General features: G+C 40.6%; 2 protein-coding genes and 2 long non-coding RNA genes across 4 annotated transcripts in view; 1 reads left to right on the forward strand and 3 right to left on the reverse strand.

Moving 5' to 3' along the window:
• Nucleotides 1–1,914: 1,914 nt before the first annotated feature.
• LOC129454075 (uncharacterized) lies at nucleotides 1,915–32,989 on the reverse strand. Its single transcript, XM_073861808.1, has 8 exons — nucleotides 32,864–32,989; nucleotides 31,934–32,263; nucleotides 31,495–31,839; nucleotides 21,857–21,973; nucleotides 20,052–20,378; nucleotides 2,510–2,678; nucleotides 2,303–2,397; nucleotides 1,915–2,201 (listed from the first exon to the last, which is right to left on the reverse strand). Exons 1-8 carry the CDS (start codon nucleotides 32,904–32,906, stop codon nucleotides 1,915–1,917), a joined length of 1,713 nt encoding a protein of 570 aa, XP_073717909.1. The 5' UTR covers nucleotides 32,907–32,989.
• Nucleotides 32,990–51,936: 18,947 nt separating this feature from the next.
• On the forward strand, nucleotides 51,937–54,635 carry LOC129430908 (uncharacterized). The gene is made up of 5 exons (XR_012366021.1): nucleotides 51,937–53,041; nucleotides 53,356–53,452; nucleotides 53,593–53,713; nucleotides 53,794–53,908; nucleotides 54,035–54,635. It is a non-coding gene; the product is annotated as an uncharacterized lncRNA (long non-coding RNA).
• Nucleotides 54,636–62,973: 8,338 nt separating this feature from the next.
• Nucleotides 62,974–68,251, reverse strand: LOC141359535 (uncharacterized). The gene is made up of 2 exons (XR_012366027.1): nucleotides 68,129–68,251; nucleotides 62,974–63,246 (listed from the first exon to the last, which is right to left on the reverse strand). It is a non-coding gene; the product is annotated as an uncharacterized lncRNA (long non-coding RNA).
• A 121-nt stretch (nucleotides 68,252–68,372) lies between these two features.
• LOC141359407 (uncharacterized) overlaps nucleotides 68,373–72,089 on the reverse strand; it is a 5,891-nt gene continuing 2,174 nt past the window's right edge. The window contains exons 2-4 of the mRNA XM_073861809.1: nucleotides 68,899–69,228; nucleotides 68,465–68,806; nucleotides 68,373–68,404 (exon numbers count right to left, since the gene is read on the reverse strand). Coding sequence (XP_073717910.1) covers nucleotides 68,373–68,404; nucleotides 68,465–68,806; nucleotides 68,899–69,228 — 704 coding nt within the window. The remainder of the gene's footprint in view (nucleotides 68,405–68,464; nucleotides 68,807–68,898; nucleotides 69,229–72,089) is intronic.

Consider the following 72,089-nt stretch of genomic DNA (forward strand, 5'->3'; position numbering starts at 1 on the left):
CTGAATACAGATGCTTCCATCATGAATATAATACACATAAAATGGTGTAGGAAGATTTTTGTTAAAGGTTTCTTCCATGATGTTTGAATACACACAGAGTGTGGGAGCTCCTGGTTACAGGATGCCTCCATAAGGTTTGAATTCACACAACGTGTGGGAGCTTCTGAGTACAGAATGGCTCCCAGAACATTTTGCCAGGCCACCTTTTATACACAGCTTGAGAAAGCTACCAAAATCTAGTTTGACCTGTACCAAGTGAAACTAAAGAACACCTGGTCAAAATCCAGTTTGACCTGTGCCAAGTGATACTAAAGAGCACCTGGTCAAACTAGCCAGGAGTATCTTGGCAACTGGTCAAACTAGCCAGAAATATCATGGCAAAACCCCACCTCTACAAGAAATGCATCATCTATTCAAAGTTCTAAAACCTTAATCCATCTGATCTTAGACTTATAGAAATGAAACCTTTTTACTCATCGCACCATGACCTTTAAAAAGAAACCAAACATGAATATAAAATTACAATCTTAGAACCACATAATTTATATACATCATATATTTCAGCAGAAACTCAGTGATATGAGCCTTAAGGCTAACGGTGCAAAAGCCTTTGTGATGAAGAGATTAGGAGCACCAAGAGTTTCATGTCTGTAACCAGTTCCACCTAAGAGTCAAATTTGGGTTAGCAACACCACCTGAGGTTTAATTGTTTTATAGTGTCTCTTCATAAATAAACTTAAAGTTGATTATATACCAGCTGTACTACAAGCTCGTCTACCCGTTCCTGTTATCAGCAAAGACTCTTCACAAAGTTCATCATCAATAAAATCAATAACAAATCACCAGAAAGATGAAGAAAGCTCAAATTGTTCATTATTGTGTTCAGTGTTGAATGTGAGAGATGTGAGTCTGTCCTGGTATAAAGGAAACAGTTTATTGTCCATCATCAGTGTGTCTGATCTCAACATCAGACTCTCTCTATCTCTGGAGGTTGAATATCAGGATACAAACACATACAGATGTGTACTCAACAATACCAACACAAAACAAACTCAACATCTCAACATCAATGAAGTCTGTCAGACATGTTCAGGTATGATCATAGTGATTGTTAGTGTTTATGTCCTTTAACAAAGTCCAAAATAAATGAACATAAGCAATATTAAACTTATTTAATCTGGAATGACTGATACAGTTTGTTTGAAAAATTGTGATGATTAATTGTGCATTTTTTTTCTCTCACAAGCCTTCTGCTGTTGTGGTTTTACTGACGCTGTGATCCAATTAGTCGCCTCTGCACTGGTGGGCGTGGCTACTGTTGTTGTTCTGGTTTATGACATCAGAACCTGACAACATTAGACATTTTGTTAAATGAGGGATGAATCTGTAATACTTTTATCAGATTTTATATGTACCTTTAATTTACACTATTTCTGTATTCATATGTGGAACTGTATGTTAATAAAAGTAGATTAGGCAGTCAATGTAAAGTTTTGTTTATGGTTCAACATCACATTGAGATTTTCTTTTTACATTGACAGCTGCTCTCAGTTGTATAATAAGTGTGCATATAGTGTTGAATAAATAGATTACATACTACTGCTGCTGCTGTTGTGAGGTTTGTCTGGGAAGTAAAGGATTCTGCTCTGACACCATCTCTATATGATCTGTCAAATACAAAATATAAAATAAAAATCACAAACAGTGTTGATATTTCATCTTTTTATAAACTGCATTGAATCCACTACACTACAACATCTGCATTAATTCATTTCTAGTGAAGAAAATGATGAATGTCAATTTAAAGCAACAAAATAAAAAACCCTATTAAATGTAACTTGATTTAGTGCAAGTGTTTGATGTTTATTTCAGAGTTAAGTGAAAGATTTTAATATCTCACCATGGAGAGAAACTTTATATAAGTCCTGTGTGTTCAGTGTTAATGTCTCTGATGGTGAGAGATCCAGTCTGATCCAGCTCTAGTTTGTTTTTAAATCTCCCGTCAACACCATCATAAAGCATCTTCTCATCATCAACACCATAATATAACGTCTTCCAACTCTTTTTCTTATGAAATTTAGTTATGAGACTCTCTTCAGATCCAAACATCCACAATATCTGATCATTAATCTGTATGTCAGTAAGATCAGTGTGTAGTGTGACAGATTCTCCCTCCATCACTGACATTTCTCTCCATATCTCTACATTTCATCACAACACCACAAATATAAATAAACATGAACATTAAAACAGTAAAAATGATCAACTTCCTCAATCACAGTCTTTGATTCATGTCGCTCACCGTTTACAATAAGCATGAAACTCTTGGACGTGCTGTCTGATCTGCTGTTGATCTGTAGTTTATAAAATTGGTCTGAATGTCCTCTCATGATGTTTCTGATGGTCAGATCTCCATTCAGTTCATTTAGTGTCAGTCTGTCTCTGAATCTCTCATCATTACCATCATATACATACAGACGACCGCTGACTCGGTTGATTTCAGCTATACGATAGCAGTTCATCATCATCACAGTTTATTGAGATCTCATCATTACTCTTTCTTACAGCTATGATGGCATCTTTAGCTTCAGATCTCCACTGTATCTGATCATCATCCTGTAGTTCAGAAATGCCGCTCTGTAGTTCAACAGACTCTCCTTCTGTGACATTTGTGTCCACTTTTTTTAAAATAAAGATATATTAACACATGAATCAAATATATAACAGGTGCACAAATCTTATGACATCAGCACTAACTTCATGTTTCTATTACATTCTATTATGTTCTGACTGATAACATACTGTATACACATTTTGACACTCAGATTTACTAAACGGGACAAATTAGCATGTTCACAAAAGATGCATATGGGAGTGGTAATATCTGTGGGTGTTTTACTAAAATGTTGCAAATTAAAAAACACAGACGCAACAGCAAATTTCCATAATTAACAACATAATCTACTATAAGAGCAGCACAAATTAGTTCAAGGTCTCAAACAAGCAGAGATGATGTTGAGTTCAACACCACAGACATCACAGCAAAAAAATATGGGGTGTAATCCCAGCTAACAAAGCCACAGAACAAGAACTGGAGGACAAAAATATGAAGGTTTACAAAAAAATTGTGAAATGTTTGACTTCTACTAAATTCTATTTTATTTCTTTTAGCAAACGAAAAATAACATGGCTTGGCATTTTTTTAAATAAGATGTTCCTCTTGCATTCCAAATAAACTATTACATGTTAAAACAATCCTCGGCATTGTATCACACGCTCTCTGATCTCTTTGATGCTTCTTTTAAGCAATAATTGCAGCCATTTCAAGCACAAAGTAATTTAATACATGCTTTTTTCAGCGTTAAATGATGGTGCAAATACCAGTCATATGCAAACATTAGTATATCTGGCCCTAAATATTATCAGAGAATTAAAACATTTTGGAGAATTTGAACTTCTCACCATGGACAACAACTCTGAATGTCTTATATTTGGTGATTCTGTTAATTCTGGTTCTGCTGGTGATCTTCATGTGATAATCTCCAGAGGTCCTGATTCTTATATCTGTGATGGTGAGATCTCCAGTCGTCTTATCCAGATGAAGTTTGTTTTTGAATCTCTTATCATCACTACATGAGACATCATTGGTCTTTCTATGAATCTGAGCGATCATGTGGTCATTGTCTCCAAACCTCCAAATTATTTCATGATCTTTGTGATAATTTTCAGTCATCCCAGTATTCAATGTGACAGACTTTCCCTCAATCACTGACACAGTCTTCATTTCATCTGTCTCGGACAAACAGAAAACATTAAAGGTTTTATAAATCCAAGTTATCTGACAGGACTGAATTTTCAAAAGACATTTAGACAACAAAGCATCTTACTTTCATGCTGATAAATAATGGCCTAAAATTTGGCATTTTGAGAAAATCATCTTTTAAATTAAAGGGCATGTACCTCCCACGAACGCTGCCTCTGCATGTTGTATGCCAAGGCACGAGGCGCAACGATCGTGTCCATTACGAGGACCCATGTATTTGCCGCATCCAGAAGTCGAACACAGCCGAAAAAGCATCTTTAAAAGACGCTCCCGACTCAGGCAAGTGAATGCTGTCTTTAAAAAGACGCAAAACACTGCACACTCTTTTAGAGGAAATCACTCTTTTATGTGCTTAGATGTTGATGCAGCACACAGGGAGCAGCTACACGCACACACTCTTCAGAAAAAATAAAAAAGAAAGAAAGAAGTGGAAAACTCGTAGGCTCGTTGAAAGGTACTTTCGCCCGACCAACCAGCACAGAGATCTATCCGTAAGAGAGCGCTTCTCGAGAGCAGATTGCTGCCAACTTTCGAAGCCTATAAAGCTGATTTGATTTCTGCACCTGCCTCTCGTTAAATACCCGAGGGGCGGGGCGGCGCCGGCAGATGCAAATATCTTCATGCCAAGTTCAATGGCGTGTTTGAAGTTTCTCGAAGTAGATTGGTCCTGCGAGGCGCGTTCCCCAATTCGTCGGTCACGGGGGAACAGAGGTTACAGTCATTCTCAGGGAACCGAGGTTACAGTCGTAATCGAGATGTTTCCTTTCGAGGGATGCTGCAACATGAATTGACCCTTTAGCAAACAAATGCCCACTATGCCATAAGGATTTATGTCTGTCCTATTTTGTAGGAGTTTACGCAATAATCAGGACATAAGAACCTAGTTTCCAGGTAAGGAAGAGAGGTCCAAACTGTACCTCATAAATGTATAGGAGGTGGGTCACCTTGCAGCATCAAACATATCTTGCACTGAAGCCCCAGATAAAAGGGCCAAAGAAGATGCCAAACTTAGTAGAATGTGCCCTAACTAGAAGAGGTGAAGGCAATATGCACACCTCATAAGATAACAAAATAGTTTCCCCAATCCATGGTCTGTCAAGTTGACACTTAATTTAAGGACTAGAAGTTTATCGTATGCCTAGTAAGACCTTAATTTGCTTTGTTATAAAGTCTATTCTGTATTGTGGTTATTATTTGGATCTGTTCTTCAAACTGTCAAAGAAAATGACTTTCTTATGTATGTTCTTGTGTCTGTCTGGTAAGTTATAGTGTGTTTATTTATTTAAGTGCTTATCATTTGATTAAAATTTCAGAAAACAAGAAAAATAAATACAAAAATAAAACACATAAATGATATTTGCATTTGCACTTTTCATAAATAGTACTTGTTTTGATACTATATGCATCAGGCATTTCATGTTATTACAATTTTTTTATGAATTATCTCGTAAAATATTTAGTTTTAGTAAAGAATATAAATAATAAATTAAAGCTATTACATATGCTGCATGTGTGAACCAGAATTAAGCTGAAAAAAGTTTTATTTATACAATATATAGCAAAATACAGGACATACATGATACACTCCCCACAAACACATTTTCATATACAGATAAAGGGCCAAAGTTGACACACAAATGATCTTTTTATGAGTCTGTTTGTTTTTATACACAACTTTTGCAGAAACTTAACTACACATTTACATTAAACTATAACTAACAAGTAATTGAACTAAACTACACATATGTTTGGACTCAAATAGTTTTGTATAGCTGGAGTCATGAGAGAAGACAATATTGTCAAGTTATTTGATGATAAACCTGATGGGAGATTTAAAAACAGACTGAAGTTAAACAATCACACTGGATCTCTGACCATCACACACACTGGACTTTATCAACTAATCAACACCAAGACAAACACCAAACTCAAAACATTCAACATTAATGTATATGGTGAGAAGAACTTTTAAGAACTTTAGTAATCTTAAACATAATTGATTGTCTGATTTAAGACTTTAAATTAATTCATGTAATTCTTTATTATTTTCCAGATCGTCTACCTGTTCCTGTTATCAGCAGAGACTCTTCACAAAGTTCATCATCAATAAAATCAAGAACAAACTCAACATCAGACTCTCTCTTCATCTGGAGGTTGAATATCAAGATACAAACACATACAGATGTATATTCAACAATACCATCACAAACCAAACTCAACATCTAAACATCAATGATGTCTGTCAGTCGTGTTCAGGTGAGATTATAGTGATTGATAAAAGTGTTTAGTGGTGCAGAAACCACACACAACAAGTTTAACACAAACAATATAAAACTTATTTAAACTGGAATGACTGATACAGCTTGTTTGAAATATTGTGATGATTAATTTTTATTTTTTTCTTCTTCTGCTGTTGTGGTTTTACTGCAGCTGTGTCTGAATTGGTCGTCTCTGATCTGGTGGGCGTGGCTGCTGCTGCTGTTTTGTTCATGACATCAGAACTGAATGAGATCAAAGATTTTGTTAAATGAGGGATGAATCTGTAATACTATTATCAAATCTTATATATGTATCTTTAATTTACACTGTTTCTGTATTCACATTTGTGACTGTTTGTTAATAAAAGTAAATTAAGCAGTCAATGTAAAGTATTGTTTATGGTTCAACATCACATTGAGATTTTCATCTCTTTACACTGACAGCTGCTCTCAGTTGTATAATAAGTGTGCATATAGTGTTGAATAAATAGATAACATACTGTGAAGTTTGTATGGGAAGTAAAGGATTCTCCTCTGACACAATCTCTATATGATCAGCCGTACTCTCTCTTTCTCGATTACCTGTGAGAAAACAAAATAAAAACAAAAACATTGAAATTTCATCTTTTTATAAACTGCATTAAATTCCACTACACTAAAACATCTGCATGCATTCATGTCTAACATAGTGATGAAAATAGTAAATGTCAATAAAATAAAAATCAATTAAATGTAACTTGATTTAGTGCAAGTGTTTGTTCATTTCAGAGTTATGTGAAAGATTTTAATATCTCACCATAGAGAGAAACTTTGTATTTCTTGTATTTGGTCTCTCCGTTGCTGATGATCTGTAGTTTATAAAGTCCTGTGAGTTCAGTGTTAATGTCTTTGATGGTGAGAGATCCAGTCTGATCCAGCTCTAGTTGGTTTTTAAATCTTAGGTCAACACCTTCATTAAGTCTCTTCTTGTCATCAGCACCATTCGATTTCTTTTTGTTATGAAATTTAGTTATGATACTGTTTTCAGGTCCAAACATCCACAGTATCTGATCATTAATCTGTATGTCAGTAAGATCAGTGGGTAGTGTGATAGATTCTCCCTCCTTCACTGGCATTTCTGTCCATTTCTCTACATTTCATCACAACATCACAAATACAAATATAGATAAACATGAACATTAAAACAGTAAAAATGATCAACTTCATCAATCACAGTCATAGATTCATGTGACTCACCGTTTACAATAAGCATTATGGCATCAGCACTAACTTAATTTTTCTATTACGTTCTTACACAATCTGATAACATCTATACTCATTTTGACTCTGAGGGCCAGATTTACTAATCAGGGAAAATTAGCCCAAAGGTGCAATTCACAAAAAGCACTGGTGGAGTGGTACTATCTGCAGGTAAGTTACTTAAATAGTGCAGATTAAATAACACAGGCACAACTGCAGATTTCCATAATGACCAACATAATCTACCAAGAGCAGCGCAAATTAGTTCAGGGTCGCAAATAAGCAGAGCTGATCTTGAGTTCAGGACTACGGACATCACAGCGAAAAAGATGGGGTGTAATCCCAATTAACACAGCCATAGGACACTTTAAAAATGTCTGCTATTGTGTGACTTCTCCTAGTGATTCTAATTTTATTTCCTTCAGCAAATAAAAAATAGCTGGCTTGGCAAACAATATTAAAGCAGTAAACCCCAAGAAGCAGTGGGTTAGTCCGCTTCGTGTCGTGCCTAACAACACCCCTTAGCTGTTAAAAAATGCACTGGTAACCCAACACTTTGAGGGGTTTATTGCGTTTATAAAACGGTTACTTCATATGCATAACGTTAGTGGGATTTTATAAAATAAAACACAAATAAATTGTAATCATATTAGTACAAATATTACTCTTCCGCCAAACAAAGTAGTTCCTCAGAATCAAGAGTGTCTGCAACAGAGCGCAGTTCCCAACCAACACAGACCCAGCAAAGACACAATGAAAATATGATTTAAGACTGTGGTGTTTATATTATAAATCATCATTCATCTAATTTATACATTAACATTTATATTGTGCAACTGTTGAAGTGATGATCAAATATGCGTGGAAGCATGCTTAACTCTTTCCCCGTCAGCCTTTTTTTTAAAGTTGCTACCCAGTTTTAGTTTAATGCGTTGCAGAAAAATTATCTTCTTTAAATAAACATAAAATATCAAATGAAAGAACAGACCATCCGCTTTCAAAAAAAAAAAAAAAATGTTTCATCCTACCTTCATTTGTTCTCTTATCACCTCTCAAATTTTTTAGCTAAAAGCGGAGATAATTCCATTTTTGTGAAGAACTTTTGTAAGAGATCAGATTCAGAGCCGGATGAAAACACGCTGTTTTCAGTGTTGAGTGAATGCCTCAGTGTTTAAATTGGGTAAGATCGCCACCCAGTGGATAATAGCAGATGTATGAACTTGAGTTATAAACTCCTAAGACAACGTTTCCTCTTTATTGACGAGATGACTCAACAATATTTATTGACATTTATTTGGATATCGCCATTAATTGTGCAATTGTAAAAAAATTTAAAATATGATTAAAGACTGTGGTGTTTATTTTCATAAATCAGTACACAGCAACAGAGGCGCAGTGATACTTGTGATGCGGTCTGAAATGTGGGTTTACCGGGGTATTTTATCACGGCTTAGAACGCGTTTCAACCAATCAGAATGAAGAACCAGAACTGCCCGTTTTATAATTTTGAATACTACATTCGTCCAAATAAACTGTTACATGTTAAAACAATTCTCTGCATTGTATCACCTGCTTTCTGATCTCTGTGATGGCTCTTTTTTTTAACAATAATTGCAGCCATTTCAAGTGCAAAGTAATTGAAGACATGCTCTTTTTCTATGTTAAATACTGCCACAAATACCAGTAATAACACACATGCAAACATAGTAAATCGCATTGCATGGATCATTTAAATAATCTCCTCCAATAAATTGTGTCTGAAAGAGAAACTCCTAGAAATGCATATGCAATGAGGTTAGTTGCAAAATAACTAGACCACACCTTTACAGCGCTAATGATTCACTGCAATTCCGACATTGTTATTTTACTCTTTCCCCGCCATTGATGAGATATCTCGTCAATCAAGAGAAAACGCTTCCCCGCCAATGACGAGATTTTCCGTATTTCCGCAATACCGCTATTATCCACCAGGTGGCTCCGCAACTTTTTAAACCCGGAAGTATTGCCCTCTGGCAAGTGGCTGCATGTCCGCATTTGTTTTAAAGATTGCTCTGAATGGGATCTCTATGAAAAGTCCATCACAAAAATGGAATTATCTCTGCTTTTTGCTCAAAATGTGGTGTTTTTGCAGAAACCTAACCATATTCAAAAGCTGATTACAAAAGAACTACTCAAGGTAGGAAGAAACAGTTTTTTTTGTTAGAAAGCAGAGGGTCTGTTCTTTCATTTGGTATATTGTATGTTTATATATCTGAAGAAGAACATTTTCTGGAAGGCATTAAACTTTGGTGAAAATCATGAAAAACGCTGGCGCTGGCTGGCAACTTTTTTTAAAAATGCTGGCGGTGAAAGAGTTAATGACAAAATGATGGTTTGTGCTGGTGCAAGCTCTTAATAAATCTGGCCCTAAATATTATCAGAGAATTTAAGAAATTTGGAGAATTTGAAATATTTAATGGTATTTCGTCTTTTTGTAAATTGCATTGAATTCCACTACACTAAAACATCTGCATACATTCATTTTGATATGAGAGCCATCATGTCTCCCTCTGCTGGCCTTCAGAAGCGTCTCGGTTACGTATGTAACCCTCGTTCCCTGAAGGAAGGGAACGGAGACGTCACGTCGTGACCGACGAATTGGGAACCGCTTCGCGGGTGACCTATCTACTTCGAGAACTATCAGAAACGCCAATGAACTTGGCATGCAGGTATTTGCATAATGCCGGCGCCGCCCCGCCAGGTGCGTATATAAGGCGCAGGTGCATAATACCAGATCAGCTATATTATTGCTGAGAAGCCGAGCAACAGTGCCCGGCCTTAAACAGCAATGGAACACCAAACTGTGGCGACGGGACGTGACGTCTCCGTTCCCTTCCTTCAGGGAACTTGGGTTACATACGTAACCGAGACGTTCCCTTTCAGTCGGTCACTACGACGTCACGTCGTGACTAGGGATGCACCGATCCGATATTCTGGATCGGTATCGGGGCCGATCCGGCCTTTTTTGCTGGATCGGATATCGGACTAACAGGACCGATCCAGTTCCGATACTGCGCGTTACGCATGGTTGTCACTGACAAGCGATTAAAACGACAAAGTATTATAAAACCACCATAAACGTTTTTATGTACTATAATCAAAGTCATCTTACACTCAATAGCTTCATGTGAAGGAACAAACGCACATTTAAAGATATTAATGTTCACAGAAACACTATAACTTACATGCAAACTGAGTTAATCCACTGATGAGAAGCGGATGGATGAAAACGCGTCATTCAACACACCCACACACACAAGATAACTGCAACGTTAGGCTTTATTAAAGATCTGATTTTATAAAGTCTCAGTAAGCTGTTGGATGGATGCAATTCACTATGTGCTGAGTTAATGCACAGGTGAAGCGGACGGATGAAACGCGTCATTCAACACACGAACACTCAATAACTGTAGTCTGTTTTAAAGATCTGATTTTATAAAGTCTCAGTAAGCTGTTGGATGGATGCAATTCAGTAAGTGCTGAGCACACGATGCCTCTAATCTCTTTGTTTTAATAGTTATGAATGTTAACTTTCCATTGCGGTGCGAGCCGAGGATTCCCATGTGAGTGTGAGGACGCTTCTAGAGCATCAATGCTGCACCCAGGAAGCACAGTATTGCGCAAAATGCGCACTCAATATGATTTAGGCGCATCAATTCTGCACCCGAAATGTGCATAAAAGGTCCGGTTAAGTGCATAATTCCCAAAATAACCATCTGCACACTAAAACTTTTTTACTGTGACTTTTTGCGCAATTAAGGAAAATATATTTAGCATACTTATTTGATCAAACGTGCCTATTTTATTTTCTCCTAAACACTGCCATGGTAAATATAATTACTAATGTTCTTGTAACTTGTAAATCATTTTAAATTATTGTTTTTTACTTTAAAATTATAATTATATATAATATAATTATATTATGCTAGATTTAGCAGAAAGCACTATACACATTTATATAGTGTGTGTGTGTGTCTGTGTGTGTGTGTGTCTGTGTGTGTGTGTCTGTGTGTGTCTGTGTGTGTCTGTGTGTAATTTAAATTGCTCAAGAAAAATACAGTAGTATCGGATCGGCAGGTATCGGAATCGGCCGATACTCAGAATTCGGGTATCGGAATCGGATCGGAGATGGAAAAAGTGGTATCGGTGCATCCCTAGTCGTGACCGACGAATTGGGAATCCCTACCAAAACGCCACTGCAGCTGAACCCTTCCAGTGCCTGCAAAAGCCCTCCGCCCTCCACATAAGGGGCGGAACCTAAGGCAAAATGCAGAGGCCGGTCACTACCTGTTCCTTAACCCACGATAGTGAAGCAGCGAACTGGGGAAGCGTCTAAACTGAGCGGAGCAAGAACACTGCGGAAGCCATCCCCTAAGAAGGTTAATGGATGACATAAAAATATATGAAACAACCGACAGGTTGCTCAAAATAAAGTCTCTGAACAATACATGGTATGTAGAGAGATGCAGAGCAGGCTCTGCTAAGGAAAAACGTGGAGGATTAGAACCCCACGGACTATACACACAAATGAACCCCACGTAGGGGACAAATGTGGACGCCTAGCCTACACAGGTTTACAGAGAATACATCAGTGATAGGTTGACAGCGGATGCTCCGCAACATCAGCTATCAGGGCGGTGGAGGAGAGGCAAAAACAGTTTTTGTGACGTTTTTGCCCCGACGGCCTTCCATATTGGTGCAACTGCACAGCACCAAAATAGAGGCTCCAAGCCGACACACGAGCCGACCCTCGGCATTCTTAACTAGTTAGTAGAAAGAACCCGAGTGGAAACCGGTTCGACACGAACACTATAGAATCTTGTGAACGTATTAGGTGTCGCCCAGCCTGCAGCTCTACAAATATCTGTTAGCGAGGAACCGCGAGCCAGTGCCCAAGATGATGCCACACTGCGTGTAGAGTGGGCACATAAATTAAATGGACAAGGCACATTCTGCTTTTGATATGCAAGGGCTATAGTATCCACAATCCAATGGGACATCCTCTGCTTGGTGACAGCTTTTCCTTTCTGCTGACCACCGTAACAAACAAAGAGCTGATCTGAGGTCCTAAAACTTTGCGTCCTGTCTATATACACACGTAGTGCACGAACAGGGCATAACAAAGCCATGGCTGGGTCTGCCCCCTCCAAAGGCAGCGCTTGGAGATTCACCACTTGATCTCTAAAAGGAGTTGTGGGAACTTTGGGCACAAAGCCGGGCCGGGGTCTCAGTGTTACGCTGGATGCAGCCGGCCCGAACTGAAGGCACGATTCATCGACTGAAAATGCATGAATATCCCCTATCCTCTTAACAGAAGCCAAAGCAAGGAGAGTTAATGTTTTCATTGTAAGAAATTTAACACTCACACTATGCAGAGGCTCAAATTGGGCTTCCTGGAGTGATTTCAGCACCAAGGACAGGTCCCAAGGAGGAATAGAGGGAGGGCGCGAAGGATTCAGTCTTCGAGCGCCTCTGAGAAATCTAATGACTAGGTCATGCTGACCCACTGTTCTACCGTTTACGGGTGAATGATGAGCTGATATCGCAGCGATATCGACCTTAATAGTGGATGGTGACAGCCTATTCTCCAAACGACGCTGGAGATATACAAGCACAACACTAATCGAGCATTCTCGGGGGTTTTCACTTTGGGAAGAACACCAGTTGACAAACAGGTTCCATTTAAGCGCGTAAGCCTGTCTCGTAGACGGCACTCGCGCAGCAGCAATAGTGTTAGATACCTCTTGCGGTAAATCACTCATATCCTCCGTGCCCCGTCCAGAGACCACACATGGAGGTTCCACAGGTCGGGGCGCGGGTGCCATAATGTGCCCTCTTGTTGAGAAAGAAGGTCAATCTTCCACGGAGGGGCTGTCGCGAGGTGGAGAGAGTTTTGGAAACCAACTCCTGGTTGTCCAATACGGTGCCACCAACAGCACGCTCTCCTCGTCCGGATTTTGCATAGGGTTTGCGCAATGAGGCTCACCGGAGGGAACGCGTATTTTCGCCTGTTTCGCGGCCAGCTGTGTGCCAATGCATCCACGCCGAGCGAGTCGTCGGCTAGTGAATAGAACAGGCGACAATGGGTCGTCTCTGGGGAAGCAAACAGATCTATCTGCGCTTTGCCGAAACGTCTCCAAATTTGCTGAACCGCAATGGGGTGGAGTCGCCATTCGCCGGGACGCGCAGCCCGAGAGAGCGCATCCGCCTCTACATTGAGCGTGCCCGGGATGTAAATGGCACGAAGAGACCTCAAATTCTTCTGACTCCAAGTGAGGAGGTGACGGGCGAGATGCGACAGGTGACGCGAGCGTAAACTGCCTTGACGATTGATGTACGCCACGGTCGCAGTGTTGTCTGTTCGAACTAATACATCTTTGCCCCGTAACTCGTTGCTGAAACGGACGAGCGCAAGATATACAGCCCACATTTCCCGGCAGTTTATGTGCCAATGCAGCTGGGGTGTCGTCCAGACCCCCGAAGCCGCAAGCCCATCGTACGTGGCCCCCCACCCCGTGTCTGACGCATCTGTGCATACTATCGCATGCCTGGAGACCTGTCTCAGAGGCACACCGGCTCGGAGAAACGCACGGTCTAACCACGGAGTGAAAGTGCGACGACACGCAGGTGTAATGATAACACGGTGAATGCCGCGCAGCCACGCTCTCCTCGGGACTCGATCGTGAAGCCAATGCTGAAGCGGTCGCATATGAAGCAGTCCGAGCGGAGTTACAGCTGCGGCTGCTGCCATATGCCCCAAAAGCTTCTGAAATTGTTTCAGCGGGACCACGCTCTTGCTCTTGAATGTATTCAGGCAAGTCAGAATCGACTGGACACGCGCTTCTGTTAGACGAGCTGTCAAATCGATCGAGTCCAGCTCCATACCGAGAAAAGAGATTCTCTACATGGGGCAAAGCTTGCTCTTTTCCCAGTTGACCCGATGACCCAAATAAGCGAGGTGTTTTAAAGTTAAATCTCTGTGATCGCACAGCGTCTGACGTGTTTGAGCTATTATTAGCCAATCGTCCAGATACGCGAGAATGCGCACACCTCTCTCTCTCAGGGGTTTTAAAGCCCCCTCCACTACTTTGGTGAATACACGGGGCGACAGAGAGAGCCCGAATGGGAGGACTTTGTACTGGTATGCTCGCCCCTCGAACGCAAAGCGGAGAAACGGCCTGTGTCGGGGGAGAATCGATACGTGAAAATACGCGTCCTTCAGGTCGATAGATGCGAACCAATCGTTTGGACGAATGCATGGAAATATGCGTTTGGGCGTCAGCATTTTGAACGGCATTCTGTGAAGTGCACGGTTCAGCGAACGCAGGTCCAGGATCGGTCGCAAGCCGCCGCTTTTCTTGGGTACAATAAAGTAAGGGCTGTAAAACCCCGACCTCATCTCGGCTGGAGGGACCGGCTGGATCGCGTCTTTCGCCAATAAGACAGCGATCTCCGCACGGAGGACGTGCGCATCGGCAGCTCTCACCGTAGTGAAACGAACGCCGGAGAATTTGGGGGGACGCCGGGCAAATTGGATCGCATAGCCGAGACGAATCGTGCGTAAAAGCCAACGCGACGGGCTGGGAAGCAGTTCCCACGCCCCCAGATACCGTGCGAGGGGGACTAAAGGCACGATCGGTGTACCCGCGGCGGGCCGCACCGACAGCAGTGTTGTGCGTGATAACACTCACCTGAGTCCGTTGCTGGGTGGTTGAGTAAGGGAGGCTCTGCTGAAGACACCTCACACCACTCAATGCATCCTCTGGCGAAGGAGGAAGGAGACGATGGGTTATGAGCCCGTAGCTGTCTCCTACCGCCTGAGAAGTCGGAGAGCGCGGTGGGGTTATGAGCCCATGCGCCGCTCTCGTTCTCCTCTGATGAGTCGGAGAACGAGGGGGGGTTATGAGCCCGCTCGTGTCTCCGGCGCTCATCTGAAGACCTAGAGATGGAAGTGGAATTCGCTCTTTTTGTGAATTTGTGGGTGCCGACTGAAAAGTCGGCGGAACAGAAAAATGAAACAAAAGATTCCCCAACCGGCCCTCCTCCGGTGGGGGGAGTGGTGCCTTCACCATCTCCCGAAGAGCGATCCCCTCCATCTCTAGGTCGCCCGTCTCAGGGCCGCTTAGATCTTTTTTTACCACCCTTTGAAGCGGGCGGGGCGGGCTGCTGACGACCGGTTCCTCCCTTCTTAGAAGAGCCCCGGGGAGGAACGGAGGCGGCCGCCGCAGGACGCCCTCGGCGAGGAGCAGGCTGAGGCGCCGACGTGGATGGGGCGGGCGCAGGACGCTTCCGACGTGGCATGATCTGAGCGATGGCCTCAGTCTGCTTCTTGGCCGCGGAGAATTGCTGCGCAAACTCCTCGACCGTCTCGCCGAACAGGCCGGTCTGGGAAACCGGAGCATTCAGGAGCCGGGTTTTATCGGCGTCCTTCATGTCCGCCAGACACAGCCAGAGATGGCGTTCCTGGACAACCAGGGTAGACATCGCACGCCCGACGGCGCGTGCGGTGACCTTGGTCGCACGAAGCGCCAGATCTGTAGCCGCACGTAGTTCAGAGAACTCCGCCGAGTCGTGACCTCCCGCGTGCAAATCCCTCAGAGCCTTAGCCTGGTGAACCTGCAGCAATGCCATGGCATGCAGGGCAGAGGCTGCCTCCCCACAAGCCTTGTAAGCAGCACCGGACAGCGCCGAAGACTGCTTACAGGCCCGTGAGGGGAGAGTAGGCTGGTCCCGCCAGGAGGAAGCGACACCGGCTGGACACAACTGCATCGCGACCGGGCGCTCCACTGACGGGATACCAGTGTTCCTTGGCATCTCCACCCTCGAGAGAGGTGAGAGGTGAAGGCTGATACGGCCGGTTCCGGGCGGAAAACGGGGTTTTCCACGACCGCGTCAGCTCTTCATGCACCTCGGGGAAGAAAGGCACCGGGGGCGAGGACTGAGAAGCCCTGGCACCCCCGAAGAACCAATCATCGAGGCGGGACGGTTCAGGTGGGGGAGGTTTAGTCCACTCCAAGCCGACCGCCTCCGCCGCCCGAGCGAGCATGGCTGCCATCTCAGGGTCGAACGCAGAACCCGCAACCTGGCCCGAAGGCGGGAGCGGATCCGGATCGACGTCCGAGGCTGACAACCCCCCCTCCGACGTTACGGTGGACATCGCGTCAGGTGGAGGCTCGACAGAGCGCGAGGACACCGTAGAACACGGGCCGCTCGTCTCCATCGGGACCTCCGCTGGCAACGGATCAGGGCGCTGGGAGCTACTGGACGAACCAGCAGACCGACCCAGCACCGTTATACGGAGGTCATCCTTCGCAAGTTTGGTAGCTCATCCTTAGCAGCACCAGACTGGGAAGGCGGGAGCCGTTGCCGGAGGAACGACACCCGTCTCCGCAAATCCGCCATAGTCATGCCCTCACAGATGGGGCATGAGCTATCACGCAACGCTGCCTCTGCGTGCTGGAGCCCCAGACACGAAAGACAACGCTTGTGGCCATCCTGGGGGGCGATGAACACACCGCATCCAGAAACGGAGCACGGACGGAAATCCATCTTTAAAAAGACGACCCGACCGTGACATGAATGAGTGGCTGTCTTTAAAAAGACACAAAGCTCAAACGTGCTGCTCTTTCAGGGAAATCACTCTTTTGTGCGAGCTGGTGAAACACACAGGGAGAGGCAAACGCACTCACTCGAACTCAAGTCCTAAAAAAAGAGACAGAGAGAGAGAGAAAGGGTGGAGAAAACACTGCGAGCCTCCGCTGAGGTGTCTTTGCCCAACCAACTTCAGCAAGCTGAGACTTTTCTTCCCAGAACAGGATCTACGAAGATCAGTTTTTAGAATAGCTTCTCGTGAGCAGATGTCTGCCGGCTTCGAAGCAATAAAGCTGATTTGGTATTATGCACCTGCGCCTTATATACGCACCTGGCGGGGCGGCGCCGGCATTATGCAAATACCTGCATGCCAAGTTCATTGGCGTTTCTGATAGTTCTCGAAGTAGATAGGTCACCCGCGAAGCGGTTCCCAATTCGTCGGTCACGACGTGACGTCGTAGTGACCGACTGAAAGGGAACTTCTTCCTCACATCTCTCTTAGGACTCCATCACCCAGAACCCCTTGCACCACACTGATCATCACCACACCTGTTTCCTGTTTGCTTATTATCTGGACTATATAAATCATGCTCTCACTCACACACCTTGTGAAGTATTGTTAGATCAGTCTGCATACCGAGCATATATCTTGTCATTCTGTTCTGTTCCTTTTTACTTTTGACTGTTAATGGTTTTTGATTGTTTTCTGTCTGCCCTGACCTACGCCTGGATATTGTACTTCTGATTTAGATTACCTATGCTGTTTATGTTTGCTTGGTGGTTGACTCTTGCCTGTATGTGGATAATTCTTAATAAAACCTGCATTAGGATCTAACCTGTGCCTCACGTGCATGACACATTTCTAATGTGGTGAAAAAAATTATGAATGTCAATTTAAAGCAAAAAAATACAAACCAATTAAATGTAACTTGATTTAGTGTAAGTTTGTGTTGTTTATTTCAGAGTTATGTGAAATATTTTAATATCTCACCATGGACATAAACTTTATATTTCTTGTATGTGTTTTCTCCGTTCCTGATGATCTGTAGTTTATAAAGTCCTGTGTGTTCAGTGTTAATGTCTCTGATGGTGAGAGATCCAGTCTGATCCAGCTGTAGTTTGTTTTTAAATCTCCCGTCGACACCATCATAAAGCATCTTCTCATCATTAGAAATTATCTTCCAAATCCTTTTCTTATAATATTTAGCTATGAGACTCTCTTCAGATCCAAACATCCACAATATCTGATCATTAATCTGTATGTCAGTAAGATCAGTGTGTAGTGTGACAGATTCTCCCTCCATCACTGACATTTCTGTCAATTTCTCTACATTTCATCACAACACCACAAATACAAATACAGATAAACATAAATATTAAAATAGTTCAGTGAAAATTATCAACTTTATCAATCACAGTCTTTGATTCATGTGACTCACCGTTTACAGTAAGCATGAAACTCTTGCATTTGCTCTCTGATCTGCTGTTGATCTGGAGTTTATAAACATCTGAATGTCCTCTCATGATGTTTCTGATGGTCAGATCTCCATTCAGTTTATTTAGTGTCAGTCTGTCTCTAAATCTTTCATTACCATCATATACATACGGATGACCGTTGACTCGGTTGATTTCAGCTATACGAGTGTTTTTATCTCCAAACGTCCACAGTATCTGATTGACTTCCTTCAGCTCAGAGACTTCAGTTTGTATAATGACAGAATCTCCCGCTGTGTGTTGTAATGTATTGTCTGCATGTCAAAAGATATAAATATACATAAACACATTAGTAAACATGTCACATTTATTACATTATCAGTATTAATTATATCAAGATTTGAGCTACTCACACCCAACGAGAACATTAATTTTTTTATATGAAGTTGTATTTCTGTTTTTAATCTGTAGTTCATAAACTCCAGAGTCTGAGTTTTTAATGTTTGTGATGGTAAGAGATCCAGTCTGATGATCCAGTATCAGTCTGTTTCTGAACATCTCATCATCATCACAGTTTATTGAGATCTCATCATTGCTTTTTCCATTTCTTACAGCTATGATGGCATCTTTAGTTTCAGATCTCCACTGTATCTGATCATCTTCGTGTAGTTCAGAAATGCCGCTCTGTAGTTCAACAGATTCTCCTTCTGTGACATTTAGTGTGTCCACTTTATAAAAATAAAGATATATTAACACATGAATCAAATATATAACAGGTGCACAAATCTTATGACATCAGCACTAACTTCATGTTTCTATTATGTTCTTACACAGACTGATAACATCTACATCCTCACTACGCGCGTCCATTACGGCATTGTTTCGGCTTCCTGTTCACACAGAGGGTATTCCGTGTATCTTACTAGGTCCTCTTTCCGGCAACGATCTCAGAAGATTTACGGGACGAGTTTGTGTTCACACAGACGCTTGTCTGGCAATTTTACGGGTATTTTCTGGGACCAAAGGTCTGTGTGAATGGGGTTTAAGTGAACATGCGCAAGGAAGACATCACAGCAGAAAATATGGAGTGTTATCCCAGCTAACAAAGCCATAGGACACTGAAAGAACTGAAGGACAAAAATATGAAGGTTTACGAAAAGTTTTTTAAACGTCTGCTATTGTGACTTCTCCTAGTGACTTCTATTTTATTTACTTCGCCAAATAAAAAATAACATGGCTTGGGTAACAAAATTTTTGAATAATATGTTCCTCCAAATAAACTGTTACATGTTAAAACAATTCTCTGCATTGTATCACGTATCTCTGTGATGCCTCTATTTTTAACAATAATTGCAGCCATTTCAAGCACAAAGTAATGTTAGACATGTTTTTTTGGTGTTAAATAATGGCACAAATACCACTAATAACACACACGCAAACATTAGTTAATTGCATTGAGTGAATCATTTAAATAATCTCCCAAAAAATTGTGTCTTAAATGGAAACTCCTAGAAATGCATATGCAATGAGGTCAGTCGCAAAATAACTAGACCACACCTTTACAGCACTAATGATTCACTGTGCATCTTTAATAAATCCAGTGGGGCCCCAAATATTATGAGAGAATTTAAGAATTTTCGTGAATTTGAAATATTTGATCTTCTCACCATGGACAACAACTCTAAATGTCTTAGATGTGGTGAATCTGTTGATTCTGGTACTTCTGGTGATCTCCAGGTGATAATCTCCAGAGTTCCTGATTGTAAAATCATTGATGGTGAGATCTCCAGTCGTCTTATCCAGATGAAGTTTGTTTTTGAATCTCTCATCATCAACATATGAGACATCATTGGTCTTCTTATGAATCTGAGCGATCATGTGGCTTTTGTCTCCAAACCTCCAGATTATTTCATGATCTTTGGCATCATATTCAGTCATCCCAGTATTCAATGTGACAGACTTTCCCTCAATCACTGACACAGTCTTCATTTCATCTGTCTCAGATAAACAGAAAACATTCAAGGTTTTATAAATCCAAGTTATCTGACAGGACTGAATTTTCAAAAGACATTTAGACAACAAAGCATCTTACTTTCATGCTGGTAAATAATGGCCTAAAATTTTGAGGAAATCATCTTTTAAATTAAACTATTGTTTCCACCTGTCTATTCAATTTTATTTATATAGCACTTTTAACTATTTTAATCTGACCAAAGAAGAACATACATCTCTACTATATTGTTTATGAAACAATGCAGAAAATTAAGTAAAGTTCTAAATGTAGATTCTGGAGGAGCCTAAACATTCAGGCCTGTGAATTATTTTTAAGAGTGTATATAAGGCAGTCTCTATGTATGTATATGTGTCCAGTTGCAATTCTTCCAGCATCCCTCCCCATCTCCTCCTTCACTGCTCTTTCTTCTGGGCAGATCACTTGGGGCTCGAGCCCTGGCCTTGGCATTGGTTCTCAACCCCAGGCCTTGGACCCCCCTCCGAGAATGTTTTAGATGTCTCCTAGTCTCAGCCTCAGACGTCACGCCCACAAACTGTTGGCTGAACGTCTGATGTTTTTCGTACACTTTTCTGGAAACCCTGTGAGAATGTTAAAGTCGTCTTTGATTGGTTGAAATAAACCGGATTTCCACGAGACGCGAGTGTCGCGATTAGTTTCGGTCCCTGGAAAACAAATCTATGACGTTCCATTGAGGAAGAGAATCAGTCGTGTTCACATGGATAATAATGACCAGTTAACATGATCAGCTAAACATTGGATTCTCAAAAATATGCAAAGTTCGCGGCATCGACTCTCTTAAAGACGTCCAAGAGTTTTGCTTGAGGCAGTTAGTGGAGTCAAAAAGTTTGGTTCTCCTGAATTGCTTGTATGTGTTAAAAAGTGGAGAGATATGCTTCAAACAGATGTTTAACGGGAGCGTCTCATTGGTGTGGCTGTTGATGAAGTGCACAACGCTGTTCTATGGTGAGTAATGTTGTTTATTTAGATTCTATTAGGTTGCGGCTGGTTATTTCAATAACTGACTTGTTGCCAGCCGGCTCGTGATTGCGGGGAGTCCGAAACGTGACGCTAGATGAAACAAACTGTGATTGGTTGTTTGACATGTCGGTCAAACAGCTCATGGGCGGGCTTTGTCCAGAAAAAGCAGCGAAAAACACCAGACCTTCAGTATTGAAGGTCTGGCTACGCGAGACTAGATGTCTCCTGACGTTTTGTTGGGACTAAACTCAGCCTGAGTGTTTTATATATTGAGATATCTATGTTCTGGGTACGATGGCCTGAGGAACCACTGCGATAAAGCAAACAACGACAAGTAACCTGCACTTTGTAAAAAGCTGTTAGCCACCAGAGGGCGCTCCATTCCTTTCAAACAGACTATGAGGCTGTTATTTTTTGTCTCACTCTAATGCAAAAAAATATTTTTTTCTTATTGCTGATTTATCTGGAGATTAAACTTACATTGGAGTTCAGAGACCCTGCGACGATACAAAAACCAGCCAGCAGCAATAACAGCAGCAATAACCAGGAGGAAGAAAATACATAATCCTGCTTTACCACCTGAAGACAATCCAGCTCCTTTAATGATAAAGAGAGACAATTAGATTAAATATACACATTCCTGCAATGAGTTTCAGAAGAGTAAAAAATCCAGTTATTTAATGCTCTTATTTTAAAGCCCCCCCCCCCACCTAGAAACTGCACTTTTAAATGTGTTTCTAGCAAATAAAAATGGTCGCCAGGATGTGTGGGACCATCCTGCAATTATACAAATCCATCTATTCTTCTTTGTGTAATTTCCTTTTGACCACAACAGTTACACAAAATGTCTCTGTTACGTATGTAATCCTCATTCCCTTAAGGAAGGGAGCCGAGACGTCACGTCATGATTGACGTATCGGGAAGGTGCTTCGTGGGACCAACAAACTTCGATAAACTTATAAAACGCCAATGATCTTGGCATGCAGGTATTTGCATCTGCCAGAACCCCCCCTGCCATGTGAGTATAATACGAGAGGCAGATGTGATACCCAGTCGGCTATTTTAGCTGAGAAAGCGGAGCATCTAGTGCCCAGCTAACATCAGTAATGGTCCCCCTTTAGGGAACAAGAGTTACATATGAGACGTTCCCTTTTAGTCGGTCACTATGACGTCATTAGGGGAATCCCTACCAAAGTGCCACGGAAGCAGCACCTTTCATTTCTAGATCTGAAGAGGTGGAACCTGGGCTTACTGCAGAAGGCTGGTCGCTACTTGTTCCTTAACCCACGAAACCGAACCCATCTGGGCGGAACTAGGAATGCTTCGGAAGCAACCCCCTAAGAAGGTTTAATAGGTGGCATAATACAATATGGTTATCGCATATATAAGTCTGTATGACAGGGACGCACAGCTGGCTGAACTAGAATCACGCATCCGAACGCTAGTTGAGGATAGCAAAACCGCTAATGTTACTGTTGTAAATACTGTATCGAGCGAAAAGACTAATGGCTCGGTTCCGACATCAGATGCTAATGTAAACACTACAAATACTGTATCGAGCGCGCATAGTGTTTATCAAAATACACATGGCTCGGTTCCGACATCAGAGTCAAATCAGCGGTCTAACTGGGTGACTGTCAGGCGGCATAGTCATATACGGGGTCCATCTAAGACCCATAACGTTACAGTAATTTCTAACAGATTCGATCCCCTAAGGAGTACATCAGCTGAAACACCTGTTAAAAGTGCCCTGGTCATTGGAGATTCTATACTCAGGAACACTAACATTGAGGCACCAAACACCCTAGTCGACTGTATACCGGGAGCCAGAACGTCTGACATTAGATCCAAACTTAAAGTGCTGGCTAATGCTAAGCGGAAGTTTTCTAAGATTGTTATTCACGCCGGCACAAATTACACCAGACTCCGCCAGTCGGAGATCACCAAAGATAATATTAAAGAGATATGTGAAATTGCTAAAACAATGTCAGACAATGTAATATGCTCTGGTCCCCTCCCCGCCTACCGGGGAGATGAAACATATAGTAGATTAGTGTCTCTCAATGGCTGGATGTCAAAGTGGTGCCCTCAGCATAATGTAGGGTTTATAGACAATTGGAAGCATTTCTGGGGGAGACCATTCCTCCTAACCCGAGATGGCCTTCATCCGACATCAGAAGGAAGTGCTATACTTACCAAAAATCTGATTAATAGTCTTAATTCTGATATAGTCTGACTATCCAGGGCCCAGGTCAGAAAAAAAGACGGATCAGCTTAACCGTCCGTCTGTCAGCTGGCATAATATGTCAAGATCACATATATCCCAGCACTTCGAGTCGATCTTACCAGAAACTCAACACATTTCAACTGTATCTGTTCCCCGAACAAGCAAATACAGAGCACCGCTTGCCACATCACGTACAAATTTGATTAACATAAAATTAGAAAACAATACATTACCAGATGAACCTCAAATGTTAAAATTCGGCCTTCTGAACATTAGATCGCTTACCAATAAAGAACCTATTGTTAATGAAATAATTAATGACCAAAACTTAGATGCACTCTGTTTAACAGAAACCTGGCTTAAAGCAGATGACTACATTAGTTTAAACGAATCCACCCCACAAGACTATAACTATAAACACGAACCTCGATTAAAGGGGAGAGGGGGCGGTGTAGCTACAATATACAACAACATTTTTAAAGTTAACCAAAAATCTGAACTAAAATTTAATTCATTTGAACTAATGTTATTAAATATGGAAATAACTGATCGTAACAACAAACAGCTGTCTTTTGTCTTAGCTACAATCTATAGACCTCCGGGCCACCATGCAGATTTCCTTAAAGAAATAGCAAATTTCCTGTCTGAGCTTGTAGTCACTGTAGATAAAGCTCTTATCGTTGGTGATTTTAATATTCATGTGGATAACTCACAAGATGCATTAGGACGTGCGTTTATGGATGTTCTAAATTCTCTCGGTATTAAACAAAACGTGTCAGGGCCCACGCATACTCGTAAGCACACATTAGACTTAATTCTGTCACTCGGACTCAATATTAATGACATCGAAATATCACCTCAGAGTGATGCAGTTTCTGACCATTACCTTGTGTCATACACTGTACTTCTAGATAGGATCACTCAATCCACAACATGCTACCGACTAGCCAGAACAATAATTTCCACCACTAAAGATAGCTTTATTAGCACTATTCCAGACCTGTCCCAAATGAAACATGTAGCAGATAACTGTGACGATATAGATACTGTAATAGAAAACCTGAACAATGTCTGTTCTAACACATTGGATGCCGTTGCTCCCATTCGAAAAAAGAAAATCAAAGAAAAACCGCCAGCTCCATGGTATGACCATCACACCGCTGCTCTTAAAAAGGCAGCTAGAAAAATGGAAAGAAATTATAGAAGCACAAAGTTAGAGGTATGGCGTGCAGCATGGAAAGATAGTGTTAAACACTACAGACAGGCTATAAAAACGGCCAGATCAACCTATCTCAGTACGCTTATTAAAGAAAATTATAACAACCCTCGTTTCCTCTTTAGCACAGTCGCAAAACTGACAAGAAACAAAGAACAAACAGAAACCAATAAACTTCAACACAATAGTAACGATTTCATGAACTTCTTTTCTAACAAAATTACGGCTATTAGGGAAAACATCGTAACTACCCAAGCAGCCATCACTCTACCCATTAGTTCACTAAACACTAGATTACCATATGAACATCTTGATTCATTTAAACCTACTACAATAGATGAGCTCTCTAAACTAGTCACATCATCCAAATCATCATCCTGTATATTAGACCCCGTTCCCACAAAACTACTTAAAGAGGTATTCCCTGTAGTGTCAACCCCGGTACTACAAATCTTTAACTCATCGCTAGAAATAGGATACGTTCCAACAGCTTTCAAGCTAGCAGTTATTAAACCGCTGATTAAAAAACCACAGCTTGATCAAGGAGAGCTTAATAACTTTAGACCAATCTCAAATCTCCCTTTTCTTTCGAAAATATTAGAAAAGGTAGTGGCAAGCCAGTTACGCACATTCTTGAAAAATAATAGTACATATGAAAAGTTCCAATCAGGATTCAGGCCCCACCATAGCACAGAGACAGCGCTGCTTAGAGTTACAAATGACCTCCTGTTAACATCCGATCGTGCTGAAATCTCAATCCTTATACTACTAGACCTTAGCGCAGCCTTTGACACAATAGATCACACAATCTTACTCAATAGACTAGAAAACTATGTTGGTATCAGTGGTCAGGCGTTAGCCTGGTTTAGGTCGTATCTAACCAATCGCTATCACTTTGTTTATGTAAATGAGGAAGAGTCATATCACTCCCTGGTCAAATATGGTGTACCGCAGGGATCAGTTTTAGGTCCTATCCTGTTCTCGTTATATATGTTACCCCTAGGAGACATTATCAGGAAACATAACATAAGTTTTCACTGCTATGCGGATGATACCCAGCTTTACATCTCCTCACATCCCAGTGAAACCCACACGTTTTCTAAGCTAACAGACTGCATTAGCGATGTTAGTGACTGGATGGCACATAACTTTCTTAAGCTCAACTCCAATAAGACAGAGATGCTTATTATTGAACCGAATCGCTACAAACATAATATGTCAGATTACAAGTTGCACATAGATGGCTGCACTGTGGTGCCATCTTCCTCGGTTAGGAACTTAGGTGTGATGTTCGACAGCAACTTATCCTTCGATAGTCATATCGGCAACGTCTGCCGCACAGCATTCTTCCATCTTAGAAATATCTCAAAAATTCGCCACATGCTGTCTACATCTGACGCAGAGAAGCTTATCCATGCTTTTATGACCTCTAGAATAGACTATTGTAACTCGCTACTTGGGGGATGCCATGCAAATCAAGTAAACAAGCTTCAGCTAGTTCAAAACGCTTCTGCAAGACTGCTTACTCGATCTAAGAAGTATGACCACATAAGTCCAATTCTGGCATCTTTACACTGGCTACCAGTTAATTATCGCATACAATTTAAAATATCACTTATCACCTACAAAGCCTTAAATGGCCTAGCACCCTCATATCTTAGAGAATTACTATCAGAATACAATCCATCACGTGCACTGCGTTCGCAAAATTCTGGTCTCTTAGTTATCCCTAAAATATCAAAAGTGTCTAAAGGTGGAAGATCCTTTTCCTACTTAGCCCCTAAGCTCTGGAATGATCTGCCAACCGTTGTCCGCGAATCAGACACAATAGATACCTTTAAATCTAGACTTAAAACTTTTCTCTTTAACAAGGCATTCACATAATTGTTTTATTAATGGTACTCATCTCACAATAAATAGCTTGAACAACCTAATAAATAAATAAACTAAATCCTCATTTTCGTCAACACTCCAAAGCATGGTAAATGCTATTAATATTCTTAAGAAAAATGTTTAATCTCTCCTTACTCGGTTACATATGTGCAGCAAACCATGAGCCGGGCGTAAACTTTCAAAAACAAATGTCATGTATAAAATAGAAAAGGCTACATACAAGGAAAAGAAACGCTACTCTGTGTACATACAAACCACAATGCAAGGCCAAACTTCAAAACTCCACCTATAAAACCCCGAATCGGGCCATTAATTGCAAAGCGCAGAGGAGTGATTGAAAGTTATGTATGGCATTATGTTATCACTTGCTCGGCCCTTCTCCTGAGGTTTCTGAGTCGAGTAGGGGAGTACTGTGAAGCCCAGACAGGCATCAGGGAGATGGCTGGCGCAGTCACGTCCCCGTCTCCCCTTTACTCCCTTGCTCGTCCGGAATTCAATAAAGCACGATGGGTATAGATTTGTGGTGTTATGCCCACTACTTGGGGGCGGGACTTCAGTCCTTAAAAGGGTATCACTGCACCCATTCCCAAAACATTTGCCGTCCCGTGCATTTTTCTCGTTCTCCCTAAACCAAACTGTGCAGAGTCTCTCACTAGGATGACGTTGTATCTTCAATACGTATATGTACGTGTGTGTATATGTATGTGTGTATGTGTATGTATATATATATATATATATGTGGATATGTGTGGATATATATGGATATATGTTTGTGTATATGTACATGTGTATACATATGAATGGCCCCTACGCTAATTGGGTTTTGTTTTTCTTTCTTTATGTCTCGTCCTTCTCTCCGAGGACAATGAGACAAACAGACCCAGTTCCGGTAAATGTGAAAGTCGGCACACCTCTGACCCACCGGCAGACCTTCAACGTGATGCCCAGCTGATGCATGACCAACGACCACCGGCAGAACCCGCTTAACCTCCGCCTAATCTCCTTAATCGTTTCAATGTATATAAATATATCTCCCAAGGGGTTTTCCCTCCTATGACTTTTTTTTACTTCCCCGGCTGAGCCTGGGGTTTTTTTTCTCCTAGGGGGTTTTTCAACCCGGGGAGGCAGCCTTCTTGGGCTTAACTTAGCACCCTCTTCTTTACGTTACATTAGCAATACGCACGCTTATAATGTTGATTCATAGTCGCATCAAATTTAGCTGCTTGTGCTATCGTGTATTATGTTGTGCTATCTGTCGTTTTTCTGTGCTTTCCAACGCTTCTATTAATGTAAAGCTGCTTTGAAACAATCACCAATTGTGAAAAGCGCTATATAAATAAAATTGAATTGAATTGAATTGAATGGGAAAACGTTGGCTGGTAGTATTAACCCCATAAAAAATACACACAGAGGAACCCTGCATAGTGGACGCTTTATGGACACCAGGCCTTAACACAAGTTACAATGAATACAGCTGATGAAAGGCTGACAGCCGATGCTCCGCAACATTGACTGCCAAGGCAGTGGGGGAGTATCATACTTTTTGTAAAGCATTTATGGCACTAATTTGAATGGTGCTGCAAGCCGACACACAGCTCGACACAAACACTTTGCAGATGTCTGTCAGTGAGGAACCACGCTCTAATGCTCAAGATGACGCAACACTTATACTTAAATGGGCACGGGATGCACTGCACCTGGTAAGCAAAGGCAATGGTGTCTACTTTCCAGTGAGACTGCTTGGTGACAGCTTTCCCTTTCTGCTGTCCACCGTAATAGACAAAGAGCTGGTCTGAGGTCCTGAAGCTTTGACTTCTGTCAACATACAACGGCAGTGCGCGTATGGGAGATACCAAAACTAGGGCTAGGTCTGCCTCCTCCGGGGGCAACGCTTGCAGGCTCACCTCCTGACCTCTAAAACAAGTGGTTGGGCACGTAGCCGGGCCATGGCCTTAGCGTAACGCTAGAGACAGCAAGCCCAAAGTAAAGACGCAAATTGTCAACTGAAAATGCATGGAGGTCCCCCTGCAACCATCCAAATGGCCATCCAAAGCACTTTACATATTGCTTCACATTCACCCATTCACTCATGTGGAGGAAGGGCAGTTTACTGACCGCTCTTAGCTCCCAAGTTCCTCTGGAGAAGGAAGGGGGACTCACTCATTTTGTGGATTCGTGGGTGCCGGCTGAAAAGCCGGCGAAACAGAAATGAACTGAAACAAAAGATTTTCCACCCGTCCCTCCTCCAGGGGAGGGAGTGTTGCCATCACCATCTTTCCCAAACAGCAATCCCCTCCATCTCCAGGTCGCCCATTTCAGGACCGCTTGCTCTTACATTTTCCTCCACAAGTAGCAGGTGGGGCAGGCTGCTGGTGACCAATTCCTCTGCACTGCCGAGATGTATTCTGTGGTGGAGGAACATAGGTGGCCACCGCAGGGCCCCGTTCGGCGTGCAGCAGACTGAGGCGCCAATGTAGAGTGACTAGAAGTGGCAGCTTTCTTTCCGATGCAGCATGATGTCAACAATGGCCTCAGTCTGATTCTGGGCAGCCGAGAACTGTTGGGCAAAGTTCTTGACTGACTTGCAGAAGAGGACGGTCTGGGAGATCAGAGCAATGCCATAGCATGAATTGCCTAGGCCACCTCCCCACAGGCCCGATATGCAGTGCAGTTAGTTCACCAATCATCAAGGGCTGGACGGGGGAGGTTGAGTCCACTCCAAGCCGACCGCTGCCCAACCTGAAGGTGGGAATGGATCCGAGCTGGCATCAGAAATAGACGGCCCCCATCCAATGCAGTGACAGAAATAGAGTCTTTATCAGGAGGACCAACAGATACCCGAGGCATTGTAGAACACAAGCCAGCCGTCTCCATGGGAACCTCTACTGGCTGCTGAGAGCCGGAGGGGACTCAATTTTGCAGAGATCGTCATTCCAGAGCTCTGCAACCGTGGGGGGTTGACGCTTCCGGAGGATAGAAACCCATCTCCGCAGATCCGCGAGGGTCATTTTCTCAATCCCTTATCAATGTGATGTCACATTAATTATGCCCCAACTATAACCACTCACAGACTCCAATTTATGAGCTCGTAGTTCAACCTTTTGCCAAAGACACATGTTTTAATGTATTTCAAAGCACTTGAAAGCACTCTACCCTCTACTTTGCATACAGGAAGGGGAACTGAAGCTTTCTTTGCATTTAAAGAAACACACACAAAAACAGCACCAGTGTTGGCAACGTTATTTAAAAAAAGTAATTAGTTATAGTTACTAGTTACTTCTCAAAAATGGTAACTGAGTTAGTAACTGCGTTACATCATTATAAAAGTAACTAATTACCAGGCAAAGTAACTATTGCGTTACTTAAAAAAAGTTCAAATATTTCAAATAACTTGGATGCCCCCAATATAACATTTGTTGAATGAATTAGACACTAAAGAGAAACCACTAATTTTTACCTTACGAAAATGAACCATGGTTTTGCTACAGTTAAAAAAAAAACATAGTTACTGCAGTAAAACCATGGTTACCACAAAATAATCATGGTTTTGACAACAAACCATAATTCACTATGGTTACTGTAGTAAAACCATGGTTTTACTGATAGCAATCAATACGCCAAAAAAACATGGTTACTGCACTTTTACCACAAAAAAACCCTGGTTAATTTTCGCAAGGGGTGGCAGCATGTGATGATGTGGGGTGCTTTATTAGATCAGAGTTACAGACGTGAAGAGGCTCTTTCTTACTCTGCATAAGTTGCACATTACATAAACATTCTTGCGTTTCACCTCAACGATGGAAAAGTAGTGCTTATTATACTTTCTGTTTGCAACTGCTACCTTTGAGTTTGTTGTGCTTGTCATCGCGCTGTCGTTGCGGGTGTGGGACTCACGGACTGCAACGCGAGGACCGGGCTGCCTGTGAGTGGCTAGCAGCATCAACCGCTGCTCGAGAGAGCGATACACGCTCTCGCGTCAGTCTCCAATCACGCCAGAAAAGATCGCTAGATTTATCCTAGTCGCTTTTAGTAAATAAAGTCGCTAAAGGGGTTTAGAAAGTTGCTAAACCTAGTAACAAAGTCACCAAGTTGGCAACACTGCACTGAACGACTCGGACTGTGCATGTGTTTGTGTATGATCTCTGCCTGCCTCTGGTTGGCTAGCGATGGAAACTAAGCCAATCATCACCGCTTATGTGGTTGTCCCACCCCCTCTAACACACACACACACCAATCAGCATCAGTTATGTGTCTCTAATCCCCCAACACACACACACACACACACACAAACACACACACACAAACACACACACTAGAGACAAACATTGCCTGTCTGCATGAGAGAACCTACTCTGGTGAAAATCGCTTTAGTTTAGTGAGATTAATTATAGTAACGCGCAGCATTTATTGTCAATAACGGTAACGGCGCTATAACGGGAGAAACAGTAATTTATTTGATTACTCGTTACTGAAAAAAATAACGCCGTTAGTAACGCCGTTTATTTATAACGCCGTTAGTACCATCACTGAACAGCACATTTTTCATTGCAACCCCAAATGGCCATGTTCAACATTATATAATGAAAGATCTGTGGTCTATTTTGAGTTGAAACTTGAGTACAGAAACATTATGGGGATACCAAAGACTATTTTTATATTGCTGAAAACACCTAGGTTAGCAGGCCTTTAAATGTTTAAAGGAATTCAAGTTAAATGGAATTATTTAAACACAGTTGATTAATCTTCTTTACTAATCATCTTTACGTGATCTGAGATACTCACCCCTGACAATAACACTGAATGACTTGTATAAGGTCTGTGTGTTACTGCTGATCTTTAGCCGATAAACTCCGGAGTGTTCAGGTTTGCTGTCAGTGATTGTGAGATCTCCAGTTTGACCATTTAGCTTCAGTCTGTCTTTGAAACTTCCATCAGTACCATCAAATAATGAGATCATATCATCCTCCATATCAACTTCAGCTATGAGAGCCCTTTCATCTCCAAACCTCCACACTATCAGAGCATCTCTTTGTGTTTGAACATTACAGGGTAAACTAACAGATTCACCCTCCTTTACTGTAAAAGATGCCACTTCACTTGGTCCAGCATTAATAACAGGAGGAGATTCTACAAAAACAAATATTTCAAAGATAGAGCAATAAGGCTTAAATAAAAATTAATTGGTAAAGCAAACATCTTGACAAAACACATTTACACTGACCGATGACAGTGACATTAAATCTCTTGTATACTGTTCCAGTGTCAATGTTGATCTCTGCTTCATAGAGTCCAGAGTATTTGATCTTCATGTTCATGATGGTGAGATCTCCGATCTTACTGTCCGATATCTGCAGTTTGTCTCTGAATCTCCCACTTGCATACAAGATCTTCGATATAGCAATTTCAACTAAAAGACTTTTAGATTCGCCTTCTCCAAACCTCCACCAGATCACATCATCCTCATGTATTTTAGTGATATCAGTGTGTAGAGTAACTGAATCTCCAGCCATCACTGTCACTGATGTTACTTTATCTGGATCACCAAACACACCTGCTGAAATAAAGAGAATAATGGCACTGTAGCTGATTTGATCCAGAAATATTTTTAGTCATGTTGCAGGGTTTCCGCGGGGTCTTAAAAGGTCTAAAATTCAGAAAGTTAAATTTAAGGCCCTAAAAAGTCTTAAATTTCTTACACCCATTCATTCCCGAAAGCGCTGTCCAAAAAATGGTAATTTAAAACACTGTAGAACTAATCAGTGGCAGAGGCAGAAAGTGTTTAATGGGTTGGCCTCCTTAAAAGAAAAGTCCCGCACTGTACTGTTTTAAACACATACTGGTTACATTTGACCTAATGTCATCATCTCAGGAAAAGTATACTTAATTTTAGTACAATCTTTTTTAGGAGCAGGATAAAAATGGCAATAATGGATTGTATGTTATGTATGATATTTAACAAGTTTACTGTGATTTTTTTATTTTCTTTGTAAAAGCTACTAAAAAGTGCTATATGGTATAAGCTATACAAATTGTAATTTAATTTGTAAGTCATCTTGAGTAATATAAATGCAATGTATACGATTAGTAAATGCTTATTGTTTCCGAATATAGTGTGAAAGTGAAAGCATTAATGTTAAGACTAAACACTCACCACACACGAGAAATAAAATAATGATTGTGAAAGTCTTCTTCATCCTGCTGTTGATTCCAATAAGAACAGATTTAATGAAGATATTCAGTGGAGGTTATAAACAGATCTCATTAGTGTGTTCGTTCATATCAGGAATTTACTTTCATTTGGAGTTCTGCAGAAATGACACAAAACTCACCTGAACCAGATCATCAAGATTCCTTTAGGATGAATGTGTTCAATGACATGATGACATTATAATACTTTGAGATTGATCTGAAAACTCTTTTTAATTGTGGAGTATCAAAATAAATACATTATGTACAAGTGTGATGTGTTCAGAGAAGTTGTTCAATAAAAGATCTGACATAAATACTTAAACTCAGCATGAAACAGAAGTAGTAATTGTCTGTTTTTCTCTGTTGTGACGTATATGAGTGAAACAGCTTCTGAAATGAAAAAGGTAGAGTTGGACTTGAATTTGTCCATCGAGAATTGATTGGATTGTTTGAAGTTGGGTCATGTTGCTATTTGCTAATCGCTGTGATCTTTTCCCTGACCACGCCCATCTGCCGCACCATATGACCGGAAGTCAAGAGGGATTTGTGTTTTTAAATTTTTTTATTACCACAATATTCCCATACTTTATTGTAATTTTAAATAAGATAAAATAAAGAGGTCTTAAAGAGATCTTTTACTCACACTCATGTTGTTTAAAACGTGTGAATTTCTGTATTCCGATAAACACAAAACAAGATATTTTGATAAACGATGGTAAGCACACAGTTACCTGTAACCGTTCATTCCATAGTATGGGACATGTCACTTCCGTGTTGTGAAGTTAGGAAAAAAAGTGTAATTCTGTAAGCAGATGTTAAAATTTGTATTAGGTAAAACTTAAGGTACATTCACATTATAAGTGACTTTGTCACTGTGTGTCGCTCGTCTCTTTCAAAAGAGCCATTTCTATATCTGGTTGTCATAAACAAATGAGTAACGTCCACTCCAGTAACTGCCGAGAGATGGGTGACGTGAACGTCTTCGTTCTCATTGGTAGTCGCTCCCGAATGTCGCTCATCATTTGCATAAAGTTAAACATTTTTCAACTTTGTCACGCGACTGGGCACACCCCATTCAGTCGGCAATGGTTACTGTCGCTCGTGTAGCCGGAAGTTGCCAAGCTTCCATTGAAATCAATGAGATCGCGTTGCTCTGCTACTGCTAGTCGCTGCTAGTCTGAATGCAGCTTTTTGGCAAAGAGGAAACCGAGGTTACAGTCATTCTCAGGGAACCGAGGTTACAGTCGTAATCGAGATGTTTCCTTTCGAGGGAACTCAACGCTGCAACATGAAATGACACTGAAACCAATGCCCACTATGCCATAAGGATTTGTGTCTGTCCTATTTTGTAGGAGTTTACACAATAATCAGGACATAAGAACCTGGTTTCCAGGTAAGGATGAGAGGTCCAAACTGTAGTACCTTATAAATGTATACGAGGTGGATCACCTTGCAGCATCACATATATCTTGCACTGAAGCCCCAGATAAAATGGCTCTGAAACAGGGATGGGCAACTTCGGTCCTGGAGGGTCGGTGTCCTGCAGAGTTTAGCTTCAACTTTCCTCAGCACCCCATGCCTAAAAGTTTCTAGTATGCCTAATAAGACCTTAATTGGCTTCTTCAGGTGTGTTTAATTATGGTTGGAGCTAAACTCTGCTGAACACCGACCCTCCAGGACCGAAGTTCCCCATTCCTGCCTAATAAGACCTTAATTGGCTTCTTCAGGTGTGTTTAATTATGGTTGGAGCTAAACTCTGCTGAACACCGACCCTCCAGGACCGAAGTTGCCCATTCCTGCTCTAAAACAAACCAAAAAGTGATCAGATCTTCTCTACAGAGAATACCTTGTAACAAACTCTTCTAATGCCTTAACAGGGAATAATAAGTATAATCTTTGTTGATTGGATGAGAGGCCTAAAGAATGATCCTGGCCAAATGAGTAGGAACCTTATGAGTATACATTGTCTCAGGTGTAGAACGCCTTTAATTCTACCTGGAGCAAACAGAATTGTTTTTGTGCAAACTTTTCTTTTCTTGACACGCCTTGAAATGTGTTTTATCAGATGCTCAGCTGTCTCTTTACTTGACCACAAAATATAAACAATCGTGTTGCATGTTTCACTATTCTGAGTAATAACTGATAGATATCACTGATAGATGAGATTATAATTATCTAATTTCAAACTGTTATTTACAATTCTTTCACTCACTTGATTTTAGAAACAGTAATGCTCCCTCTAGTTGCTTATATTTCACTTCTTTTCATTTTGTTTTCGCTGTTTCCTTGTCCTATTGTAAGGTACCACCCACAAGCCCAACGACGGATGCAAGTGGAGTGGGTGAAGGGGACTCGTGTTCGTTCCTTCCTCAGCGCTTCTAGAAGAATAATTCCATATCATGATTAAATTAATTTCTTTGATCTCTGTGTTTAAATTATAATCTGACTCCAATTTAATATATTAAGAATTTAGTGCATTATTCCAATTATCTGTTGATCATAATTTAGATGTTTGATTATTTATTAATTCCCATAGTCTTAGTTATTCGTTCATTAGGGACCCGGTATCGCACAGAGCATACGCCGGCCGTTTGCGTATATCTCACGGACACAAAATTGTCAGTCTGATCTTAGTCAGAGGTTACCGGGTAAACTAATATTTTTATGTCTGGCCGCTCCATGCTTGCTCCGATCATAAAAATAATTACTTTAGTTTAGCGCTCATGCAACTTGCTAAGGCAGGTGATAAACATAAATCTGAGAGTTTTAATGAATGTGCCCCATGCTCCATTCGACCATCAAAACCTCAGTGTGATAATATCCTGACACGATAATCTTGCGGTAATACCAGACTCCTTCTAATCTACTGGTCATAACAATTTCTGAAAGAATTAAAATAAATCAATACAATTTCTGAAGAATTCAGATGAATCAAATGTAACAATTTATTATACCAGGCAGGTTTCAGCTTCAAACATAAATTAAACAATATCATACAGAATTTGATTCAATTCCAATTAATTAAAATGATCAACAGTTGCAAAAGTTACAGTCATACCTGGCAATAGACACTCTGGCTACAGAGTACTTCCATCATGAATATAATATACCCAAAATGGTTTAGAAAGATTCTTGTTAAAGAATACTTCCATAATGTCTGAATACACACACCCAAAGTGTGGGGAAGATTCTTACTAAAGAATACTTCCCAGAGTCTCTTGCCAAGCCACCTTATATACACAGAATGAGACAAAGAATAATAAAATCTCAAAACAGGATTTGGTTGGTCGGTTCTCGTGACCTGAAGGAGCACCAAATGGGACTGTTAACCATCTGTGATCTAGATCTCCTCACGAGTTGACACCCATCACAGGAGTACAGATTATGTCTTAAGTTTTAAACTTTGATATACTTTCTCTTAGCATTATAGAAATTAGACCTTTTTAACCATCGCACCATGACCTTTAAAACAACACCAAACATGAAGATGAAACCTTTGTAGCATCACAACATATGATATACCAAATGTTACATGTGTTTAGTATATTTCCAGTAACCAAAACCTTAAAGGAGAAGAGAGAGGGGGTGAAATACAGATCAGTTCCTGTGTATCCGTGACCCCTGTGGAGAGAGACAACACGTCTCTCACAAATAGACACAGAATGTGTTTTTTATTGTTTTATGGTCCAGCTCCAAAACCAAAACTTGTCCACCTGTCCTACATCTCCTCCCCTGACCATTGGGAAACTGTCAGAGTACCCAAGGGGTCATTTTGGGTGGACTTCTTGGGTCTCCATACGTCCTTTGTAAATGTAACAGTCTTTTCAAGATGAACACCTGTAATGTTAAACAATGCCTGCAGATATCAAAGCAGGAACTTAACTGTGCTGAACAGGTGTCTGTGATGGACAGAATCTCTGTGGTTTTTTGTGTCAGCCAAACGCATGTGCTGTGTTCATGGAAGCTGTCTCCTCTCAACATTTAGAAGCATTTGTCTCTAATGGGGTCCTCCCCTGGATATTTTCCTGACCTTTTAAACAGTCCTCTGTTACCTATTGGCAGAAGGTATTTTTTTGATAGAAAAGTCAGACCTCCGTAGGTGAAGGAATTCCTCACACTGAGAATGCACCACTGTATGAGAGGGAATTAGAATATAATACACATGACCATGAAATGACTGAACACTGACGAACTTGACTTTCCTTGGAAAGAAATAGTTGTGAAGGATTACAATAACACATTGACATTATTAGATGTTTCATGATATTGGTGCGAATGGTAAATAAGGTCTCATTTCCTTTTTCAAAATAATTTGTCCCAAAAGGTGATCCCATTACCAAACTCTTCACTACTATGCATATTGAACATAGAGTGGAATTTTGATATAATCTGTGTATTTTAAAGGGAGAGTGGCAAAAGTTATTTTAACTAGCATATTTACCAGTGGTATACATCATTAAAGCATATAATAACAATAAAATTGAAATATAATACAAATAAATGTAAATTATATGTATATAAAATACAGATATTTATACTAAAGTATATATAATATGATATATTTATCATTTTAATAATAATAGAATTATTCAAAACCTTGAAATGCAAGTTAACCATGTATATCTAAAAATTCAATTAAGTACTTAAAACATACGTAGACAACTTAAACTTAAATCAAGATTTCAATGAAGTAACTTAAAACATACCCAGACAACTTAAACTTAAATCAAATAATTTCTGAATTTCTTATTTATCCATTGTCAATAATTCTTTGCATATTGTCAAATAATTCTGTACATATATGTTGGTTTAGTCACATTCAATGGTAAGGTGTCTGATTTATGTGATTGATCATTAGAAGTGCCAGCACTTCAAATATAACCATTTTGTAAAGTTTGAAATGTTTAGACATGTCTGCAGCCATGCTAGCCATTTCATTCTTCACTTACTTATTTTAATCTGAAATAGGTCTTATGTAATCAATTAATAGTTCTTATTTTACCTGTATTTGTACAATCAGAGACAAAACAATTGATGTGTGACTATAACCATACATATGTTCCATGCACACTGAAATATTTCATGCAGTTCAAGAGAAAATTGACCCAATAGTTTATATTACCATGAAATTAAAATCATATGTTGACCTTTAATTTTCTCTCCTATGTGTGAGATGCTAAATGGGTTTGCATGTATGACAAACTCTAGAGTTTGGAATCTAAGTCATTTATCATACATATGTGTGATGTTTTAAGCCTGGATAGTTTTAAAACTTATACCAGGTCGCAGTGTTATGTTGTTGCAATGGTGAAAATATGTGCATTACATGTTCATGCCTGGAAGTGGGTGGATTCTAACCTAAAGTAATCTGTGTTGCACAATTTTAGTTCCGATGCTACATCGGGAGGTCATATAATGAATATAGTAGTTTATTACTGTGAGATGTGTATGACCCCACAAAGCATTATCACACCCACCTCCTGCATTTTAGGTTTGTGCCTGTATTTGGGCTCAGACACGTCTCTAGTGTCAGGACTCTTAAGGAGTCATAGTAATCCACCTGAAAGGAAAAAAGTTAAGATAACAAACAAAGAAACATTAATTTCTAAAATTTTGGGCAATTTGCATTAAGACATGGCATCATCTTTAGTTTAAAATGATGTCACTATCACACAGCTATCAATGACAGCAATGCATTAGGGTGTAAATTCTTCCTGGTAAGAAGATTTGTATCATTACTTTCTGCAAATTAATTTCAGAGGCCAGATTAAGTTGGGAATTTTCTGTTATATATGACTATGTTGTTTCAGTATAGTCTGAGTGTGTATAACACCATAAACTGCATTTGCATTTAAACTATGAGCATAAGAAGTCCCAGTTTTGCTGGGGAAATGTTTGGATTAACTTTTTAATCTTAAACTTAAATGGCTTTACTCTGAGTTGTTCTCAGTACCGTCAGCTCACATGTTTAACTGCTGTGCTGTCTGTTTATGGTACACACTATTAAACTTTTCAATCTCTATGACCTGTAGGACTGTAATTTCTGATGATTTAACATTTCCCACAGTTTTTAACCAACTATAAAAGTACATTGACTGATCAGATTCAGTTTAAATTGATGTTTCAAACGTTTAAAAGAGTTGTTTGGTTTGCTATCTTGTGCCATGATATTATCAGTGTTCCTGCAAAGCAAAAAACAAAACCAAACAACAACAAACAAACAACAATAAACAACAACAAACAAAAATAAACAACAAAAACAAAACAAACAACACATTCCCCCGTTTTGGCACGAGATAGTGGACCAAATAAATCTGAATCTAAATATTCCCTGGGCCTTTTTGTGGGTTTTAATCATGTAAGTTTGAAATGCATGTAATGCGTCATTTTTCACCATATTAGGCCTGTCTGGCCATTATAATATAATATATATTATAATGTAATTATAATATAAATGACATTATATTAAAAATAATATTAATTAAAATAAATGTTATAACTGGTCTCAAGGGCTTCTAAAATGATGGTACTTTTGCAAAATTGAGAGCACATTTCTGTGAATTGACCCTGCAGTAGCAGCTGCATTAACAGGTTTACTAACAGCAACAACTCTTTGTTGTTTTTAGGATGCAATAAACCGCAGCACATACTGGGTACAGAGCTTAACTCATTGCTCAGCTGGGGTTTTTTGTGACCCTCTGGAATTGGGCACAATTTCCTCATGTTTTTAGCTGAGGTCTCATTAAGTCTTATTTAGATGTTATTCTATTTGAATATGAAAAGTAATCAATGAATAGGACGTAAGGCACAAATTTTGTTATAGATTTTAAAGTCATAAACTTTTAGTCTGAAGACATACAGAAGTCCAAAAACACTTTTACTAGCTCCCATTGATTCACTTTAAACAGGAATTCTGTATTCCTGCTGTGATGTCAGGACTCAGCTATAAGCTCTATTTTTATGACTTTCACAATCTTTAGACAATTAGACAACAAATTGCTCTTTAACAATTACCACAATCTCATAGAGAAACAAAGACTCAGCTTCAACAATCTCTAGACAACTGGACTAAATTGTTTATTTGACAATTCCCATAATCTCATAAAGAAAGGACTAAGCCTAGAACTTTTAACACCACTGTACTGTATATCATGTTAATCATTGCCTTAAATCACTTTGATTGATTCACAGAAAATAATGATGTATTTTATTTGTTACAACCAAGCTAAAATATTACCCTTGAAACAAGGAGAAACAGCAGATCTTTTCTGAGAGGGTCTCAGTGGTGAAACTTTCTGATCACAGGTGTTTTATTGACCATTTTAGCAGTTTCATCATTATTTTGCTGTGCATCAGTCAAAGCTTTAGCTCAATTTACCTTATTTACACAATGAGAAATCCTGCATTAATTAAGGAATTGTAACAAAACTTCCTGGTTCCATTCTATCTACACTTATCCAGTTCTGAGTGTTCTTTAACAAAATCACTCCTAATCATTCCATATCAATCGATTTGTTACAAATCTCTATCTCCCTACTTGCTTAATATCCAACATTTAGTTCCACTCTGCATGCACTGAACCTCTAACCCCAACAATGCTGCCTTCAATCATTTATACACTTCCGTCTCTCCTTCATTCTCCATAATTACAATTATCTCCTTAACTCATCATGTATAGTATGTAAACTGTATAGTTTACTGCATTTACTGATCCTATAAAGATTAATACAAACATTTGCTCTTGTCATATCAATCATGTAAACCTGAAATTCACTTCTCATATGCAAACACCTTAACTTACACTGTAGTTTAAATGTATATAACATCCTTTATTTAAGTTAATTCTTGCTCTGAAGGATTTTGTTCCTTTAAATGTTGCACATGTGCTGTGAACAACATAAAATCTCATACAGAGAGTTCAATAGTTATCACTGTATTAATTCAATGTTTACCCTTATTTGAGAACCAGAATAAAATTTGGAAGATGTTAATCCATTTTAAGTTTATCTTTCGTTGCTTTAACAAACAAAAGATCTTTAATTTGCTAACAAAGGGAATTTATTCTCATCTACACTGCTGTTGTCATGCTGTGTATTTCCATTAACAGAGTTAATATCGCCTGTTTTGCGCAGGTTTGTTTACATACATGGACGCATTGACTTGGGCACGGAGTTTTGTCATCCGACTGGATTTTTATTAATCACGGATATTCTAATACTTTATGGTTTTCCGATATAATTGCGAGATCGTTCAACGAAGCAAATAGATAATCGCCACGGCGATGTTTCAACTTTTAGACTCAAATTTACGACTTTGTGTAATGTACCACGATAACATTTAGTCATTAGTCCATGTAATATTCACTCCTACTGAGTGTAAACACAGGAGATGATGTTTGATTCGAAGCGCGAGGAAATATATTATTTCCTTATCCGCAATGTTATTATTTCTCTGACAGCTGTGTTGTTATTCCAATTGTCATGCCTAACCGGATTTCTCCGGACTTTCAATGGGAGTTTAACGTCCCATTCTACAACATACGGGTGCGTTTATGTTCACCCTCAACATTTCTAATAGGCAAATAAAATCAACTTACCAACACAGCTGCACACAGAAAAGTAGACGTTTAAACCTCCTATTTTGCGATGAATGGAATACTCTGTTATGGTTGAAATGTCGCGCTGGAAAGCTTCCTGGAGTACCACGTCACTTGTTTGGGTGTACTACGTCATCACGTCCCGTGGTATACGTCATCACGTCGGGATCACCAAGCTGTAAGGTACCACCCACAAGCCCAACGACGGATGCAAGTGGAGTGGGTGAAGGGGACTCGTGTTCGTTCCTTCCTCAGCGCTTCTAGAAGAATAATTCCATATCATGATTAAATTAATTTCTTTGATCTCTGTGTTTAAATTATAATCTGACTCCAATTTAATATATTAAGAATTTAGTGCATTATTCCAATTATCTGTTGATCATAATTTAGATGTTTGATTATTTATTAATTCCCATAGTCTTAGTTATTCGTTCATTAGGGACCCGGTATCGCACAGAGCATACGCCGGCCGTTTGCGTATATCTCACGGACACAAAATTGTCAGTCTGATCTTAGTCAGAGGTTACCGGGTAAACTAATATTTTTATGTCTGGCCGCTCCATGCTTGCTCCGATCATAAAAATAATTACTTTAGTTTAGCGCTCATGCAACTTGCTAAGGCAGGTGATAAACATAAATCTGAGAGTTTTAATGAATGTGCCCCATGCTCCATTCGACCATCAAAACCTCAGTGTGATAATATCCTGACACGATAATCTTGCGGTAATACCAGACTCCTTCTAATCTACTGGTCATAACAATTTCTGAAAGAATTAAAATAAATCAATACAATTTCTGAAGAATTCAGATGAATCAAATGTAACAATTTATTATACCAGGCAGGTTTCAGCTTCAAACATAAATTAAACAATATCATACAGAATTTGATTCAATTCCAATTAATTAAAATGATCAACAGTTGCAAAAGTTACAGTCATACCTGGCAATAGACACTCTGGCTACAGAGTACTTCCATCATGAATATAATATACCCAAAATGGTTTAGAAAGATTCTTGTTAAAGAATACTTCCATAATGTCTGAATACACACACCCAAAGTGTGGGGAAGATTCTTACTAAAGAATACTTCCCAGAGTCTCTTGCCAAGCCACCTTATATACACAGAATGAGACAAAGAATAATAAAATCTCAAAACAGGATTTGGTTGGTCGGTTCTCGTGACCTGAAGGAGCACCAAATGGGACTGTTAACCATCTGTAATCTAGATCTCCTCATGAGTTGACACCCATCACAGGAGTACAGATTATGTCTTAAGTTTTAAACTTTGATATACTTTCTCTTAGCATTATAGAAATTAGACCTTTTTAACCATCGCACCATGACCTTTAAAACAACACCAAACATGAAGATGAAACCTTTGTAGCATCACAACATATGATATACCAAATGTTACATGTGTTTAGTATATTTCCAGTAACCAAAACCTTAAAGGAGAAGAGAGAGGGGGTGAAATACAGATCAGTTCCTGTGTATCCGTGACCCCTGTGGAGAGAGACAACACGTCTCTCACAAATAGACACAGAATGTGTTTTTTATTGTTTTATGGTCCAGCTCCAAAACCAAAACTTGTCCACCTGTCCTACACTATGAATGCTTATAGATGTTTTCTGACAGAACCTGTGTAACAACTATTGAAATGAGATCAGTGTTTTAATACCAGTTGAGTAAAGGAGCGGGGCATACACTTTTCTGAGTTTTTAAGAGTGTAATTACACTATTGGTTTAATGTTTTTATTGTTTGCTTTGTTATAAAGTCAGTATTGTGGTTATTATTTGGTTCCCTTTCAGTCGGTCACTACGACGTCACGTCGTGACCGACGAATTGGGAACTCGCTTAGAGAGACCAATCTGCTTCGAATACTACTAAAACGCCAATGAACTTGGCATTGAGATATTTGCATAATGCTGGCGCCGCCCCGCCAGGTGCGTATATAAGGAGCACATGCAAATAGGAAAATCAGCTTTTTATCGCTTCGAAAGCCGGCATTATCTGCTACTGAGAAGCTACTTTCTGCTCTTCTGGGAACGGTTGCTGAAGTTGATTGACAAGCAGTACTAACACAGCGGACGCTCGCAGTATTCCACTGCTCTGCATATTTTTTATTTTGAGTTTAGTGTGTGCGTTGCCTTTCCCTGTGCGCATCATCAGCTGAGCACCTAAAGAGTGATTTCCCTAAAGAGTGATACGTGAGAGCTCTGTGTCTTTTTAAAGACAGCCACTCTCTCGTATATTCGGAGATCAGCGTCCTTTTCAGGATTGCTTTTCGTCCGTGCGATCTTGGATGTGAGAGGTATAAGGGTTCCAGTTACGGTCACGAGCGCTGTCTTCATGCTTGGGCATCAAGCACTCTGAGGCTGCGTTCGTGGAGAGTTTTTGTTCTCTCTGTGAGAGCATAACCCTCTGGGATTGCAGAGACGACTGACGTTTCTACGGGAATGCTGTTCGCGCCTTTGCAGTGCTGACACCGCCATGGTGCGCCTGTCAAGCGCTCGCATGACGCTCTTCGCATCACTACGCTGAGTAGGACGGAGGATGCGTCCTCCACCTACCGGCCTTTCATCCTCAGCCGGTTGAGGCTCCGGTGGAGACGGCAGAGTCGTGTTCTACGATTTCTGCCGAATCCATTGGACCTCCTTCTGGTCCCGTTCACTTCTGCAGCATCAGAGGGGTGTCCAATTTTCCTCCGAAGTGGAGTCGTTCCGGAGATGGCGGCCGTGCCCGCTCGAGCGGCGGAAACGGTAGAGTTGGAGAGGTTAACCCCTCTCCGCCCGAACCGTACCGCCCACGTGATTGGTATTTCGGAGCTGCTCGGACCTCTCGGTCGTCTTCTCCTGTGCCTTTCTTCCCGACGGCACGAAGAGCTGACGTGATTTGCAGCCATCCGGTCGTTCAGCTTCAGCTTTCACCCCTCACCTCCCTCACCAATGGAGCCGCTAAGGGCGGGGACCCCTTCAGTGGAGCGGGGGGTTGTGATGCAGCTGCGTTCCTGGAGGGACCACCCAACCCTTCCCTCCCGTGTTTGTAGACAGTCGTCCGGTTACGGGCGCTGTCCGTCAGGCATGCGGAGAGGCGGCTTCAGCCCTGCACGCAATAACGTTGCTACAAGTTCACCAAGGATTTACGAGGGAAGCCGCGACCTTCAGTCGTGCGATGTCCACCACAGTGGTTCAAGATCGCCTCCTTTGGCTGTGTCTGGCTGACGGACGCAGGCGAGAACAACTTCTTGAATGCTCCTGTCTCACAGACCGGCCTCTTCGGCGAGGCCGTGGAGTCGTACAGCTCCGCTGCGCAGACTGAGGCGATCTCTTAGGTCATGCCCCGGCGAAGGAGAGCTGCCCTTGGAAAAAACCACCACGCCGGCTCCTCAGTCTGCCTCTTGCCGTCGGCGTCCTGCGGCGACCACCTCCGTTCCCCTCCTCGGACCCCATCTCGGCAGCGCGGGGGAACCGGTCGTCAGCAGCTCGCCCTGCCCGCTTAGCCGCTTCCCGTGAAATCGGGAGTTTAAGTGGCCAGTAAGCGGACGACCCGGATTGGCAGAGGATCACTCTTCAGGAGACGGTGATTCGCTCCTTCCCCCGATAGAGGGTCGGGTGGAAAATTCTTGGTTTGCATATGTTCCACCGGCTGTTTAGCTGGTACCCACTTAACCACACATAGAGTGCATTCCTCTTCCCTCTCCAGGTCTTTAGAGGATCGAGAGAGCCGTGAGGGGGCACACACCAGCTCACCCTACCTCTCCTCTATCGCCAGCGGGTGTTCTGAGGTGTCCGAGCCCTCCACTGAGGAGACCGGACCACCAGCACCCTCATCGGAGTCTGTGCTCTCCGCAGAGAAGACCAGACGACCGTCACCTTCAGCGGGCTCAGGTCAGTGTCACACACACACACACACACATACTGTAGATGCTTTTGCTGTCACAGCAGACGCACCGGCAGTCTCACCTGTCTCGTTTCGCTGCCCCACCGCGGGTACTTCGGTAGTGTCGTTAATTCTTCTTGTACGGTGCCTGGGTGCTTGGCTTCAGTTCCCAGCCCGTTTCGTTGGGTTTTACGCACGATCCGCCTCGGTTACGAAATACAATTACCGGCACAACCCCAAAATTCTCGGGCTTTCGTTTCACTATAGTGAAAGTGTCCGATGCACATGTACTGCGTGCATAAGTCGATATCCTGCTGGCGAAGGATGTATCGAGCCGGTCCCTCTTACCGAGATGATGATATGATGATAGGGTTTTTCCAGCCTTTATCTCATAGTACCCAAAATACGCGGTGGGTTACGATCGATTTGATTTACGCACCGGCTCTACAAAGGTGGTCTTTTTTTTGGATGATAACGCAGAGGCTCATATTTCAATATTCAGATCGGTTTGCAGCCTTACACCTGTAAGACGTGTACTTTTTGTGTCCATCTCCCCTCGCCTTAGACCGTTTTTTCGCTCTGCGTCGTGGGGTGGGCATATTAATATTAAGTACACCATTCGAGCTGTCTCTCTCTCTCCGTGTCTCCATGAAAGTGCTAGTCACGGCATTAAAATATCAGAGAGAGAGCGTTGTTCGCATTCTGCTTTTATTTACGTTGACTTATAATAGCCCGTTCTTGGCAGACGTGCGCGAACACAGAGAGTTAATGCTTCGGCATCTCGCTCGTTTAAGTCATCAGGTCGACTGGGAAAGAGCAACTTTGCCCCGTGCAGAGGATCCTTTTTCTCAGTATGGAATTAGACTCGATCAACTAATTGGCGTGTTTTACAAAAGCGCGCAACTAGTCAGTTCTGACTTGCCTCGGTTTAATTCGAGGGAAGTACGCAGTCCCTCTGAAACAATTTCAGAAGCTCCTGGACATATGACAGCATACTGCAGCTGTGACACTGCTCGAGCTGCGTCATATGAGACCGCTTCAGCGGTGGCTTTACGATCGAGTCTCGAGGAGAACGTGGTGCACCGGCATACATTGTGTAAACACTACACCTGCGTGTCATTTAAATTTCCCCGTAGTAGACCCAGCATTTCTGATAGCAAGATATGCCTCTGAGGGGTCTCCTGGCATTCTGTAGCATGCGATGCCCTAAGCGCGGGATGATCAGCCACGTATGACGGGCTTGCAGTCTCTGGGGTGTGCATAGCACCCCAACTGCCGCGAGCGGTGCGCTGTATATCTGGGACTTGTACGCTCCGCTATGGAGATGCGAGGGAAGGATGTATTAGTAGACACCGATAACATTGCGACTGTTGCGTTATTTACCGTTAAGGCGGTTTTGCGCTCTCGTCACCTGTCGCATCTCGCTCGTCATCTCCTCCTTTGGAGTCAGAAGCATCTGAGGTCCCTTCGTGCCATTTACATTCCGGGATCGCTCAATTCAGCGGTGACGCGCTCCCGAGCTGCGCCCCCGGCGAATGGCGACTCCACCCCCAGACGGCCCAGCTAATTTGGAAGAAGTTTGGTTGTGCGTAGATAGATCTGTTTGCGTCGCCGGACGATACCCACTGTCGCCTATTTTATTCACTAACCGAGGGCAGCCTCGGCGTGGATGCGTTGGCACACAGCTGGCCGCGGGGGGTGCGTAAATACGCATTTCTTCCCGTGAGCTTTATTGCACAGACACTGTGCAAAGTCAGGCAGGACGAGGAGAACCTTTTATTAATCATCCGTACTGGACGACCAAGAATTGGTTTCATAGTTAATGCTCCTCGCGACAGCCCTCCCTGGCGGATTCCCCTGAGGAAGGACTTTTTTTCTCAAGGAAGGGGCACATTTGGCACTCGCGCCCCGACCTGTGGATCTCCATGTATGGTCGTTGAGCGCGCGCAAGGTTTAGGTGATTTATCGCAAGCGGTATCTAACACCATCGACGCGGTTCGAGCACCGTCCACAAGACGGGCTTACGCGCTTAATGAAACCTTTTTCGTCACCCGGTGCTCTTCGCAACGCGAGGACCCCAGAGAATGCCCTTTAACATTATGCTTTTATATCTTTAACATAGGTTAGATGGTAGGCTGTCCCTCCGCCATTAAAGTTGATATCGCCGCTATTTCTGCTCATCACTCACTTATCTACGGCAGATCAGTTGGCCAGCATGATTTAATTATTACATTTTAAGAGGCGCTCGCAGGCTAAACCCCTCGCGCCCTCCCTCTTTACTCCTGAGACCTGTCCATGGTGCTGAAGCCTTCTGGTCTCATATTTTAGCCTTTGCAGTCTGCGAGTCTGAAGTTTTTTATCAATGAAAACTCTGACCCTGCTAGCTTTGGCCTCCATGAAGAGAGTAGGGGATTTACATGCATTCTCTGTTGACGATTCGTGCTTTTAGTTTGGCCCTGCTGTCTCGAGTGTAACATTGAGACCCAGACCAGGCTACGTGCCCAAAGTTCCCACCACTCCCTTCAGAGATAAGGTGGTGAGCTTGCAAGCGCTGCCCTTGGAGGACACAGACCCAACCATGGCTTTGTTGTGCCCCGTACGCGCAATGCGATTCTACGTGGACCGCACGCAAAGCCTCAGGACCTCAGACCAGCTCTTTGTTTGTTATGGTGGCCAGCAGAAAGGGAAAGCTGTCACTAAGCAGAGGATGTCTCATTGGATAGTTCATACTATCGCCCTGGCTTATAATCTTCAGGGTATTTCTCCGACTGAGGCTCCAAATTGAGTTTTGGAAGGCCATCAGAGCAAAAATGCGTAATGGTTTGAATTGCTCTTCCTCCACTGCCTTGGCAGCCTTTGTTGCGGAGCATTGGCTGTCAGCCTTTCACTAGCTGTATTCTTACGAACCTACGTGTTTGGCTTGGGCTCCACATTGTGTCCCAACGGGTTCCTTTGTGAGTATTATTCCGTGGGGTTAATCCTACCAGCCCACGTTTCCCTTAGCAGAGCACTGCTTTGCTGACACAGCCACGGCTGTCATTTTACCTCAACTACGGTTGACTTTCGCCCACCATTAGCCCTTAAGAGGGGCGGTGGCTTCCGCAGCGTTCCTATCCCGCTCTGGTAGGGCGCTTCCCAGTCGCTGGCACTACTGTGGGGTTAAAGGAACATCTAGTGCCCGGCCTTTCTGCCTTATCCTATTTCTCCATTCCCTTAAGGGGATTCGGAGGGCTTTTTGCAGACACTGGAAGAGGTCAGCCCCTAGTGGCGTTTTGGTAGGGATTCCCAATTCGTCGGTCACGACGTGACGTCGTAGTGACTGACTGAAAGGGAACGTCTCGGTTACGGATGTAACCCTCGTTCCCTGAAGGAGGGAACGGAGACGTCACGTCACGTCGCCACAGGTGCTGCCACCTGCTGTTACGGCCGGTCACCTTTCCGGCTTTCTCAGCGAACAGAAGCTGATTTTCCTATTTGCACGTGCTCCTTATATACGCACCTGGCGGGGCGGCGCCAGCATTATGCAAATATCTCAATGCCAAGTTCATTGCCGTTTTAGTAGTATTCGAAGCAGATTGGTCTCTCTAAGCGAGTTCCCAATTCGTCGGTCACGACGTGACGTCTCCGTTCCCTCCTTCAGGGAACGAGGGTTACATCCGTAACCGAGACGATCTGTTCTGCAAACTGTCAAAGAAAATGACTTCTGTATGTTCTTGTGTCTGTCTCGTAAGTTATAGTGTGTTTATTTATTTAAGTGCTTATCATTTGATAGAAATTACAGAAAACAAGAAAAATTAATACAAAAATAAAATACATACGTGATATTTGCATTTGCACTTTTCATAAATAGTACTTATTTTGATACGATATGCATCAGGCATTTCATGTTATTACAAAAATTTTTATGATTTATCTCGTAAAATATTTAGTTTTAGTAAGAATATAAATAATAAATTAAAGCTAATACATGTGCTATTAATCTCAGAAAAATTAAGATTGTGAACCAGAATTAAGCTGAAAAAAGTTTTATTTATACAGTATATAGCAAAATACAGGACATACATGATACACTCCCCACAAACACATTTTCATATACAGATAAAGGGCCAAAGTTGACACATGATCTTTTTGTGAGTCTGTTTGTTTTTATACACAACTATTGCATGAACTTAACCACACATTTACATGAAACTATAACTAACAAGTAATTGAACTAAACTACACATATAAACTTAAAAATGAGTGTCTGTGTTATTTCAGATGAGATTATCGCTCCTATTCTTAATTTAACATAGAGTGTTTATTTTTTAGAGAAAAGAGGGAATCTCTTGGAAGTTTGGACTCAAAGAGTTTCGAATAGCGGGAGTCACGAGAGAGGACAATAATGTCAAATTATTTGATGATAAACCTGATAGGAGATTTAAAAACCGACTACTGTAGAGTTAAACAAACACACTGGATCTCTGAACATCACCAGCATCACACACACTGGACTTTATCAACTAATCAACACAAACTCAAATCATTCAACATTAATGTCTATGGTGAGTAAAGAAGAACTTTAAATAACTTTTGTAATATTACACATTATTGACTGTCTGATTTAAGACTTTAAATTAATTCATGTAATTCTTTATTATTTTCCAGATCGTCTACCTGTTCCTGTTATCAGCAGAGACTCTTCACAAAGTTCATCATCAAGAAAATAAAAAAATCAGCAGAAAATGAAGAAAGCTCAAACTGTTCATTATTGTGTTCAGTGATGAATGTGAGAGATGTGAGTCTGTCCTGGTATAAAGGAAACAGTTTATTGTCCAGCATCAGTGTGTCTGATCTCAACATCAGACTCTCTCTATCTCTGGAGGTTGAATATCAGGATACAAACACATACAGCTGTGTGGTGAACAATACCATTGGGAATCAGACTCAACATCTCAACATCAATGATGTCTGTCAGTCGTGTTCAGGTATGATTATAGTGATTGATAAAAGTGTTTAGTGGTGCAGAAACCACACACAACAAGTTTAACACAAACAATATAAAACTTATTTAAACTGGAATGACTGATACAGCTTGTTTGAAATATTGTGATGATTAATTTTTATTTTTTTCTTCTTCTGCTGTTGTGGTTTTACTGCAGCTGTGTCTGAATTGGTCGTCTCTGATCTGGTGGGCGTGGCTGCTGCTGCTGTTTTGTTCATGACATCAGAACTGAATGAGATCAAAGATTTTGTTAAATGAGGGATGAATCTGTAATACTTTTATCAGATCTTATATGTATCTTTAATTTACACTATTTAAGTATTCACATTTGTGAATGTTTGTTAATAAAAGTAGATTAGGCAGTCAATGTAAAGTATTGTTTATGGTTCAGCATCACATTGAGATTTTCATATCTTTACACTGACAGCTGCTCTCAGTTGTATAATAAGTGTGAATATAGTGTTGAATAAATAGATAACATACTACTGCTGCTGTTGTGAAGTTTGTCTGGGAAGTAAAGGATTCTCCTCTGACACCATCTCTATATGATCTACCGTACCGCCTCTTTCTCGACCTGTGAGAAAACAAAATAAATATCACAGTGTTGATATTTCATCTTTTTATAAACTGCATTGAATTCCACCTGCACTAAAATATCTGCATGCATTCATTTCTAACACAGTGATGAAAATAGTGAATGTCAATTTAAAGCAATAAAATAAAAAACCTATTAAATGTAACTTGATTTAGTGCAAGTGTTTGTTGTTTATTTCAGAGTTATGTGGAAGATTTTAATATCTCACCATAGAGAGAAACTTTGTATTTCTTGTATTTGGTCTCTTTGTTGTTGATGATCTGTAGTTTATAAAGTCCTGTGAGTTCAGTGTTAATGTCTTTGATGGTGAGAGATCCAGTCTGATCCAGCTCTAGTTGGTTTTTAAATCTTAAGTCAACACCATCATTAAGTCTCTTCTTCTCATCATAAGAAAGTATCTTCCATCTCCATTTTTTATAAAAGTTAGCTATGAGACTATCTTCAGGTCCAAACATCCACTGTATCTGATCAACATTCTGTATGTAAGTAAGATCAGTGGGTAGTGTGACAGATTCTCCCTCCATCACTGACATTTCTGTCCATTTCTCTACAATACATCACAACACCACAAATACAGAAAAACAAGAACAATAAAACATTACAGTGAAAATGATCAACTTCATCAATCACAGTCATAGATTCATGTGACTCACCGTTTACAATAAGCATGAAACTCTTGCATTTACTCTCTGATCTGCTGTTGATCTGGAGTTTATAAACATCTGAATGTCCTCTCATGATGTTTCTGATGATCAGATCTCCATTCAGTTCATTTAGTGTCAGTCTGTCTCTGAATCTCTCATCATTACCATCATATACATACAGACGACCACTGACTCGGTTGATTTCAGCTATACGAGTGTTTTTATTTCCAAACGTCCACAGTATCTGATGGTCGTCCTTTAGCTCAGAGACTCCAGTTTTTAAAGTGACAGAATCACCCACTGTATGTTTTAATGTATTGTCTGCATGTCAAAAGATACACAGCAAAATCACCAGTGTTAAATTTTCAGGGATGGTGTTAAATACACAGTGTTGATGCTGTTTTAACACTATCTGGTAATAAAATAACACTGCCATTGCTAGGCCAGTGTTATATCCACGACAGTGTCGGTGTAAAACAAGGGTGTTATCAGATTTCACTCTGAGCGGTGTAAATCAAGCCACGCCTCCACTAAACATTTCCTGTCAGGGATTTTACCGCCATTTTCTTTCAAAGGAGGACTGAAGAGAGCAGGTAAATCTCATAATAATATTCACTTGGTTTAGCTAAATTAAACTGTTATTTCTCTGTCTGACTCTACGCAGCCATATGCCAAAAAACCTAAATAAGATATTTTTCCCATTTTATTTCCCGTTTGTTTGTTATTTGGTTCAGTTTAATCAGAGCTACCTTGTGTTACGTTGTTCCCTTGTTAGTTTAGTAGAAGTTAAACTGCTAGCTAAAAGTTTGAACCAAGAAGGATAATATTAACAGGAGACATGAATGAAAGAATTGAATCATGATAAAACGCGACATGCACTACAAATTGAAGGTATGAAATTAAGTTAAATGAAAGCTCGTTTATTCACCATATGATGCTCGTTATGAGGTAATCATATAGGCTAGATACCGTGAGTTAACGAGGTCGTTTACATGCACGCGAGTGCACGGATATCGGTTAATTATTCAAATTACTGAAAAACACGGAGAAAACCGCAACCGCATTGCCATGTGTTTTTCCAAGATGTATGCAAACAGGGAAAATATCACCAAACCAACAATTCATTTTACCAAAACCTCACTATATATCATCATTTGTATGCACAGAATTGCTGGATTGGATGCATTGTGTGTTGTAAGCTTTTCGTGGCGCTAGATGTCAGACAGATGCAAATGGCAAATACATACGAAAGTGTAAAACGTGTATGGCGAACATTTGTTTTTCTGTCATTATAGATTCTAGTTTGGTCAAAGTACACACTGAGTGCTTCAAATCATTCAGAAGAGATGCTGTTTTTATGGCAGTTTATTAAAGAAGACCTGACATGGATGACTTCCCATGAGAAACGACTGCTAATACTTATATAAATTCATTACAGAAGGTAAGTTTATATATTTATACATGTAAATCATTTTATTTGACATAACTGAACAGTTAACCAATCTTTTTAGTATAGTTTTGTACATATTATGGTTATTAATCTGGCAAGAAAGTGACATGACCTGCTGCCAACTTTAATAAAAATATATTATCTTCTCATACATCGTTTTGCTATTGATATCATATTAAATAGCAATTAAATTGATTACTAATTTGGAAATGTATAAATGAAGATTCATATTGTCTTGAGTGCTGTTTTTAATATAAAAAGAATGTTGAGTTTTCCGAGTCTTTATTGTCATTTTTTTGTGATAGGACCCTACCAGACTATATTTGAATACGGCATACCCATGAATTCTGAACTGTTATTCCTTAACCCAGTTTGGAGGATAAGAGCTTACCAACTAGTTATGTGAGTACACACAGTACTTTAGTACTGTACACTGTCTCTAACATGATTTGTTATACTGAGATGATTTTGATTCAAATAACGGTTAAAACTGCACCCTTTTTGGTATTTTCTTGACTCTTTTTGTCTTTGAAAATCTGCAGAAATATGCTGAGGTGATGTATTGCAAAATAGCCAACATACAACAATTAAAGGATAATTGCAGCCTACATCCTGATGAAGATATGGACGACCCTCTGTCTGGTCAACAAAAGTTAAAATATGGTAAGTGTAAATGGGTTTGCTGCTTTTACGGCTTTAAAGTTTAACTGTATACTCATGGTGTTTAAATTATGTTTTGCTAGGACGGGACAGTGATGTGGCAGCTCTTCCCTGGCTCATTCACCTCTTGCCTTCATTTGTGAAAGGAAGAAAGACTGGAGAGGGTCAATGTGCAACTGAAGCTTCTGATTGTGCTGTGTAAGTTTTTTGGTATTTTGTTCTAGTTATTTATTCAGCAGTTAGTTTGCTTGCATTGTTCACCCCATGTAAATGCATAACAGTTCATAAATACACATCAAATACACTCTTCTAAAACACTCTTAGGTGATGAGCATCAATCCATGCTTTGAGGGGGATGAATCAGCACAGCCCTGCCTGCTCTGCGTTGGGAACAGAAGTTGCATCCAGAGGTTTTGCATCATTCTGGACCAAAAAGCCATTCCCTCCATGATGAAGACCACTGATGCAGCCTTCCACTACATGATGAAGACCACTGATGCAGCCTTCCACTACTGTACATCATGAGTAAAACAACTACAGAACTTAATACCAGGTTGGAACGTATTTAAGAAAAATGAAACGTCTTTTGAATTGAAATGTCTGTTTTGTTATGGAAAAATCTTTAGTATTGTGAAGGATAACATTTCTGCCTGCCAGTAAGGTAATTGCAGTGTATTTTAATGTTCAAGTTTTTAGTAGGGTGGCTAATTTTTTTTAACTCTCATTTGATTTATTAAAGACCTTTATAATAAGTGGTTTTCATGTCACTGCGCTGTGGTATAAGATAACTTTCATTATTCCATACTGTATTCTGTTTCTAATTGTAGCTGAGGTATTTAAATAAGCAGTGTTAAATGCAAAGTGTTGTGTGTATCAATGTAAATATTAAATGTGATGTACTTTAATAAAAAGAGGTTTTGCAATATTTCTTGTCATTTGTCTTTTATAGAAACAACCCATTAGCAACAAAAGTGGCTATTAATCAGTATTTTAACACTTAACATTGTTGAATTGACATTACACTGGTGTTGACCTTAAATTAGGAGTGTTAATTTTTAACACTGTATTTCTGTGCCAACACCAGTGTAGTGTGGAAACAACAATGAATAGTGTTGAACAAAGTGTAAAATTTAACAATATTGAGTGTTGAATTAACATATAATGGGTGTTGTTAAATTAACACTACACTTTTGACTAAATTAACACAGTGTAGTGTGGACACATATACACACTTTGCCGGTGTTAAATTTGACACCGTGGGTGTTATTTTAACACCAGTGATTTTGCTGTGTATAAATATACATAAACACATTAGTAAACATCAGTAATCTGATCATCATTGTGTAGTTCAGAAATTTCCATCTGAAGTTCAACAGACTCTGCTTCTGTGACATTTATTCTGTCCACTTTATAAAAATAAATAAATATTGACACATGTGTAAAATATATAACAGGTGTACAAACCTTATGACAGCACTTACTTCATGTTTCTAAGTAGGTTCTAACTAAGTTCACTTACTCCATGGTTCTTACACAGACTGATAACATCTACATAATTGACAATCTAAGGGACAGATTTACTAAACGGGGCAAATTAGCATGAAGGCGCAATTCACAAAAGGCGCAGATGGGAGTGGAAATATTTGCAGGTTATTTATTAAAATAGTGCGAATTAAATAACACAGGCGCACCAGCTACTTTCCATAATGACCAACAATCTACAAAGAGCAGCGCAAATTAGTTCAGGGTCGCAAATAAGCAGTGATGTGGTTGAGTTCAGCACCAAGGACAGAAGCGGGAAATATGGGATGTAATTCCAGCTAACAAAGCCATAGGACACTGAAAGAACTGAAGGACAAAAATATGAAGGTTTACAAGAAGTTTTAAAACACATAGTATTATGTGACTTCTCCTATTGACTTCTATTTTATTTTCTTCAGCAAATAAAAAATAACACGGTTTGGCAAATAATATTTTTAAATAATATGTTCCTCTGGCATTTCAAAAAACTGTTATGTGTTAAAACAATCCTCTGTATTGTATCACGCACTGTCTGTGATGCTTCTTTTTTTAGCAATAATTGCAGCCACTTCAAGCACAAAGTAATTTCAGACATGCTTTTTTCTACATGTGACAGTTGTTTCCTGAGAAGGGTACGAGATGCTGCGTCTCCCTTGCCATACTTCCTGCGTCCATGTAACGCAGGCAATATTTCAGATAGTCATATACTTCCTGGCTCCTGCGTCACCCTGTCTTTGTTGTTAAGCCTCACCATTGGTTAAATTTGATATACATATTCAGACCCACTAACCCCTGGAGGCGTCCCCAAAGTGTCACAGCAGTGACGCAGCGTGAGTTGTAACAATGTATCTTAAAAGGTAAGACGATGTAACCTTGCTCTCACTTGAAATGTGTCCCCACATTTAGTCCTTGAATTTGAGAGTATTGGACCTGGAAAGTCCTTGAAAGGTCCTTGAATTTGAAGTTAAGTAAGGTGTGGGAACCCTGAATGGTGCAAACACCAGTAATACCACACATGCAAACATTAGTAAATGTCCTCCCAAAAAAATGCGTCTAAAAGGGAAACTCCAAGAAATGCATATGCAATAAGGTCCAATAGGTGTCTTTAGTAAATCCCAACATTTTAATTTAACGCCAAAATGATGGTTTGTGCCGGGGCAAGCTGTTAGTAAATCTGGCCATAAATATTATCAGAGAATTTAAGAATTTTGGAGATTTTGAAATATTTATTAATAAAATGGTATTTTATCTTTTTATAAACTGCATTGAATTCGACTACACTAAAACATCTCCATACATTCATTTCTAACGTAGTAAAGAAAATTATGAATGTCAATTTAAAGCAATAAAATAAAAATCTATTAAATGTAACTTGATTTTAGTGAAAGTGTTTGTTGTTCATTTCAGAGTTATGTGAAAGATTTTAATATCTCACCATAGAGAGAAACTTTGTATTCCTTGTATGTGTTTTCTCTGTTCCTGATGATCTGTAGTTTATAAAGTCCTGTGAGTTCAGTGTTAATGTCTTTGATGGTGAGAGATCCAGTCTGATCCAGCTCTAGTTTGTTTTTAAATCTCCCATCAACACCATCATAAAGCATCTTCTCATCAACACCACGAAACCATTTCTTTTTCTTATGAAATTTAGCTATGATACTGTCTTCAGGTCCAAACATCCACAATATCTGATCATTATTCTGTATGTCAGTAAGATCAGTGGGTAGTGTGACAGATTCTCCCTCCATCACTGACATTTCTGTCCATTTCTCTACATTTCATCACAACAACACAATTACAAATATACATAAGAACATTAGTAAACATGTTACATTTATTACATTATCAGTATTAATTTAAAAAAGATTTTAGCTACTCACGCCGTACAACAACATTGATTTTTTTATATGAAGTTGTATTTTGGTTCTTAATCTGTAGTTCATAAACTCCAGAGTCTGAGTTTTTTATATTTGTGATGGTGAGAGATCCAGTCTGATTATTCAGCGTCAGTCTGTTTTTGAACATCTCATCATCATCACAGTTTATTGAGATCTCATCATTGCTCTTTCTTTCAGCTATGATGGCATCTTTAGCTTCAGATCTCCACTGTATCTGATCATCATCCTGTAGTTCAGAAATGCCGCTCTGTAGTTCAACAGACTCTCCTTCTGTGACATTTAGTGTGTCCACTTTATACAAAAAAATATTGACATATGAGTAAATGCAGGTGCACAAATGTTCTGACATCAGCACTTCATGTTTCTATTACGTTTTTACACAGACTGATAACATCTACACATTTTGACACTTTAACTGTCATATTTACTATGCAATTCCTAAAAGGTGCCAATGGAAGTGGTAATATCTGCCGGTTATTAACCCTCTGGGGTCTAAGGGGTTTTTAGGGCCCTGGAGAAGTTTTGACATGCACTGACATTTGTGCTTTTTTCAGTTGCTTAAAAACCTATAAATGGCAAAATTCTCATAACACTGCGTTCATCACAAACTGGGCTACAATATTATATGATCAACATGTATGTACATGTTTGTATTTTTGAGAGAAAAATGTTTATGCGTGGTTTTTGAAAAAGCTAAATTTTAAGTCACTGATATAAGTCCACAAAACTCATTCTAAACATGTTTTCCCAAGACTTTTCAAAACAGGATCTAGTAGTCTAGAGTTTTTTCTTCAAAATGATGTGAAAATCATTCGGTCTACTCGTTCACATAAAGCAATATATTGATTTACACTTTCTAAGACACTTTTTCCTTGGAAAGGCCATATGCGTAGAGGCGTGAAAGCTCCTGAATAATCAGTGATTGACAGCTGAGGAACAAAAGAGTTGCATAATGAGCCACATAATGAGCCTTGTGGGGATGTTCAACAAGAATGTAACTTTCTCTGTAGCAAAACAATGATAAGGTTTACTTGGGAATTTATAACAAAAAATTATATATATAATGTGTGTATATATAGAAATATTTTCTATTAATTTCACAAGTATACCTTTAAAAACCATAGTAATCGTAGTAAAGGTACTGTTTTGGTCATTGTAAAAATTAACACAGGGTTAGTGTTTGGTTGGCCAGCGAGAGTTTTACTTTTGTGCAGTAAACAGCTCAAAATAAAAACTGCCTATCGTTGTCTTGACTATTATTTGTGTTTTTGTAATCATTATAGTAGAAACACAACAAGGGAAAAGCGTGTAAAAACGTATCAATCCCTGCGTCCCAAACCGCCTACTTCCATACTATATAGTAGGCGAAGTAGTGCTTTTTACATACTATAAAGTATGGAAGTAGGCGGTTTGGGACGCAGCGAATGTTTGTTTACAGCCGCCGCCATTACCTTACGTGTTGATCATGAAAGCAGTATGTGTGCACATACGAGTGATCCTGTGTTAAATAAACTCGCTGTGCGGAGATATGCGCTTAGACGCAACTAAATAAGGATTGTACTGTTTGCAATCGCGTATTTTATAAGAATACCAAAAACCGCGTCGAGTTTCCTGACTCGTGTGTTTGTTTATGTGTGTTCCCCTCGCGTGAAATGTTTGACGGAAGAACAAAGAAAACATCGCGTCTGGAGATACTTACGCAAGTAAATAAGGATTTAGATGTCGTGTTTGGTGCATTCGGATGAAACAACAAGGAATGGAGGGACTGGATTATGGATTGCGTATCCATTGACTGCAGGAGGCACGAGTTATGCATATGGATATCTCTGCTCATTCATTTCAATGGTGCGGGGGTGTGGCGATCTCTTCTCATTACAGATAATCAGGTAACAGGAGAGAGACGGTACTTCTCCTCCTTCTCATACAGTTTACAAAGAATGACAATATATTCGATGTTTTCGATCTCACATCATTTAAAAGCTGACATTACAAGCATTATGTAGACACTTATCTTTTGTTTCTATGACATGTATTCGTTAAGTTACAGTTTATTTTTCTGACGCGTTTGAGAAAGGACTTCACTGAGGGAGAGAGAACAAAACGCACATCGTGTTTATTTTCTTAATTTTGTGAAAAGCACCACATTCTGTTTTTATTGGGAGTGGACAGAAAAAAACTAGACCCTTTAACGTTTTAAACGATGTATAAATCATATCTGTATGTCCAAAATCAGCAGAGTTATCTAAGTCTCATTGCGGAGTGAATGAAAAATAAAGAGCTTGCGGCGCCTGCGCCGCAGTCGACCCCAGAGTGTTAACTAAAAAAGCACAGACACAACAGCTGATTTCCATAATGACCAACACAATCTACAAAGAGCAGCGCATATTAGTTCAGGGTCGCAAATAAGCAGAGCTGATATTGAGTTCAGCACCACTGACATCACAGCAGAAAATATGGGGTGTAATTCCAGCTAATGAAACCATAGGACACTGAAAAGAACTGGAGGACAAAAATATGAAGGTTTACAAGACGTTTTGAAACACCTGGGTCCTCATTTATCAAGTATGTGTATGAACAGAAGTGTGCGTAGGAACAGTTTTACGCAAAGTGTGGAATTTATCAAATGTGTGTAAAAATATATGCACACCTCGGATCATGCATACGCAAAGAATCTAGTGGTGGAATAGTGATACTACACATGATCATCTACATTAAATGATTTGTGGCAATATAGAAGACAACAGCTTCTATACAGCAAACCAGTATTGAAGTTAATGATTTATTTGTGATTTGTCGTCAAATTGGTGTCTACCCCGATAAATGAAAGCTTCGGCAAACGCCTGCCGCAGTAAAATGGCTTATCTTGCTTTATTGGAAGACTTGGCAAATCATCCATTCCGCCGGGAGTGCGTTTTCAAAGATCTCGCCAAAGATGATGGTTATGCGGCTGTCCAAGGTGAAAAGTTCTGTTATTGTCTGTCCTCCTACAATTGCACTGATTTCACGTCGGTGTGTTGTGACGCGTTTTTTATTTTTTTTTGGCTGATTATTTAATGTTAAACCACTTTTTTATTTCTAGAAGTGTTCTCTCCTCAAACCCAACAGAATTAAACTCACTGGTAACATGTTCGCATGCAGATTTTTTCCTGTGAACCAAACAGGATGTGTTATTAGGATTTATTACACGGCTCTCTGGAATGCTTGATTCTGATTGGTCAGTTGAGACATTTGCAGGTTCGTTCTTTTCAAATAATAACCGCTCCAAAGTAATAATGCATAGCCGGTGCTACTTGTATGTTTTAAATCCCTCCGCGACAACAAAGATTACTGTTTGGCGCCATCTTGTGACAAACACTGGACAACCACAATTAAGAATGGAAAATTTTGACATTCATTTTAACATTACGGAAAAAACAAAACATTTAAACAGTGGATAGAAGAAAGAACAACGACAAGACACAGAGAGCTTACTGAGACTGAACTTGACAAAATAGAGCATGACAGCTACGAAGCCAACACACAAAAAATACAGAATGGGCATTAAAACTTCTCAAAGGAAGGATAAAAATGTTAATTTAAAACAAATATGCCAATAAAATGTTTCAAATTCATATTAATGTCCAGTTTTTTTCTTATGTGGCAAGTAGCCGTGTAATAAGCGGGATAATGTAGAGGCAGCCGGTAGTTATCGGGTAAATAAGCCCCTTCAGTGTCTTTTATCACACTGTCGGGGCTTATTTCCCGATAACTACCGGCTGCCTCTACATTATCCCTTACTTAACCTCATCCACCAGTAGCTCAATTTCTGTGTCTGTAAAGTTCCTCTTTTTCGCTCTCTTTGCCGTTATTGCGATGAGGGAATAAGCACAAACATGTGACTTATAAAGGGAGGTCACATGCTCCTTAAGAACAAGTGGGATTTTTTTTACTTATGCACATAATAAATTTCATTCATAGGTCAAAATATAGAACATTTTCTACGCAATGTTAATAAATGAGGCCCATGGTATTGTGTGACTTCTCCTAGTGACTCCTGATTTCCTTCAGCACATAAAAAATAACATGGCTTGGGAAACAATATTTTTTGAATAATATGTTCTTCTGGCATTATAAATAAACTGTTACATGTTAAACAATCCTCTGTATTGTATCATGCACTGTCTGTGATGCCTCTTTTTTTAGCAATAATTGCAGCCATTTCAAGCACAAAGTAATTTAAGAGATGCTTTTTTTCTGCGTTAAATAATGGCGCAAATAACAGTAATTTCACACATGCAAACATTAGTAAATCGCATTGCTTAAATCATTTAAATAATCTCCTAAAAAAATGTGTCTGAAAGGGAAACTCCTAGAAATGCATTTGCAATAAGGTCTAGACCAGTGGTTTTCAAACCCTGGGTCGCGACCCTCTGGTGGGTCGCGGAAATTAAAACTGGTCGCCAGAAAGATTTCAGAAAAATTTTACTAAAATAATTTATTCAATTTTATAATAAAAACAATAATAATAACAACATACTTGAATAAAAGCACTGTAAAAAATATCTTTTAAATACACGAAACAAAAAATTACTCCACCACTGTGTCACATGACCCATGTGCTTGCGCAGCTTACTGTATTAAATTGCGCCCGGGGTCACAGCCATTTTCCCCCTTGAAATGATGCAAGGGGAAATAAAAACTCCTAAATAAAAATAAAAATGTGTTTGGTCTGATTTTAACAAATATATATTTTAAATGTATTTGATTAGTTTGTCGATAGTGAGCGCGCCACCGCTTGGTTGAGTTTTGACGTGAGACTGACACGTTGTGGTTCTGCTGTTATCTTTGAACTATTTTCGCTGCTAAAACAACAAAAACAGTCAACATTTCGTCTAAAATGTAAGTGACTAAATATGAATTACTTGTTTAGTGAACTGTCATATGAAATCTGTAAATTTTTAACCGTGATGTGATGCTGCTTAACTGTATCATGTTATTAAAAACTCCACATTTTTACCGCAGTATGTTAAACCCACTTTGTTAACACAGTGTAAACTCACTTTGTGTTTGCTGTGCTTATTTGCTTAACTTAGCGTTATTACATGCACTTTCGGTTGTTATTGAGACTAAAAGATGCAGAATCATTTTCGTGTTTTGGTGTTATTGGCGTTTTAATCTAACATTACTTGTCCCTGATAAGCGGACAAGTGTTGATGTAGAGCCCTGCGACGTGTTTTTAGACTGCTTTGGTAGGTACAGGCTAGGTCCAATCTTTACGACCCCTCCGTTGTATTGCGTGTGTCAGTTCCTCTTCATTTTTAGTCCATTATCATAATCAATGATATTATGCATTGCAATGAGGTTGGTCTCATTTGTGCCCCTCTGAAAAAATGAAATGCCCCTCCGTGAATTTGTGTCTTGCGTCGGGTCTGCTCATTAGATAAGTTATATGTACATACAGACGCGCGCGTGCACGTTTCACCTGTCTCACTCCATTCTGACGGCGTTCGGCCCCGCCCTGCTTCATGCTACTGTGAGAGTGTGTGTGTGTGTGTGTGGGGGGGGGGTAGAGTGTGGGTCGCATAATCTTTATTTTTTTAAATTAGGGTCCCTCGTAAAAAAGTTTGAAAACCACTGGTCTAGACCACACCTTTACAGCACTAATTATCCACACACATCTTTAGTAAATCCAGACATCGTTATTTAACGCCAAAATAATGGTTTGATCTGGCACAAGATGTTAGTAAATCTGTCCCTAAATATTATCAGAGAATTTAAGAATTTTGGAGAATTTGAAATATTTGATCTTCTCACCATGGACAACAACTCTGAATGTCTTAGATGTGGTGGTTCTGTTGATTCTGGTACTTCTGGCGATCTCCATGTGATAATCTCCAGAGGTCCTGATTGTGAAATCATTGATTGTGAGATCTCCAGTTGTCTCATCCATATGAAGTTTGTTTTTAAATCTCTCATCATTACTATATGGATCATCATTGGTCTTTTTATGATTCTGAGCAATGATGGCACGTTTGTCTCCAAACCTCCAGATTATTTCTTGATCTTTGGGATCATATTCAGTCATCGCAGTATTCAATGTGACAGACTTTCCCTCAATCACTGACACAGTCTTCATTTCATCTGTCTCAGACAAACAGAAAACATTCAAGGTTTTATAAATCCAAGTTATCTGACAGGACTGAATTTTAAAAGACATTTAGACAACAAAGCATCTTACTTTCACGCTGATAAATAATGGCCTAACATTTGTCATTTTAAGGAAATCATCTTTTAAATTAAACTATTGTTTCCACCTGTCTGTTCAGTTTTATTTATATAGCGCTTTTAACCATTTTTATTCTGACCAAAGAAGAACAAACATATCTACTGTATTGTTTATGAAAAAAAGCAGATAAGTAAAGTTCTAAATGTAGATTCTGGAGGAGCCTAAACATTCAGGCCTGTGAATTATTTTTAAGAGTGTATATAAGGCTCTAGGCCTCTGTGTACAGTTGCAATTCTTCCAGCATCCCTCCTCCTTCCCATCTCTTGTTTCAGGGGCACATTCAAGTTCAATCCGATGTACAGCATTTTGCTACGGTTTCCGGGTTGGATGATATGTTTCCCGATGTACAACAGGGTTTGAGGTGCGTTTTGTCTTGTTTGGTGGGTGTGTCATAACTACAGTCCAATCAGCATCAACATCTAAATAAACCATGCGATACTAAAGAGATAGCTTGCACAATGGATGGCATTCTCAGCTAACAGATGTTCAATGCATCATTGTTTCTGTTTAAAAAAATGTTGTGCAATGTTTTGTCAGGGCTGAACACAGCCCATGTGTTTTATACATGGAGACATCTAAAATGTTCCGGGTGGGGGCCCGAAAAACATGACATGTAACCTGCAGGTTGTAAAAAGCTGCTGGCCACCAGAGGGCACTCCATCCCTTACAAACAAATGTCTCAGTTACGTATGTAACCCTCATTCCCTGAAGGAAATGAACGGAGACATCACGTCGTGACCGACGAACTGGGAACTCGCTTAGAGAGACCATTCTACTTAGATTAACTACTTAAACACCATGAAATTGGCATGCAGGAGTTTGCATAATGCCGGCACCTCCCCGCCATGTGCGTATATAAGCCGCATGTGCAAAATACTAAATTCGCTTTTTTCGCAGAGAAAGCCGAGCATCAGTGCCCGGCCACAATCAGCAGTGGAACAGCAACTGTGGTGACGGGACGGGACGTGACGTCTCCGTTCCCTTCCTTCAAGGAACTAGGGTTACATACAGAACAGTAACCGACGAACTTGGAATCACTACCAAACGCCACAGGAGTTAACCCATCCAGTGTCTGCATAAAGCCCTCCGAGTCCACTAAGGAGATGGAGAATTTGGTTTTAAGGCAGAAGGCCGGTCACTACCTGTTCCTTTACCACAATAGTGACAGCGACTGGGAAGTGACCTACCTGAGCGTAGTAGGAACGCTGCAGAAGCCACCCCCTGGGCAGGGTTAATGGATTATTTAAGCAATATCGCTCGAGTAGGAGTGTGATATAGCTCTATATCATCACGGCTGTGATTAGGCCAGAGGCACGAGGCCGCAGGCAATCACAGCCGTGATGACATAGAGCCACACCACACGACCCCGAGAGCGACATTGCTTTTATACAACAGTTCGACGGCACACGTTTGAAAAAAGAAAACTAGAAAACAACAACGGAGTTATTTTAAAAGCCTCTTTGGTTGAGAACTACTTCTTCCGCCACGGATTTGAGGGCGGCCAGAATGACAGGTAAAACTTTCGGCTGCTTTGAAGCTCATAACAACTCAATGGACAGAAAAGCCGTTACTTTATATTACCGTTTCTTGGTCACAAAGTGTAGTTTTAAGATTAGTTCAGTCGAGAATGTATATGTATTATATTTAAATCTGCAGTCGATTAGTAAAGATAGCGCCTGTTTGAACGTTTGCTTAGTGAGATTCGGTACGAATGAGAACCAGAGCATGAGCGGACATCAGTGTTCACTCGCCCCGCTGACCACCGCCCTCTCTGGGCTACATTTCTGAAAGAGATACCCTGGCTCTCATGTTGGCCTTGTTTGTTTATGATCGTCAAAATGAGATCAAATCAGCAGTATTTGGTGTCATGATCAAACTATTACTTGTTTTTTAATTCATATTTAGTGTCTTTTGTGTTGTTATTGTTTTGGCGCGAGGTAAAAGTTAATAAAACTATTTGTATAACGTTACTATTGCGTTCTCATTTATTCTTAACGTGATACGAGCACTCGATTATTATTATTAAACTTTGTTCTTGTCAGTACTATATAAAACTGTTTTTTATAAGTGTCAGAGATATGTTTTTGCATGCTGCTTATAAATATACCAGTGGCGATATCTCATAACATGTTTTAATAGTCAGGTCACGATAAAGTAAATGATCAATGTCCACATTTAAAAGCTGCGGTGCTTACCTGCAGTTCCACGGTGTTTTCGCGTTCTGATAAGAAATATAGCTCCAGAAAAAAAACGAGTGTTTATATTCCTCTTTCCAAGTGTTAATAATCCACACGATGTGACAAGACATTTCTCCCATTAACTGTAATGTAACATCCAAGAGCGCTGATCTTTGACGGAATAATACTTCTGATTGGGGATTCAGACTGATTTATGAGCCAACTAATGAGACACACGGAGCGTGATTCAAACAGCGCGTCTGTGTTTTTCCATTCAGAGATGAGCCTGCTTAGGACCTCCATTCACTAGGTGGCGGAATAATACGAAAGGTGAAGCGGTTACAGTGCTGTTGTCAGCACAATATCGTATGGCTCTTAGCCAATCAGATTCGAGAACCAGAAAGAACTGTTGTATAATGGTAGATAATCAACCGTGGTTGATATAATAAACAGTAATAACTGTGGAGCAGAGCGGGCTCTGCTGGAGGGAACACGTGGGCTAAACCCCACAGAAAATACTCACAAAGGAACCCCACATAGGGGACACAATGTGGAGGCCTGAGCACGTAGGTTTGCGAGGATGCAGCTAGTGAGAGGCTAGCAGCCGATGTTTCGCAACATCAGTTGCTAAGGCAGCGGAGGACAGTCAAATCAAACATTTACGCATTTTTGACTGGATGGCCTTCCATACTGGTACTACGGTGTAGCGTCAGTCGGAGGCTGCAAGCCGACACGCGAACCGGTGCTCAGTGTTCCCCCAGATGAGGAGAGAAGTCGACTGAGAATGCATTAAGGTCCCCTACCCACTTAAGCGAAGCCAGCGCGAGCAGGGTCAGAGTTTTCATTGTGAGAAACTTCAGACTCACAGACTGCAGCGGCTCAAAAGGGGCAGCTTGCAGGGCTTTCAGCACCATGGACAGGTCCCAAGGAGGAATAGAGAGAGGGAGCGAAGGATTCAGCCTTCGAGCTTCTCTTAAAAACCTAATAACTAGGTCATGCTGACCCACTGATCTACCGTTTATCGGGGTATGATGAGCGGATATCACAGCAATATCAACTTTAATGGTGGAGGGTGACAGTCTACCATCCAATCGATACTGAGGATGACGCCTCTCCGCAGGCCTGGTACGAAGTTGCCGTAAGAGCGAACGACTGCTTACAAGCCCGCGAAGGAAGGGTCGGCCGCTCTCTCCAGGAGGCACCGGTGGCCAGACACAGTTGCATCGCAACCCCCTGCTCCACCAAAGGGATCCCATTCCCGACGTAACCCTTAGCAGCTCCTTCGGTGAGGGAGGTGAGGGGGGAAGGCTGAAACGGCTTGAGAACGGCAATCTCCATGTTCAGCTCTTTGTGCACCTCGTGGAAGAAAGGCATGGGGGTTGTGGGCTGTGAGGCCTGGGCAGCTACGAAGTACCAGTCATCCAGATGGGACAGTCCAGGAGGAGGGGGGTTAACCCACTCCAGCCCTACCGCCTCCGCTGCTCGAGTGAGCATGGCCGCCATCTCAGGGCCAAACTTGGGCGCCGCAACCTGACCAGAGAGAGGAAGGATGTCCAAGTCCGCTTCAGAGGGAGGGGCGCACCCTCTGATGCTGCTGAAGTGGTGGGTCCAGAGGAAGCCCCACAGATTTGGCAGAAATCGTAGAACACGACTCTGCAGCCTCCATGGGGACCTCAACCGGCTGAGGATGAGGAGGCTGCGAGCCAGAAGACGAATCCCTCGACCGGTTCAGGACAGTGATGCGGAGATCGTCCTTCGAGAGCTTCGCAACCGCTGCGTGGCGGCTTTCAGCACTCTCAGGGTGCGGGTGCCATTCCCGTAGAAATGACAGCCGTCTCCACAAATCCAAGAGGGTCATGCTCTCGCAGTGAGAACAAAAAACCCCCACAAATGCTGCCTCCGCATGCTCGATGCCCAAACACAAGAGAGAGCGCTCGTGACCGTCCTTGGACCCATGCACTTCCCGCATCGAAGCTTGCACGGATGAAAAGCCATCCTGAAAAGGACGCTGTTCTCCGGAAATACGAGAAAGTGGCTGTCTTTAACAAGACACAAAGCTCTCTGTATCACTCTTTTAGGGAAAACACTCTTATAGACACTCAGTTGATGATGCGCAAAGGGAGAGGCAACGCACACACTGGAACTCAAAACAATAAAGAAGAGCAGTGGAAACTGCGAGCGTTAGCTGTGGTACTGCTTGTCCAACCAACTTCAGCAATCATTCCCAGAAGAGCAGAGTAGTAGCTTTTCAGTAGAAGATACTGCCGGCTTTCAAAGCGAAAAAGTTAATTTAGTATTTTGCACCTGTGGCTTATACACGCACCTTGCGGGGCGGCGCCGGCATTATGCAAATACATGCTTGCCAAGTTCATTGGCGTTTTAGTAGTTAATCGAAGTATATTCTCTATAAGTGAGTTCCCAGTTCGTCGGTCACAACGTGACATCGTAGTGACCGACTGAAAGGGAACTATGAGGTTTTTATTTTTTTAGGACAGTCTCACTCTAATGTAAAAATATATATTTGTTTCTTATTGCTGTGTTATCTGAAAATTAAACTTACATTGGAGTTCAGAGACCCTGCGACGATACAAAAACCAGCCAGCAGCAATAACAGCAGCAATAACCAGGAGGAAGAAAATACATAATCCTGCTATAACACCTGAAGATAAACCTGCTTCTGTAATAATAAAAAGAGACAATCAACATTATATTTAATATAAACATATGCTATAAGTTGCAGAAAAGTATAAGATATTTCAGTTTTAGTTATTAGCTGCTCTTATTTTAAACGCTCAAAGGAACAGTTAAATGATGATTTCATTCTTCATGATATGATCTGTATTATTTAAACAGAGTTGATTAATCATCTTTACTATGAGAGATTTGAGATACTTACCCTTGACAGTAACACTGAATGTCTTGTATAAGGTCTGTTTGTTGCTGCTGACCTTTAGCTGATAAAGTCCACTGTGTTTAGATTTGCTGTCAGTGATGGTGAGATCTCCAGTTTGATCATTCAGCTTCAATCTGTCTTTGAAACTTCCATCAGTGCCATCATATACTGAAGTTTTTCTGTCCTCCATATCAAATTCAGCTATGAGAGCCCTTTCATCTCCAAACCTCCACAGAATGAAAGCATCTCTTTGTGTTTGAGCATTACAGCGTAAAGTAACAGATTCACCCTCCATCACTGTAAAAGACACCCCATCACTTGATTCAGCATTAGTAACAGGAGACGCTACAAGAAACAGTTTCAGAGAAAGAGAAATACAACTTATATTAAAATTTATTTGTAAAGGAAACATCCTGACAAAACATATTTACACTCACCACTGATAGTAACATTAAATCTCTTGTATGATGTTGATGCTCCATTGGCAATGTTGATCTCTGCTTCATAGAGTCCAGAGTATTTGATCTTCATGTTCATGATGGTGAGATCTCCGCTCTTACTGTCCGATATCTGCAATTTGTCTCTGAATCTTCCACTTGCATACCAGATCTTATGTTTAACAATTTCAGCTAAAAGACTTTTAGATTCGCCTTCTCCAAACCTCCACCAGATCACATCATCCTCATGAATGTCAGTAAGATCAGTATTTAGAGTAACTGAATCACCAGCCATCACTTTCACTGACTTCACATCATCACCAAACACACCTGCTGAAATATAGAGAATAATACAGAGATTAAACATACAGATCTAACAAAATCAGACTTGTCTGAGTCCACCAGAATCTTTAAGGTACCACCTGTTCACTTAACTTATCCTAAACAATCTCTAACTTTCCATTGTTTAACTTAGATTGGTTATAATCTATTATACCAGTGGTTCCCAATTCCAGTCCTCGCCCCCCCCCCTCCCAGAATGTTTTAGATGTCTCCTTATATGAAACACCTGATTTCACTCATCAGTCTCCTTAATTAACACACTAACGAGCTGATAAACTGAATCAGGTGTTTTTATATATGGAGACATCAAAAATATTCTGGGAGGGGGGGCCGAGGACTGGAATTGAAAACCACTGTATTATACCATTGGACTGTTGAATGTTTTATTCTGATTTGTTGAGAAATGTGCCATGCATTATTTTTTGCTAAATGCACACTGTTCAATTATTAAAAAAAATGCACACCCGCCACATCATCATTTACATATTCATAGTTGGACGCTTGAACATTTGAGTTCACTCGCTTCATTCACGCGTGAAATTCTACCCTGCATTCAAGTTTTTTTTTATGACCTTCCCACGCTAACTTCCCTCAGTCTCGTTTACTCGTATGTACATCATTGCTTACGTTGTACGAGTGTCCACTACTCCTGAAACACTTGAAGTAGGTTCAAATGGATCGCCCTAAGTGTTTGATCACATGGAAAGTGGAGACCGCCCCCTCCATCATTTGAACTGTGCAAAGCGCGAGTTGCTCAAGTAACGTCACAATCGTGTTGCATTGTGGGATATGGAGCTGCATAAAGGGCCTGCTCGCTTCCTGTAATCACGTCACTACTACAGCAAAGTCCTGATTGGTTAACGCGGCGCAGAAATCCACCTAAGTTCAGATTTTTCAACTTGCTCGTTTCCCACGGTAATGCCTTTTGTGCCATTCGCGCCACACTTACCGCGTGTACCGCGCCGCAGGATAATAATCCGCGTGTAATCACATCTTTGCATTGACTTTACATGGCTGGTGTAAACGCAGCATGAGGCTCCACCATACGCTTTGACATAATTAAAAACTGTTGTAGACTCCGGCTGTAATGATGAGTCCTCAGACATGGGATCCATTTGCAGCTTTTATTAAGATAACCGACACAACAGTAAGTGGGCGATAGCACACAGAATGCAAGGGGCAAATCAGAAGAGTAAACAGGAACAGGCAATGGTCGAGACAGGCAGATAACAATCGTGAAATCAATAGACAGGCAGAGTTCAAGGGCAGGCGGCAAACAATCCAAAACGATAATAACAGTCCAAAGTCAAAACACAGATCCGTAATAATAATTCAAGAAAACCCTCAGAAATGATCACCGTGGCAAATCAAGACTTCGCATCAGGATGCGTTTGGTGAGAGCTTAAAAAGAGTCTATGAATGAGATTCAGGTGGCAGTGTAATCAGACCCAGATACATGGCCCTATGGGAAATGTAGTTTATAACAGACATGACTAGAATTCAGGTGATGGCTCCCTCTGTCGACCGGGAGGATGCGGAGAAGCAGCTTCATTTGTAACACCGGCTTACATATGCTTTTAAAGGGGGGATTCAATGGTATTTCAAGCATTCTGACTTATTAACACGGTTATAGAGTTGTTTCCTCATGCTAAACGTAGGCAAAGTGTCAAAACAGCAGTTGGACGTGTTACAGAGTATTTCTGTGCCGAATGCACTTCGCCAGGGTTCGTACAAGTTTCGGAAAGTTTTTTTTCGATTACATGTCCAACTGACGTTTCAGGGAGTTTTCTATACGCATCTCTTCTTTATATGGGCACTTCCCCCGGAAAACCCCGCCCACCCGTCAATCAGCGGGAGACGCTAGAACTTGCAAACATCTTATCACGCCACTCAGCTTTGTTTAATTTCAAAACTCAAAAAGAAGATGAGTGTGTTTTTGGATGTAAGGAGAAGAGATCCAGCCTCATGGAAACAATGGATATAGTTTATTATCCGGGGTAGCAGCTGAGTTTTGCGTGTGTGTTTGATGCGCTGGATTTTCCCAACCGGGTCATGACGAGTTGCACGCGGTAAGTAAGACTTCTGTCTTATGTTGGAAATAGGCGTGTGCATATTATATAAATGACATGAACATGTAGTGAATCATAAGTTAAACAGTGTTGTATAGTGCTGCATGACTCGTACTCGCTCCTCCCGTGGTAGTAACTCCTTCTTCTTCATTTTTTCGTACGTTATCGGAAAGATTTGGTAAAGCTAATCTTTCTTTTATTAATCTGATTAAACTAAAGACTCTTCAGATATATAAAGGATGTAATACTACTCTATAGGTTATAGTATTGACATGTATGTTTTGCGAGGTACATTTGCAAATGATTTTGCGATAAATTATGTTTTAGAAGTATGCTCAAACTCCAATGACGTCAATCCATGTGATCACTAATACACTGGTAGAGAGAGAGAGAGAGAGAGAGAGACCTGGTACAAGAGTGGAAATGATCAATGTTATCTGAAGTCGTCTATTAAAGAGCAAAACACCAAATTAAACTATTAGTTAGCTATTATATGATTTTTTCCAGGACATTCTTGCGACGGTGGGAAATAATCCACGACTCGGTGGTTGGGGACCTCTGGGCAATTGGGCTTATGTACTCATTTTAATAAAACTAAAAAAAACATTTTTAACCAACATTTTTACTTTTCCCTGTAGTAAAACATTTTACCAAGGGCATTCCGACTAATTTATACAGCACGGGTCACATATTCTTAATTTACACTGTAAAAAATTTCTGTAGAAATTACAGTATTACTGGCAACTAGCTGCCAGTCACTTACTATAGATTTTACATTTA

This window comes from Misgurnus anguillicaudatus, chromosome 23, assembly GCF_027580225.2.
Source record: "Misgurnus anguillicaudatus chromosome 23, ASM2758022v2, whole genome shotgun sequence".
In the NCBI taxonomy this organism is placed as follows: domain Eukaryota; kingdom Metazoa; phylum Chordata; class Actinopteri; order Cypriniformes; family Cobitidae; genus Misgurnus; species Misgurnus anguillicaudatus.

Excerpts from the sequence above, each read along its gene's own strand:
- LOC129454075 (XM_073861808.1), bottom strand. The coding sequence starts at position 32,906 with ATGAAGAAGACTTTCACAATCATTATTTTATTTCTCGTGTGTG. Across the intron at positions 32,264-32,863 it reads TATTTTATTTCTCGTGTGTG|GTGTGTTTGGTGATCCAGAT; the intron begins GTGAGTGTTTAG and ends TTATTTCAGCAG. Across the intron at positions 20,379-21,856 it reads CAGGGTCTCTGAACTCCAAT|ATGAAATGAAGACTGTGTCA; the intron begins GTAAGTTTAATC and ends TATCTGAGACAG.